This window comes from Oncorhynchus mykiss, chromosome 6 (genome assembly GCF_057628025.1).
Source record: "Oncorhynchus mykiss isolate SJ-2025 chromosome 6, ASM5762802v1, whole genome shotgun sequence".
Taxonomy (NCBI): Eukaryota; Metazoa; Chordata; class Actinopteri; order Salmoniformes; family Salmonidae; genus Oncorhynchus; species Oncorhynchus mykiss.
The window spans coordinates 64,641,367-64,713,455 of record NC_143027.1 but is presented as its reverse complement, the minus strand read 5'-3'; the positions used below and the strand labels follow the sequence as shown (position 1 = coordinate 64,713,455).

At 42.4% G+C, this 72,089-nt stretch overlaps 3 protein-coding genes and 1 pseudogene across 4 annotated transcripts; all 4 read right to left on the bottom strand.

The window, feature by feature from the left end:
• Positions 1-15,116: 15,116 nt before the first annotated feature.
• Positions 15,117-16,755, bottom strand: LOC149983046 (UDP-glucuronosyltransferase 2B13 pseudogene; annotated as a pseudogene). Its single transcript, XR_016496805.1, has one exon. The product of XR_016496805.1 is annotated as a UDP-glucuronosyltransferase 2B13 pseudogene (transcript).
• A 2,252-nt stretch (positions 16,756-19,007) lies between these two features.
• On the bottom strand, positions 19,008-21,613 carry LOC110526346 (UDP-glucuronosyltransferase 2B13). The gene is made up of 2 exons (XM_090238555.1): positions 21,522-21,613; positions 19,008-21,089 (listed from the first exon to the last, which is right to left on the bottom strand). Exon 2 carries the CDS (start codon positions 21,083-21,085, stop codon positions 19,487-19,489), a length of 1,599 nt encoding a protein of 532 aa, XP_090094681.1. The 5' UTR covers positions 21,086-21,089; positions 21,522-21,613; the 3' UTR covers positions 19,008-19,486.
• Positions 21,614-36,515: 14,902 nt separating this feature from the next.
• On the bottom strand, positions 36,516-55,418 carry chrna5 (cholinergic receptor, nicotinic, alpha 5). Its single transcript, XM_021607231.3, has 8 exons — positions 54,893-55,418; positions 54,517-54,672; positions 49,286-49,437; positions 47,674-47,718; positions 42,222-42,331; positions 38,159-38,336; positions 37,266-37,997; positions 36,516-36,958 (listed from the first exon to the last, which is right to left on the bottom strand). The coding sequence occupies exons 2-8, from the start codon at positions 54,593-54,595 to the stop codon at positions 36,800-36,802; spliced, it is 1,455 nt and encodes a 484-aa protein (XP_021462906.1). The 5' UTR covers positions 54,596-54,672; positions 54,893-55,418; the 3' UTR covers positions 36,516-36,799.
• A 1,743-nt stretch (positions 55,419-57,161) lies between these two features.
• On the bottom strand, positions 57,162-65,160 carry LOC149983045 (uncharacterized). Its single transcript, XM_090239450.1, has 7 exons — positions 64,764-65,160; positions 64,606-64,656; positions 64,098-64,409; positions 63,749-63,868; positions 58,198-58,222; positions 58,042-58,091; positions 57,162-57,286 (listed from the first exon to the last, which is right to left on the bottom strand). Exons 1-7 carry the CDS (start codon positions 64,870-64,872, stop codon positions 57,162-57,164), a joined length of 792 nt encoding a protein of 263 aa, XP_090095576.1. The 5' UTR covers positions 64,873-65,160.
• Between the last annotated feature and the right edge of the window lie 6,929 nt (positions 65,161-72,089).

Here is a 72,089-nt window from a genome sequence, read left to right as displayed (position 1 = left end):
CTTTAGCGGGATCCATCTTAATGCCTTCAGCGGAAATAACAGAACCGAGAAATGTGACGGAGGAGGCATGAAAAGTGCACTTCTCAGCCTTCACAAAAAGACAATTCTCTAAAAGGCGCTGGAGGACACGTCGAACGTGCTGAACATGAATCTGGAGTGACGGTGAAAAAAATCAGGATATCGTCAAGGTAAACGAAAACAAAGATGTTCAGCATGTCTCTCAGGACATCATTGACTAATGCCTGAAAGACAGCTGGAGCGTTAGCGAGGCCGAAAGGAAGAACCCGGTATTCAAAGTGCCCTAACGGAGTGTTAAACGCCGTCTTCCACTCGTCCCCCTCCCTGATGCGCACGAGATGGTAAGCGTTACGAAGGTCCAACTTAGTGAAAAACCTGGCTCCCTGCAGGATCTCGAAGGCTGAAGACATAAGAGGAAGCGGATAACGATTCTTCACTGTTATGTCATTCAGCCCTCGATAATCTCTGCAGGGACGCAGAGACCCGTCCTCTTCTTGACAAAAAAAACCCCCGCTCCGGCGGGAGAGGAGGAGGGGACTATGGTACCGGCGTCAAGAGCTACAGACAAATAATCTTCGAGAGCCTTACGTTCGGGAGCCGACAGAGAGTATAGTCTACCCCGGGGGGGGGGGGGGTGGTTCCCGGAAGGAGATCAATACTACAATCATACGACCGGTGTGGAGGAAGAGAGGTGGCCCTGGACCGACTGAACACCGTGCGCAGATCGTGATATTCCTCCGGCACCCCTGTCAAATCACCAGGCTCCTCCTGTGAAGAAGAGACAGAGGAAACAGGAGGGATAGCAGACATTAAACATTTCACATGACAAGAGACGTTCCAGGAGAGGATAGAATTACTAGACCAATTAATGGAAGGATTATGACAAACTAGCCAGGGATGGCCCAAAACAACAGGTGTAAAAGGTGAACGAAAAATTAAAAAAGAAATGGTTTCACTATGATTACCAGAAACAGTGAGGGTTAAAGGTAGCGTCTCACGCTGAATCCTGGGGAGAGGACTACCATCCAGGGCGAACAAGGCCGTGGGCTCCTTTAACTGTCTGAGAGGAATGTCATGTTCCCGAGCCCAGGTCTCGTCCATAAAACAGCCCTCCGCCCCAGAGTCTATTAAGGCACTGCAGGAAGCTGACGAACCGGTCCAGCGTAGATGGACCGACAAGGTAGTGCAGGATCTTGAAGGAGAGACAGGAGTAGTAGCGCTCACCAGTAGCCCTCCGCTTACTGACGAGCTCTGGCCTTTTACTGGACATGAAGTGACAAAATGACCAGCGGAACCGCAATAGAGACAGAGGCGGTTGGTGATTCTCCGTTCCCTCTCCTTAGTCGAGATGCGGATACCTCCCAGCTGCATGGGCTCAGCACCCGAGCCGGCAGAGGAAGATGGTAGTGATGCGGAGAGGGGAGCGACGGAGAGCGCGAGCTCCTTTCCACGAGCTCGGTGACGAAGATCAACCCGTCGCTCAATGCGAATAGCGAGTTCAATCAAGGAATCCACGCTGGAAGGAACCTCCCGGGAGAGAATCTCATCCTTTACCTCTGCGCGGAGACCCTCCAGAAGACGAGCGAGCAAGGCCGGCTCGTTCCAGCCACTGGAGACAGCAAGAGTGCGAAACTCAATAGAGTAGTCTGTTATGGATCGATTGCCTTGACATAGGGAAGACAGGGCCCTGGAAGCCTCCTCCCCAAAAACAGATCGATCAAAAACCCGTATCATCTCCTCCTTAAAGTCCTGATACTGGTTAGTACACTCAGCCCTTGCCTCCCAGATTGCCGTGCCCCACTCACGAGCCCGTCCAATAAGGAGAGATATGACGTAGGCGACACGAGCAGTGCTCCTGGAGTAAGTGTTGGGCTGGAGAGAAAACACAATATCACACTGGGTGAGGAACGAGCGGCATTCAGTGGGCTCCCCAGAGTAACACGGCGGGTTATTGATTCTGGGCTCCGGAGATTCGAAAGCCCTGGAAGTGGCCGGTGGATCGAGGCGGAGATGGTGAACCTGTTCTGTGAGGTTGGAGACTTGGGTGGCCAGGGTCTCAACGGCATGACGAGCAGCAGACACTTCCTGCTCGTGTCTGCCTAGCATCGCTCCCTGGATCCCGACGGCTGAGTGGAGAGGATCCGAAGTCGCTGGGTCCATTCTTGGTCGGATTCTTCTGTTACGGTGCGTGAATGAGGACCCAAAAGCGAATTAACTTAAACAGAGCTTCTTTAATTACCAAACATAGGTAGGCTCAGACGGACCGGCAGATTCCGACAGGACAAGACAAGGTTACAGCAAACATGACGACAGTCTGGTTCAGGCATGAAACACAACAAACAAGAATCCGACAAGGACAGGAACAAAAACAGAGAGAGATATAGGGACCTAATCAGAGGGAAAAAGGGAACAGGTGGGAAACGGGGTGACGAGGTGGTTAGGAGGAGACAAGGCACAGCTGGGGGAAAGAGGGGGAGAAAAGGTAACCTAACAACGACCAGCAGAGGGAGACAGGGTGAAGGGAAAGGACAGAGACAAGACACAACATGACAGTACATGACATGTTCAGGGGCAGAACGACAGATTTTTACCTTGTCAGCTCTGGGATTCAATCTTGCAACCTTACAGTTAACTAGTCCAAAGCTCTAACCACCTGCCTCTCATTGCACTCCACGAGGAGCCTGCCTGTTACGCGAATGCAGCAAGCCAAGGTAAGTTGCTAGCTAGCATTAAACTATTCTTATGAAAAACAATCAATCAATCATAATCACTAGTTAACTACACATGGTTGATGATATTACTAGTTTATCTAGCGTGTCCTGCGTTGCATATAATCGATGCAGTGCATATTCGCGAAAAAGGACTGTCGTTGCTCCAATGTGTACCTAACCACAAACATCAATGCCTTTCTTAAAATCAATACACAGAAGTATATATTTTTTAACCTGCATATTTAGCTAAAAGAAATCCAGGTTAGCAGGCAATATTAACCAGGTGAAATTGTGTCACTTCTCTTGCGTTCATTGCACGCAGAGTCAGGGTATATGCAACAGTTTGGGCCGCCTAATTTGCCAGAATTTTATGTAATTATGACATAACATTGAAGGTTGTGCAATGTAACAGGAATATTTAGACTTATGGATGCCACCCGTTAGATAAAATACAGAACGGTTCCGTATTTCACTGAAAGAATAAACGTCTTGTTTTCGAGATGATAGTTTCCGGATTTGACCATATTAATGACCTAAGGCTCGTATTTCTGTGTGTTATTATGTTATAATTAAGTCTGATTTGATAGAGCAGTCTGACTGAGCGATGGTAGGCAGCAGCAGGCTCGTAAGCATTCATTCAAACTTTTGTGCGTTTTGCCAGCAGCTCTTCGTTGTGCTTCAAGCATTGCGCTGTTTATGACTTCAAGCACATCAACTCCGGAGATGAGGCTGGTGATGATGAGGCTGGTGTAACCGATGTGAAATGGCTAGCTAGTTAGCGGGCTAATAGCGTTTCAAACGTCACTCGCTTTGAGACTTGGAGTGGTTATTCCCCTTGCTCTCAATGGGTAACGCTGCTTCGAGGGTGGCTGTTATCGATGTGTTCCTGGTTCGAGCCCAGGTAGAGGCGAGGAGAGGGACAGAAGCTATACTGTTACACTGGCAATTTCTAAAGTGCCTATAAGAACATCCAATAGTCAAAGGTATATGAAATACAAATTGTATAGAGAGAAATAGTCCTATAATTCCTATAATAACTACAACCTAAAACTTCTTACCTGGGAATATTGAAGACTCATGTTAAAAGGAACCACCAGCTTTCATATGTTCTCATGTTCTGAGCAAGGAACTTAAACGTTAGCTTTCTTACATATTGCACTTTCACTTTATTTTTACATTATTCAAACCAAATTGAACATGTTTCATTATTTATTTGAGACTAAATTGATTTTATTGATGTATTATATTAAGTTAAAATAAGTGTTCATTCAATATTGTTGTAATTGTCATTATTACAAATAAATAAACAAAAATCGACCGATTAATCGGCATCTGCTTTTTTTTGTTCCTCCAATAAATCGGTATCAGTATCGGCCGACGTCTAGTCATGAGTGGGTCCAAAGGAGGTGTGCAAGCACATTTCAGAGTCCTGTATCTGGAGGCAATTTATGTACATTGCTATGCTCATGAGCTTAATTCGGTGTTGTGTCATTCTTGCAGGGCTATTCCGGAGTTTTTCAGTTTCTTGGAGAATGTGTATTAGTTTTTCAGTACTAGTACCTAGTTAACCCCCACAAGTTCAAAGAACCTCAGTCCAAACTTGGAATAGCATCAGCTGAACTTGTACAGCTCTCAAACACTCGCTGGGTATGCAAGCTGCGGTCCATAAATGCAGTCCTGGACACTTTAACAAATCACATAACAAGTTACATGGATAGGGGTTGACATGATTTTTGAATGACCCTTCCTCTGTCCCCATACATACAACACCTGTAAGGTCCCTCAGTCAAGTATTACATTTCAAGCACATATTCAACTACAAAGACTAGGGAGCTTTTCAAAATCCTCATAAAGAACGACAGTTATTGGTAGATGGGTAACAATAACAAATCAGAGATTGAATATCTCTTTAAGCAGGGTCAAGTTAATAATTATGCTGTGGATGATGTATTAAAACATCCAAACACATCAAAGACACAGTCATCCTTCTGAACTGAGCTGCAGGACAGGAATGAAACTGCTCAGGGATGTTACCATGGTGTTACCATTGGTGATTTTAAAACAGCTAAAAAGTTCATTGGCGAGCACGTGGTGCCGCGGAGCTGAGCAGACATTGACAAACCGAGCTCTTCAAGGTTATTCTATTTTTACCTAAATAAAAACGTTGAAACAATATTCTAACATCGGCTGATAAATTGTCAAGTACTTACCTTCCCAAAGAGCCATGGACCGCCATCGGCTGATAAATTGTCAAGTACTTACCTTCCCAAAGAGCCATGGACCGCCGACCGAGAGGCAAGCCTCTTGCGAGCCTGCCAACATGCTGGCTACTCTCCTCCGGGAAATTCAGGATGGTAACAGAGGTCTTTCTGTGAAAATTTATAAGAAATCGTCTGAACTCCATTCTTCCATTGACGACCTGAAATCCTCCATGAATGATCTCCTTTTGAGAATGACTGAGGCAGAGTTGCGCATTAGCACAGTTGAAGATACCATCACTAGACATGACCAGGTCTTGATACAACTGCAAAAGGACAATGCCTACCTCAAAAACAAGGTAGATCAGATGGCGAACCAGAGTAGACGTAGTAATATCAGTGTGGTGGGATTGAAAGAGGACAGCGAGGGCCGTGACCCGGTTCGTTTCTTCACTCAATGGATCCCGGAGGTCCTAGGCATAATCCACTTCACCAAGCCGCTGGAAATTGAACGTGCCCACAGAATATCAGCGCCGAAACACCGGCCAGATGAGCCCCCACGAGCCGTCCTGATCAGGTTCCTCCGTTTCCAAGACCGAGAGAAGATACTGCAACTCGCAAGAGCCAAAGGGGACCTCACCATCGATGGAAAGAGGGTCAGCCTTTTCCCAGATATGAGCGCGGGTCTCGCCAGACGTCGCAAGCAGTTCAGACCTGCCGCCAAAGCACTGAAGGAGAAGAACATCACCGGCTACCTCATCCACCCTGCACGGATGAAAGTTCAGTACAAAGGCCGACGCCATCTCTTCAACACACCGGGAGAAGTGCACACTTTTCTCAAAGAACTGAGCAACGTCTGAGCCAGGACAGTCTCTTTGGGGGATAAAATGCAGTTTGTTTGTTTTCTCTTATCCGGACTGAACTGCTGGTATCTCCCGGTCACTATAATTGATTTGTACATTTTCAACTAACCGTATCTTTCCGGGTTGAGTTCTATTACATTTACAGGAGAGAATATTTTGGTTTAGTCCATATCCACTGGGCGAAGCAATAAGTGGGCTTAGGCCCACTGCTTTCCCCCTCATTTATGTTAATCTTTCGAAAAGAGACTCAAGCAGCCCTTACCGTGGGCAGTAAATATTCAGCCATAAATATCTATTCACAACGTTTGTTTTCAACTTAGAGAACTCGCAGGTTTTAGTTTACGCCAAGGTTTAGCCAGTAAGAGCAAGATGGAAAGCGAGCAGCAACGTATCTCTACAAGTGTATTCATGTTTGATTGTTGGGATTGTTGTTTTAGTCTGACAATCGGGGTGGGTGGGATTTTTATTATTTTTTCCTTCCTTTTTTCTATGTTTATTGTTTCCTTCCTAAAGAGACACATAGGTCACTTTTGTGCTCAAACCAAAGTTGAAACATTTCCTAATTATCTGCATATGATAGATTTCTATTCAATTACATATTTGAAACCCAACCTATGCTTAATCCACTAAAATATGCCACATTCAACGTAAAAGGTCTTAACAGCCTGATTAAAAGGAAAAGAGTCTATACATACCTTAAGAAATTAAAGGCTGACATTGTGTTTTTACAAGAAACACATCTTACAGCCATTGAACACAAGAAATTGAAGAGGGAATGGGTAGGACAAGTTTTTGCATCCTCTTTTAACTCCAAAGCAAGAGGAACTGCAATTTTGATAAGTAGACACATCCCCTTCTGCGTCAACAACACCATCTCTGATCCCTCTGGCAGGTTTGTTTTGGTGCAGGGGCATATGTTTTCAGAGTCTTGGACCCTATTGAATATTTATGCTCCTAACTTCGATGACCATATGTTTATTCAGAATGTCTTCCTTCAGGTCGCTCAAGCACCACCAGGATGGCTACTGGTTGGAGGAGATTTTAATTTTTGCTTAGATACAGTTCTGGATAGGTCTTCTGATAAACCCTCACTTCTTACCAAAGCCGGCAAGCTCACCATGTCATTCATGAAAAATCTCAATTTACTAGACATCTGGAGACAGTTGCACCCACAGGATAGGGACTACTCTTTTTTATTCACACCCACACAAGACACACACACGCATAGATAACTTTTTACTTTCGACACAACTGTTTCATAGAGTGTTAGATGTCGAGTAGCTCCCCAGATTGCTTAGTGACCATTCTCCTCTGGTATTATCAATCTCCATTCCTACCAAGGTATATGGAGAATATAGATGGAGACTAAATTCTACACTCCTAAAGCAACCTGAATTTTGTGCATTCATCAAAGAGCAGATCAATATTTTTACTTTGACAAACAAACCCTCTGCTCCTGACTGCTTCATTCTTTGGGACACATTGAAGGCCTATCTGAGGGGACAGATTATTTCCTATACTAAAAGGCTGAAGAGAAAAACGGTGCGGAACTGAGTGCCCTTGAATCTGAAATCTCTGAGCTAGAGAAAACCTACCAAAGAGGCCCGACTAAAGATCTATACAGGCTTATGGTAAATAAAAAACTTAAATATAATATTCTGAAAACATATCAAGCTGAGAGGGCCATCACTAAATCAAAACAGCATTATTACGAGCTTGGAGAGAAAGCTCACAAAGTATTGTCATGGCAACTGAAAGCAGAGGAAAGTAAGAGGACAATTAATGCCATAGAAACTCTTACTAATGAGATATCTTTCGACCCTACTGAAATTAATAATACTTTTAAGAAATATTATGAAGACCTCTACACTTCCCAATCAAGCGACGATCTATCAGAGATCGACTCCTTTCTCTCCTCTCTCAACCTCCCATGCCTGTCAGGGGAAGACAGCGAGCGCCTGAGTGAACACTTCTCAGTTCCTGAATTGTTGGAGGCCATTAAATCCTTACCTTCTAATAAATCTCCTGGGGAAGGATGGCATCCCTCCAGAGTTCTATAAAGAATTTAGGGAGCTGTTGGTCCCCTACCTTATGGAGGTACTTAAAAAAAGCCAGAGTCCTTCTCTCAAGCAGTGATTACTGTAATCCACAAGAAAGGGAAAACCCCGCTAAAGTGCGCCTCCTATAGACCAATCTCTCTCCTTAACACAGATTGTAAACTGGTCACCAAGATGCTATCTAAGAGACTGGAGTCATGTCTTCCCCTGTTGGTCAACCCAGATCAGACTGGCTTCATAATTAATAGATTGTCCTCCAATAATCTCAGAAGGTTCTTTGATATAATTCACCTTGCTAACAAAAACAAAATACCTAGTGTCGCAGTCTCCCTCGACGCTGAAAAGGCCCTTGATAGGGTTGAATAGCCATACCTCTTTCGCGTCTTGGAAAAGTTTGGTTTAGGTACCGTGTTTGTAAATTTGATAAAATCACTCTACAAATCTCCTAAAGCTAGGATTGCTACCAATGGTATTACTTCCTCCTCTTTCCCTCTTTATAGGGGGAACAGACAAGGTTGCCCAATTAGCCCCCACCTCTTTGCCCTCGGCTGAGGCTATTAGAACGTGCCCTGACATACATGGCTTTGAGGTGGGCCCCCATACCCATAAATTATCACTCTTTGTGGATGACCTTATCTTATTTCTAACAATCCCAGAACACTCCCTCTCTCACTTGAAGATCCTACTACAGTGTTATAGTTCTTTCTCTGGATATAAGGTCAATTTTGATAAAAGCGAAATCTTACCGTTGTCTGTCTTTGACCATCATACCATCAAGCACAAGTTTCCTTTTAGATGGTCGCCTATGGGCTTCACATATTTGGGCATAATGGTGGATGGTAATCTGAACAACCTCTATAAACTCAATCTGGCCAGTTTGTTGCAAAAGGTGGAGGTTGACCTTTGTAAATGGATGGACTTACCTCTCACTCTACTGGGTAGAATCAATGTAATTAAAATGAATGTCCTGCCCAGATTTCTATATCTGTTTCAATCTCTCCCTATCCCTGTTCCCGCAGCATTTTTTCCCTCTCTCGACAAGCTGACCAGACGGTTTATCTGGCACGGCAAAACCCCTAGGGTTGGCCTGGATAAACTGACCATTGATTACAGTCAAGGAGGCTTAAACCTCCCCAATTTTAGAATGTACTACTGGGCTGCACAGTCTAGGTTTCTGGCTCAGAGGTTTGACAATGGTCCCTCTCCCTCATGGTTGAACATTGAAAAGCTTGAGGTAAATGATGACACTGGGGCAGAATTGTTTTACAAATGGGACAGAAAATCTATAAAAACCATCACAGACAACCCTTTAATCATACATTCTGTCCTGGCATGGGCTGTTCGGACGAGAGGGATTCCTTTCCCCTAAAACCCCTTTATGGAACAATAGATTGATCCCTATGTTTTTCCAGAATGGTAACTTTAGACCATGGTCTGATAAGGGGATCACTCTTCTGGAACATTGTTACGAGGAGGGAGTTCTTATGTCTTTTGATCAGCTGAAACAGAAATACCACTTGCCTAACAGGGACTTCTTTAGCTACCTACAACTACGAAACTTTATTAGGGTGACTCTCAAGGGACAATGGAATCTACCTAAGATGTCACCTATTGAACAACTCTGCCACGCAGACCAACCACTGTTCAAGACCATTCCCAGTGTTTACGATGCTCTTATGTCAGGACTAACACTGCCTGAGCTAGATAAACCCCGACTTAGATGGAAAAAAGATCTGGGTATTGATCTTGATGAGGATCTATGGAGTGACCTATGCAGGGATGGTGTTACATCCACATTGAACTCCAGATACAGACTGGTCCAGTTTAATTTCCTCCATCAGCATATCACCCCATCTAGACTGCACAAGTTCAACCCAGATATCTCCTCCCTATGTTTTAGATGTGGCTCAGATGAAGCAACATTCCTCCATTCCACTTGGCAGTGTTCAAAACTACACGGTTTCTGGCAGGGGGTATGCGATACCATATCCTCAATTCACGGGGTTGCATTCCCTTTAGATCCGGAGGTCTGTCTACTGGGTAACTTTACTAACACCAATCTTAGGCAAAGCCATACTATAAAGCTAACAGAAATATTGCTAGCAATTGCCAAGAAATGTATTGCCTTGAAATGGAAATTGGATTCCTCCCTGCCAGTTGCAATGTGGCTATCGGAAGTTAATAGTTGTATCCCTTTGGAGAAAATCACTTACTGCTTGAGGAATAAGTTAAAGACATTTTACAGAATTTGGCAACCTTTTGACTATATGGAGAATCTCCCCCCACATCTCATTGATTGAATCTACATATAATCCTCACATAATGTTTCACACGTAATGTATAATATGTAGCCTACGGCAGGTGATCCAATGTCTCGTTATTTTTTTTTTCTTATTGTATGTTTGTATATATAATTATAAATATTATATTTTTTTTGTTGCGCTCGTCTGTTACTGTCACTTTGTCCTATCGTTGTCTAATATCTTCACATTTGTTTTGAATGTTCTTAATTGGAAAATGCAAAAATAAAATATATATTTAAAAAAATTCATTGGCTGTGATGGGAGAACTGAGGATGGATCAACAACACAGCAGTGACTCACAATAATGACCTAAATGACAGAGTGGAAGAAAGAATACAAATATACAGAATATAAAATATTCTAAAACATGATTCTTGTATACAGCAGGGCACTAAAGTAATACTGCAAAAAAACACAGCAAAGGAAAACACTTTTTGGCCTAAATGCATAGCATAATGTTTGGGGAAAATCCAGTAATTGCCTCCTTATTTTCAAACATACCATAGCATGGGTATGCTTGACATCAGCAAATACTGGGGAGTTTTTCAGTATAAAAGAAACATGGAGCTAAGCACACGCAAAATACCAGAGGAAAACCTGCTTCAGTTTGCTTTACAACAGAGACTGGGAGAGGAATTCCCCATTCAGCAGGACAGTAATCTTCAACACAAGGCCAAATCTACACTGGAATTGCTTACCAAGAAGACAGTGAATGTTCCTGAAAGGCCAAGTTACAGTTTTGGCTTAAATCTGCTTGAAAATCCATGGCACGTTTTGAAAATGCCCAACATCTTTTAAGAGCTTGAAGAATTTTGAAGATAATAAATATTGCACAATCCAGGAGTGCAAAACTCAGAGACTTACCCAAGAAGACTCAGAGCTGTAATCAATGCCTAAGATGTTTCTAACATAAGGTGTCAGGGAGCTGAATACTTATGTAACAACTATATTTTAGTTATTACATTTGTATTCATTTTGAAATAAATTAAGATTTTTTTCTTCCACTCTGACATTACGGAATATTTTGTGTAGATTGTTGACAAAAAATACAATTAAATCCATTTCATTCCCACACTGTATACAGTGCCTTCTGAAAGTATTCACACCCCTTGACTTTTTATACATTTTGATACTTGACAGCCTCATTCTAAAATGTATTAAATAAAAACATGTCCTCAGCAATCTACACAAAATACAACATAATGACAAAGTGAAAACAGGTTTTTTAGAAATGTTTGCTAATTTATTAACAATAAAAAACAGAAATACCTCATTCAAATAAGTATTCATACCATTTCCTGTCAGACTCAAAATTGAGCTCAGGTGCATCCTATTTCCATTCTTCATCCTTGAGATGTTTCTACAAGTTGATTGGAGTCCACCTGTTGTAAAGGATATCGTCCTCTTCATCTGAAGAGGAGTAGCAAGGATCGGACCAATACGCGCGTGGTAAGTGTCCATGTTTTAATAGTATAAACTGAACACAACAGAAATACAAAATAACAAAGTGTATGGAAACGAAACAGCCCCGTGTGTCATAAACACTGACACAGGAAACAATCACCCACAAAACACCCAAAGCATATGGCTGCCTAAATATGGTTCCCAATCAGAGACAACGATAAACACCTGCCTCTAATTGAGAACCAATCTAGGCAACCATGGACATACAAAAAACCCTAGACTGGTACCAACCCCATAAACATACAAAACCCATAGACAAGACAAAAACATATATTCACCCATATCACACCCTGACTTAACCAAAAATATAAAGAAAACAAAGAATACTCAGGTCAGGGCGTGACACCTGTGGTAAATTCAATTGATTGTACGTGATTTGGAAAGGCACACAACTGCCTACAAAAGGTCCCACAGTTGACAGTGCACGTCAGAGCAAAAACCAAGCCATGAGGTCGAAGGAATTGTCTGTAAAGCGCAGAGACAGGATTACGTTGCGACACAGATCTGGGGAAGGGTACCACATTTTTTTTGCAGCATTGAAGGTCCCCAAGAACACAGTGGCCTCCATCATTCTTAAATGGAAGAAGTTTGGAACCACCAAGACTTTTCCTAGAGCTGGTTTCCTGTCCAAACTGAGCAATCGGGGGAGAAGGGCCTGGGTCAGGGAGGTGACCAAGAACCCGATGGTCACTCTGACAGAGCTCTAGAGTTCCTCTGTGGAGACGGGAGAAACAACAATTTTGAATTCGTAACATATCATACATTTGACAAATTTGTAATTTATTGGACGATTTACAATTTGTAACTTATCATACGAATTGTAATTCGTAACATATCATACGAAATGGATGATGGACATGGTGGGAGGGAGCTTAAACTTAAAGTCGACCACAAAGTCAACTCTCATGAGCCATAGATCAGCCCCTTGTAATAACTTATAGAAGTCCACATCTGGTTGGGAAAAACTCATCACAAACAGCCTGGTAATATGGCCGGAGAGTCAACCTGTCCTGAACAGTAAATAGCAAATATAAAAGCATATTCTTTACTCTCTCTGTGAAAGTCATTTTGTCTGAGTGCCCTGATAAAATCATTGGAATGTACGACATTGGTGATGGTGCAATAATTAAATGTCCCTCTCCACTGTTTACCCACGGTACAATGTAGACTAGAGGTAGCTGAAGATAGTGAGCCACCAATAGACCTGCTCCCCATGCTGGGTCAGTAAGCACCAGGTCATACTGGCTCTCCTCCAGGGATAGGATGTCTTATAGACAATACATTAGAGTGGCCTTGTTAACATTCACCTTGTTTCTGTTTTAACACATAAACGGACCTATCCTACTCAATTATTTGACAGACGTTGTAACCGTGAACAGAAAATCCCTCAATGAGAGAGAGTTCAATGAGCTCATCTGAGTGAACTCTATGTTTCTGTGTTTGTGGACTTTCACCTACATGTTGTTTGTAAACTCTCTGGATGTTTCAGATTAACTACATGTTCACTCATTCTCCAATCTAACGTGTTCCCGCATATTTAAATACTTAGGCATTTTGATTTATGTGATTTGACATTGAAATAAAACATGTAGATGTGCTGGTTAAGAAGCTAAGGTTTCAAGTTGTCTTTTTCTACAGAAACAGATTGTGCCTTTCTCTAAGCAGTAGGAAGCAGGTGATTCAGTCAACCTTTTATCTGTTCTTAATTATGATGATATTATTTATCAAAGTGCAGCTGCTACGACTCTTAAACTTTTGGATGCCATCTACCATAGAGCGCTTCGTTCTGTTACAGGCGACAGTTTTGATACTCATCTCTGTATCCTTTATCAAAACAGTTGGCTGAACGTAACTAAAGACCTGTAGATCTCTACATTACTTTGTTTACAAGGCCCTACTTCCTAAACTTCCGTCTTATCTAACTTTGCTGTTGAAGTACACACACCTGACTTGCCTAACCCGTTCACAGGGTTGGTTTACTGTTGAGGTTCCTGGGGTCTCCAAAGCTAGGTAAATCTGCTTTTAGTTTTAATGCACTGGGTTGAATGCACCATTTGTAAATGTTTAAAGGTTAATACAGAGGTTGTTCCTCTCTCTATATCAATTACTTTCTTTGTGATTGGCTTTATAAATTCCTCATGCATAGCATAAGTGACAGGTATTGTAATAGAACTGTAGTTAAAAAAAGTTACATATTGTTGCTGGATTTTTCACGCTCAACAGTTTGTATCAAGAATGGTCCACCATCCAAAGGACATCTAGCCAACTTGACACAACTGTGGGAAGCACTGGAGTCAACATGGGCCAGCATCCTTGTGAAATGCTTTCGACACCTTGTAGAGTCCATGCACTGACAAATTGAGGCTATTCTGAGGACAAAATGGCTACTCAATATTAGGAAGGTGTTCAGGTGTTTCGTGGGCTTTTTAACATTCACATTGTTTCTGTTTAAACACACAAATAGACCTACCCTAATCAATTATTTGACAGATGTAATCATTAACGTAAAATCCCTTGATGAGAGTGAGTGAGTTAATCTGAGTGAACACAATGTTCCTGGGTTGGTGGACTTTCACCAACTTGTACATGTTTGGAATATGCAATATGTGTTTGTGAGAGCTGGGGCCACTCATATACAAAATAATTATGCACGCATGACTGTACGTGACTTTGGATAAAAGCGTCTTCTAAATGCTATGTTATTATTTAAGGCTATGAGGTTGTCAATTTAAGCTGTACACAGCAAAATCACGAGTGTACATTGAACTCGGAAATTGTACATTGTATTATATCAGAATGTATATATGAGTCCAACTTAACTGGTGTTAAAATAACAGTTTTGAAAGTGTGAACTCTGTAGCAGATGTTAACAGTCAACTCCATCAGACAACATTTGTACTCTAGAAGTTTATTATATTTTAACACTGTAGGGTGTAAAGCCTTAATTGTATATTTACCAGTCTGCCTTTTGAGGGAAGGATCGAGTTACCACCCATTACTGTGTTTGTTAGTGACAGAGTTTGTTGCATTTGTTCATTCACTTCCAGGCCTGTAGCCTTCACGAAGTGAGTGCCTATGTGTTATAGTTTAATTAAGATTAAACCCTTTATGACAATACATTACATACATCATATGGCCTTTCTTTGATGGGCTAGTTTCTCCCTAACACTGTGGTCTGAAATTCTTGGCTCGCAAGCCACATCAGGCCTGCAAATTACATTATGCTGGCTGGCGAAGTATGTATCTTTCTGTAGCATAAGATCAATGTACATGCAAAAACACAGATATTGAAACAAACAATACTAAACATCAACCTGCAATAGAGCATGATGGTAAATATGATAATGATGGATGAGGTTTTGATTTTTTTTACACTACACAGAGTAAAAAATCTTTAACACTGTGAATGTAACACTTACAGTAAATATTTGCAGTGTAGAATTGAATCACAAAATGCACAACCATCTGGAAATACTTGACAACAAATATATTCCACACTAAATTATACATAAGCATTTTATTATGTTGGCATCAATTCAACATTATACATTTTCATGATTTAAAGATGTACTATGCAGAAATCACTCTGCCATTTCCTGGTTGCTAAAATTGTAATCGTTTGCCTAATTTCAGTCTATGTGGCAAAACAAGCAAGTGTAGTGTAGAGAATCATTGTATCATCTAAACCACTGTGAAATATATTTTCCATAACCAAAAATGTTGTATTTCCTGCTGTTTGAAGCTGCTGTACAAAACCGAAAGTAAAAGAAGCAAAAAGATACTTAAACGTGGGAAGCATAGAGATAGCACACATAGAACAGATCTACGGCGTCTTAGACTTGCTTTCAATGAGAATGACAGATCCATAACTCGCATATCTATAGGAGTTTTGTTGGGTCGCTCTAAAAGTTCCATATAACAGCTTTAAGTCATACATATCCTACTATTTGTGTGCACCAGAATGTGGAGAATTGGATCTGCTCATTCACTTTTAATCTTTCTTTTCAAGCATTTTCTAATGCATAAATATCTGACTATTGCAACAAGACGAAGAAGAAGCACTGACACAACACCCAACAACATCAGGACAACATCTACAGAGTGGTAGGAGTACCAAGGCATTTTGTAGGAGTCTGTACGCAGGTGAGCAGCACCTTTGTGTCTCATGACAAACTCAATCCAGAAGAGGGCAGTGTCCAGGGGTTCCATTGGCACGTCCCGGTGTAGCCTGGAGAGTCTCTGCATGTTCATCCTGTAGGACGGCTCATCCAGAACTTCCTGTAAGGCCTCTAGGAAGTTATTGTTCTTGTCTACTGTTGCCATGGATAAAAGCTTTGCTCCTCCTCTCTCTTTCAGACGAAGGAGGTTGTCATATTGATCATTAAACAGAGGTAGACCCACAACAGGAATTCCATGGTAGATAGCCTCTTGAACCCCATTTGTTCCTCCATGAGCTACAAACAGCCTTGTCTTAGGGTGTCCTAACAGATCATTCTGAGGCATCCAGTCAACTACTAAGGTGTTGTTGCCCAGAGAAGCTGGTCTGTCTCCTTTGTGTCTCCAGATTACCTTCTGAGGCAGTTGGGAAAAAGCAGCAGCAATCACATCAGCTATATCATGTGGAAATTCAGTAACGAAAGTCCCCAAAGACATGATAATGATTCCATGTTCCCCTGAACTATGAACAAACTCCTCCAGGTCTTGGGGAAGAGGCTTGGCAGGATTACATTGGAACCCTCCCATATAGATAACATTAGGCATGGTGGGACGAGGGAACTCAAACACAAAGTCAACTCTCATGAGCCACAGATCAGCTCCTTGTAATAACTCTTTGAAGTCGACACCTGGTTGGAAAAACTCATCACAAACAGCCTGGTAATGTGGCCAGACAATCAACCTGTCCCGAACAGTAAATAGCAAATATAAAAGCATGTTCTTTACTCTCTCTGTGAAAGTCATTTTGTCTGAGTGCCCTGATAAAATCATTGGAATGTACGACATTGGTGATGGTGCAATAATTAAATGTCCCTCTCCACTGATTGTCCACCGTACATTGTAGACTAGAGGTAGCTGAAGATAGTGAGCCACCAATAGACCTGCTCCCCATGCTGGGTCAGTAAGCACCAGGTCATACTGGCTCTCCTCCAGGGATAGGATGTCTTATAGACAATACATTAGAGTGGCCTTGTTAACATTCACCTTGTTTCTGTTTTAACACATAAACGGACCTATCCTACTCAATTATTTGACAGACGTTGTAACCGTGAACAGAAAATCCCTCAATGAGAGAGAGTTCAATGAGCTCATCTGAGTGAACGCTATGTTTCTGTGTTTGTGGACTTTCACCTACATGTTGTTTGTAAACTCTCTGGATGTTTCAGATTAACTACATGTTCACTCATTCTCCAATCTAACGTGTTACCGCATATTTAAATACTTAGGCATTTTGATTTATGTGATTTGACATTGAAATAAAACATGTAGATGTGCTGGTTAAGAAGCTAAGGTTTCAAGTTGTCTTTTTCTACAGAAACAGATTGTGCCTTTCTCTAAGCAGTAGGAAGCAGGTTATTCAGTCAACCTTTTATCTGTTCTTAATTATGATGATATTATTTATCAAAGTGCAGCTGCTACGACTCTTAAACCTTTGGATGCCATCTACCATAGAGCGCTTCGTTCTGTTACAGGCGACAGTTTTGATACTCATCTCTGTATCCTTTATCAAAAGGTTGGCTGAACGTAACTGAAGACCCGTAGATCTCTACATTACTTTGTTTACAAGGCCCTACTTCCTAAACTTCCGTCTTATCTAACTTTGCTGTTGAAGTACACACACCTGACTTGCCTAACCCGTTCACAGGGTTGGTTTACTGTTGAGGTTCCTAGGGTCTCCAAAGCTAGGTAAATCTGCTTTTAGTTTTAATGCACTGGGTTGAATGCACCATTTGTAAATGTTTAAAGGTTAATACAGAGGTTGTTCCTCTCTCTATATCAATTACTTTCATTGTGATTGGCTTTATAAATTCGTCATGCATAGCATAAGTGACAGGTATTGTAATAGAACTGTAGTTAAAAAAAGTTACATATTGTTATTGGATTTTTCACGCTCAACAGTTTGTATCAAGAATGGTCCACCATCCAAAGGACATCTAGCCAACTTGACACAACTGTGGGAAGCACTGGAGTCAACATGGGCCAGCATCCTTGTGAAATGCTTTCGACACCTTGTAGAGTCCATGCACTGACAAATTGAGGCTATTCTGAGGACAAAATGGCAACTCAATATTAGGAAGGTGTTCAGGTGTTTCGTGGGCTTTTTAACATTCACATTGTTTCTGTTTAAACACACAAATAGACCTACCCTAATCAATTATTTGACAGATGTAATCATTAACGTAAAATCCCTTGATGAGATTGAGTGAGTTAATCTGAGTGAACACAATGTTCCTGGGTTGGTGGACTTTCACCAACTTGTACATGTTTGGAATATGCAATATGTGTTTGTGAGAGCTGGGGCCACTCATATACAAAATAATTATGCACGCATGACTGTACGTGACTTTGGATAAAAGCGTCTTCTAAATGCTATGTTATTATTTAAGGCTATGAGGTTGTCAATTTAAGCTGTACACAGCAAAATCACGAGTGTACATTGAACTCGGAAATTGTACATTGTATTATATCAGAATGTATATATGAGTCCAACTTAACTGGTGTTAAAATAACAGTTTTGAAAGTGTGAACTCTGTAGCAGATGTTAACAGTCAACTCCATCAGACAACATTTGTACTCTAGAAGTTTATTATATTTTAACACTGTAGGGTGTAAAGCCTTAATTGTATATTTACCAGTCTGCCTTTTGAGGGAAGGATCGAGTTACCACCCATTACTGTGTTTGTTAGTGACAGAGTTTGTTGCATTTGTTCATTCACTTCCAGGCCTGTAGCCTTCACGAAGTGAGTGCCTATGTGTTATAGTTTAATTAAGATTAAACCCTTTATGACAATACATTACATACATCATATGGCCTTTCTTTGATGGGCTAGTTTCTCCCTAACACTGTGGTCTGAAATTCTTGGCTCGCAAGCCACATCAGGCCTGCAAATTACATTATGCTGGCTGGCGAAGTATGTATCTTTCTGTAGCATAAGATCAATGTACATGCAAAAACACAGATATTGAAACAAACAATACTAAACATCAACCTGCAATAGAGCATGATGGTAAATATGATAATGATGGATGAGGTTTTGATTTTTTTTACACTACACAGAGTAAAAAATCTTTAACACTGTGAATGTAACACTTACAGTAAATATTTGCAGTGTAGAATTGAATCACAAAATGCACAACCATCTGGAAATACTTGACAACAAATATATTCCACACTAAATTATACATAAGCATTTTATTATGTTGGCATCAATTCAACATTATACATTTTCATGATTTAAAGATGTACTATGCAGAAATCACTCTGCCATTTCCTGGTTGCTAAAATGGTAATCGTTTGCCTAATTTCAGTCTATGTGGCAAAACAAGCAAGTGTAGTGTAGAGAATCATTGTATCATCTAAACCACTGTGAAATATATTTTCCATAACCAAAAATGTTGTATTTCCTGCTGTTTGAAGCTGCTGTACAAAACCGAAAGTAAAAGAAGCAAAAAGATACTTAAACGTGGGAAGCATAGAGATAGCACACATAGAACAGATCTACGGCGTCTTAGACTTGCTTTCAATGAGAATGACAGATCCATAACTCGCATATCTATAGGAGTTTTGTTGGGTCGCTCTAAAAGTTCCATATAACAGCTTTAAGTCATACATATCCTACTATTTGTGTGCACCAGAATGTGGAGAATTGGATCTGCTCATTCACTTTTAATCTTTCTTTTCAAGCATTTTCTAATGCATAAATATCTGACTATTGCAACAAGAAGAAGAAGAAGCACTGACACAACACCCAACAACATCAGGACAACATCTACAGAGTGGTAGGAGTACCAAGGCATTTTGTAGGAGTTTGTACGCAGGTGAGCAGCACCTTTGTGTCTCATGACAAACTCAATCCAGAAGAGGGCAGTGTCCAGGGGTTCCATTGGCACGTCCCGGTGTAGCCTGGAGAGTCTCTGCATGTTCATCCTGTAGGACGGCTCATCCAGAACTTCCTGTAAGGCCTCTAGGAAGTTATTGTTCTTGTCTACTGTTGCCATGGATAAAAGCTTTGCTCCTCCTCTCTCTTTCAGACGAAGGAGGTTGTCATATTGATCATTAAACAGAGGTAGACCCACAACAGGAATTCCATGGTAGATAGCCTCTTGAACCCCATTTGTTCCTCCATGAGCTACAAACAGCCTTGTCTTAGGGTGTCCTAACAGATCATTCTGAGGCATCCAGTCAACTACTAAGGTGTTGTTGCCCAGAGAAGCTGGTCTGTCTCCTTTGTGTCTCCAGATTACCTTCTGAGGCAGTTGGGAAAAAGCAGCAGCAATCACATCAGCTATATCATGTGGAAATTCAGTAACGAAAGTCCCCAAAGACATGATAATGATTCCATGTTCCCCTGAACTATGAACAAACTCCTCCAGGTCTTGGGGAAGAGGCTTGGCAGGATTACATTGGAACCCTCCCATATAGATAACATTAGGCATGGTGGGACGAGGGAACTCAAACACAAAGTCAACTCTCATGAGCCACAGATCAGCTCCTTGTAATAACTCTTTGAAGTCGACACCTGGTTGGAAAAACTCATCACAAACAGCCTGGTAATGTGGCCAGACAATCAACCTGTCCCGAACAGTAAATAGCAAATATAAAAGCATGTTCTTTACTCTCTCTGTGAAAGTCATTTTGTCTGAGTGCCCTGATAAAATCATTGGAATGTACGACATTGGTGATGGTGCAATAATTAAATGTCCCTCTCCACTGATTGTCCACCGTACATTGTAGACTAGAGGTAGCTGAAGATAGTGAGCCACCAATAGACCTCCTCCCCAAAATGGGTCAGTAAGCACCAGGTCATACTGGCTCTCCTTTAGGGTCTTTATTAAACCCTTGTCTTTCAATACAGCAGTTGCTAAGTCACTAGCATATTTATGAAACTTAGACCTGGCAGAGAACATCTCGATTTGCAAATGTATAAAGTTTAATACAGAGCTCGTTCCTCTCTCTATATCAATTATTTTCTTCAAAATTGGCTTTACAAATTCCTCATCCGTAGCGTCAGTGACAGGTATTGTAATAGAACTGTAGTAGGGCGATTCTTCTTTGATATACCAACTTTTTGTCATTCGCACCACTGTGATGGTGTGTCCCTGAGAGTGAAGAGCCTTGATCAAAATGTCCATGTTAACCCAGTGACTTCCCTCCCCAGGAAAGACCAGCAACTTCCCACCATGGCAAACGGAACCACACATAATCAACAGAAATAACAAAAGGCACAATGTCATGCTTCCAATGTATGTCATCATTTATCTGAAATATAAAACAAACAGAGATAGGAAATCATATTCAGTTTGAATAACACATTGAATGGATTTTGACATATTGTCAGTTAGCGGACTATATATATATATATATATATTCTCATTTATGTACAAGCATTTTGCTACACCTGTGATAATATCTGCTCAATATCCATACGCGACCAATTAATACAATTTGATTTGATACAAATCATGAAAGACCATGAAAGCTGTTCTCAATAGTGCCTCATTAATTCCCATTAGGGTTTTGAGAGTTTGAGACAATGAAGATTCAACTTTATTCTTCATTTAGATTCACATTTGATTCAGAATGTTAACAATATCTCACAATACCTTTCCTCCTTATTTATGAACATTAAATTAACGTAAATATTATTAGCTTATTCAGTCTGGAGGTAAGTTGCAGTGCAATGTTACTTACCAATTGTTCTTCATATTATGTGTATGGAAGCCACGTGTAAAATGTGCAGTTAACTTTGGCTTTTGTGTGGCGTGTTGGTTTATAAGGGTTAAGTTAAGGTCAAAGTACTGCTTTTATGATTTTCTTTCCACTTCTTAAAGTCACAGTGATGGTTACTCAAAACTCAGGGAGTGAACATGATTATAATTTGGATGCATAAAATTACACATTTAAATACTGTTTAACGTTGCAGACACATTTCACAATGTCAAACAACAATATTTTCTCGTCCAAACATTTCAAGTAAGCACTCAGAGTTACCCATATAGAACTACCTCATGCTTTTTCTACCCCACACGATAGGGAGAATTGGAACCCTCCCATAAATTGGAACCCTCTATAGATAAAATTAGTCATGGTCGGACGAGGGAACTCGAACACAAAGTCAACTCTCATGAGCCAATGACCAGCCCCTGTAATAACTCATAGAAGTCCACACCTGGTTGGAAAAACCCATTACAAACATCTTGGTAATGTGGCTGAATAAAAAAATCTGTCTTGAGCTTCCCGAAAGCAAATAGAAAAGCATATTCTTTACTCTCTCTGTGAAGATCATTTTGTGTGAGAGCCCTGATCCAGTCATTGTAATATAAGGCATGGGGAACTGTGCAATGGCTTAAATGTCCCTCTCCACTGTTTCCCCACCGTACATTGTAGACCAGAGGTACCTGAAGACAGTGAGCCACCGAAATACCTGCTCCCCATGTTGGGTCAGTAAGCACCAGGTCATACTGGCTCTCCTCCAGGGATAGGATATCTTGAAGAATATACACTTAAGTGTACCAAACATTAGAAACACCTGCTCTTTTCTTGACATAGACTGACCAGGTGAATCGAGGTGAAGGCTATGATCCCTTATTGATGTAATTTGTTAAATCCACTTCAATCAGTGTAGATATAGGGGAAGAGACAGGTCAAAGAAGGACTTTGAAGAGGTCCTTGAGAGAATTGAGACGTGGATTGTGTATGTGTGCCATTCATAGGGGGAATGGGCAAGACAAAACATTGAAGTGCATTTGAACTGGGTATGGTAGGCCTTCCATTCTCACATTAGGGGGGAGGGAGTTTATTTAACCAGATAGTGCATCTGTTCCTTTGAAGCTGTCATGATGATTGATGTGTAGGGACCTCGTTGAACTGGGGGATGTGTTTGAACATTTGAAAGAGTATGGCCCCCGGGGGCGGAGCTAGCATGTTGGAGTGAACGGCTGTGCGTGAGAGGCTCCTGCAACTTTTTTGCGAATTAATCTAATTTAACCTACTTTATGGCACTTTTTACAACAAACGTTTCTTTCTAATACAAGATAGTAACTTTTTATATGAAAATGCCGAGTAATAAGCGACCAAAGGACAATAAATCCACAGCGGAGGCCTACTCCCCACTAAACAACGAGACAGACATGGCGGGAGGCACATGCAACAACGTGACACTTACAGAACTTACCCGGGCTTTGGGGGAGCTACGTGTTGCTATAGCTGAGGATCTTAACTATATCTTAACTATCTTAACTATTGCTGAACTGGACACCAAAATCGAGAGCATCATTCGAACGGTCGCTTCGCATGGCCAGAGTATTGTGGACCTTGAGAAAGCTTCTGAATTCAACGCTGGTAGGATCGACGAGTTAGAGAAGCTATGCACGTCATTGCAGGATACTGTGCAGAGGCTTTCTGTGAAAGTGGTGGACCTGGAGGGCCGATCCAGACGTAATAACCTTCGCGTTGTTGGTCTGGCAGAGGGGGTAGAGGCGGGCTCTCGCCCCACCGACTTCTTCGCCAAGCCATTGAAGGATGCAATGGGATCGGATGTTTTGGATTCGGATCCCCAGCTGGACCGCGCACATCGCTCCCTTGTCCCAGTGCCTGGACCGGGCAAACGTCCTCGCCCAGTAATCATCTGTTGTCACAGTTTCAAGACCAAGGATCTTGTCCTGCGTGAAGCTCGAATGAGGGGCAACCTGTAGCATAAAGGGCATCTATTCCGTGTCTATGAGGATTATGCGCCCGATGTGGCAAAGCATCGCGCCGACTACAGAGATGTCATGACCAAACTCTACAAACTCCATCTTCGCCCAGCCTTGCTCTTCCCTGCAAGACTAAGAATTACCCCGCCTTCCGGTGAGAAGATTTGGCTCTCCTCGGTTTTGGACGCAGAGAAGTTTATCCGGGGATATACACCAATCCCCCGTACGGGTTAGAGTGCCTTGTTATTGCGTGTTAGGGTCTGCTCATGGACTCGAATCCATACTATACCATATTGGGTGAAAACGTATTAAACAGGCTCAACAAGGGCTACCGAACATGTAAGACGCTGAGCAGACCAATGGATGGCAGTCAGAGCTCTCAATTAACGTTACATTCACTTTCATCCCGGCTGAGGCTGTGCTCAGCGATGCATATTTTTTACTTCCAGGTTTGATCACTGACACCTTCGGACGGATATACTTATATTCCCCCACTTTTGTTTTGTTTCGTTATTTATTTTACAATCCTTACATTATTCTTACTACCATACCATTTATTTATTGCTTGCAGGGGACTGGGGGTGATGGTTGGGAGGGGGCAGACACCTGGTTAGCCGGTTGATGTTTTGTGCCGTTCTGCCTTTGTCTGGCCATGGGCCTCTCTCCCGACTAGAGTCCCACCAGCCCGCTGTAGTGCTTATGTCTGTGTAGGTGTGCGTACATATAATTACTATTTGTACTTTATTACTATTTTCTCTTAGCATTTTAGTATTATGTATGTGTATATTTTAAATCAGTGTAGATTGTTATTCTGGGGTATGAATGTTTGTATGTGTATATGTGCATATGGATGTACATACATATTCTTTAAATATATATTTTTATATATTATTTTTTTGTGTGGGTATGTATACATGCATGTATATGTCTGTATATGTGTGTGTGTGTGTGTATGTGTGTATGTATATATAGGTATGTGTATCTATATGTGTGTGTGTATATGTGTGTATGTATATGTGTATGTATGTGTGTATATATGTATGTATATATGTATGTATGTATGTATATATGTATGTATGTATGTGTGTATGTATATGTATGTGTTTATGTATGTATGTATGTATGTATGTATGTATGTATGTATGTATGTATGTATGTATGTGTGTATGTATGTATGTATGTATGTATGTATAGATATGTATGTATATGTGTATGTGTATATGTGTGTGTATGTATGTGTGTGTGTGTGTATGTGTATGTGTGTATGTGTATGTATGTATATATGTATGTATGTATATATGTATATGTAGATATATATATATATATATATATATATATGTATATATATATATATATATGTATATATGTGTATATATATATATATATATATATATATATATATATATATATATATATATAATATATATATATTTTTTTATTTATTTTTTATTAAACATATTTTGTTTATGGGGGGAACGTTTTTAACAAATCCTTGTTCCGATCTCCTGACCCACAGTATGTAAAGGTACGGCTGACTATGTCGGTTGTGGATGGTTTATTTTTTGACCGGCAGTGCTTAGCAATATAATCTTGAGGCTACAGTATATCTTGCTTATCTCTGGGATTGACCCAGGATGACGCTTAAATGCGCAATATGTTTCAGTTGCAACTTATTCTGTTTAGGTTTATTAGATGCTAACTGAACACTTAACTCGCGGGAGCCTCCTCAGTTCATATGTTAGTAGAAGTTCTAGGATAGTGAGAGGTGAACGTATAGTTGGGATTTTATTTTTGTTTTACCTCTTGTTCGAGGTCGCGCCGTGCTTTTTTGGCATCGGCCAGACAATGTGTTTATTATTTTTATTTTTCCTTTTTTTTCTCTCCTGTTTGTACATGCCTGTTAAATGTGGGTTGATGGGGGGGGGGGGTAAGTGTTGGGGAAATTAGGGGAACAGGGTGGGAAGTAAAGGTGCTTGCAGGGGGGAGGGGTGGGTTGGATACTGCTCGGGTGTAGGTGCTACATATGCTGATCGTGATGGTTTGGTGCGCTTTCTTACCTTTTTATCAAGTTACATGGTATGCAGGCCACCATAGGAACTACAAACGAGAGGAGGGCGGGGCTTACATTCACTTCCTGGAATGTCAAGGGTTTAAACGAACCAAATAAGAGGGGCAAGGTCCTAGCCCACTTGAAAGCACTCTCGTCTGATATTATATTTTTGCAAGAAACCCATCTGAAGAATAACTCTCATAGCAAACTTAAGTGTAGGTGGGTGGGGCAAGTGTATCATTCTAACTTCTCTGCCAAAACGAGAGGCACAGCGATTCTGGTACGGAAAGGAATTCCCTTTCTACATAAAATCACTATTGCGGATAAAGAGGGTCGGTATGTGATCGCAATAGGAGAAATCCACTCAACCTCAGTAACTCTACTAAATATCTATGGGCCAAACATTGACAACCCCTCTTTTTTCAAAAGAGTCCTTGCCCTGATTCCAGATATCTCCCATACTAACCTGGTCATTGGAGGGGACCTTAACTGTGTGCTAGACCAATATTTGGATAGATCCTCTACCCGGCGAACCCCTACCTCCTATTCAAGCGAATTCTTGAATACCTACATAAAAAATTCAAACTTATTTGATATATGGAGGATCGCTAACCCTACGGGTAGGGAATACTCCTTTTACTCTCATGTTCACAAGGTTTACACTCGAATTGACTACTTTTTGTTGGATGCTAGACTACTCCCCTATACCTGTAATGTGAGGTATCATGATATTATAATCTCGGACCACAGTCCACTCACCTTCTCCCTGAGATTGGGTGACATTGTACCAAACGAGAGGGTCTGGAGGTTGAATCCTCAGCTCCTCACAGAACCAACATTCTGTGAATATCTTAAAGACCAAATTAAATTTTTCTTTGATACCAACGACAACACAGAGACCTCCCCAGCATTATTGTGGGAAACACTGAAGGCTTATCTGAGAGGCTGTATCATCTCCTTTCAGGCTGCCAGGAGTAGGCAAAACAGAGGAAAACTGGAAGAACTGGAGGGACAAATTCACTTACTGGATAGGGAGAATGCTAGCCACCCATCTATGGAGAAACATAAACAAATTACCTCTTTAAAATTTGAATATAATCAGATTCTCTCAGCTAAAATTGCTAAATCTTTTCTCTATGCCAAGCAAAAATATTTTGAGTTTGGTGACAAACCACACAAATTACTCGCCAGACAACTTCGAAAAAATGTGAGTGACCGAATGATTCACAGGGTTAAATCTGCATCTGGGGAATTACTCTCTTCCGCCAAAGACATCAATGACAGATTCCGGCAGTTTTATGAGACTCTATATACATCTAAAGCGGATCCTAACCCCTTAATTATGCAAAAAAATTTGGAGGACTGTCATCTTCCTGCCCTGAACCAGGAAGATTCTAACTTCCTGAATAAGGAAATATCTCTTGATGAAATTCGAGAAACAATTAAATCTCTAAAGAGTGGCAAGACCCCGGGCCCAGATGGATACCCTGGTGAATTCTATAAAACATTCAGCAACATGCTCTCTCCCTATTTGCACAAAATGTTGGTTCAGGCCAATGAAGATGGAGCTCTCCCTTCTACTTTGGACGAAGCGTTCATTACAGTTATACATAAGAAGGGTAAGGATTCAGAAGAGGTAGGGTCATACAGACCAATATCTCTCCTTAATACAGACCAAAAGATTTTAGCAAAAACTCTGGCTAACAGGCTTAGCACCTTAATTGGCAAATTGGTCCATTCGGATCAGACCGGCTTTATCCCTAACAGAAACTCATTCTTCAATCTCAGGCGCCTCTTCAATATTATGTATTCTCAGAGGTTACCCAACGTGGACCTTGCCGTCATATCTCTTGACGCCGAAAAGGCCTTTGACCAAGTTGAGTGGCCCTATCTATTCAAGGTCCTACAGAAATGTAATATTGGAGATAGGTTCATAAATTGGATCCAGCTTTTATATAGGAACCCCTGTGCCAGAATACTCACTAACCAATCATTGTCGCCCCGATTTAACCTCAACAGGGGGACAAGGCAGGGTTGTGCGCTGTCGCCTATTCTCTTCGCCCTAATTATCGAACCGCTCGCTCAGACGATTAGATCTCATGCAGCAATACACGGCTATAATACTAAAGATACTCTAAATAAGATCTCCCTATACGCAGATGACATCCTCCTCTATGTAACAGAACCCCAGGCTAGTATCCCAGCTATTCTTGATGTGATCAATTTGTTTGGTACCTTCTCGGGATACAGAATAAATTGGAACAAGAGTGAATTAATGCCCATACAGTCGCAAAATACCTCCTGGCTAGAACATCTCCCATTTAAGTTATCTTCAGAAAAATTTACCTACCTAGGAATTGTAGTTACCAAACAATACTCCTTGCTATTTAAAGAGAATTTCCCCTCTCTGATGCAAAAACTCAAAGCAAACATACTATTTTGGAGAACTCTCCCAATTTCTCTGCTTGGAAGAATTAATGCCATTAAAATGGTCTTCCTCCCACAACTGCTGTACCTATATCAGAACATCCCAGTATTCATACCTAAATCCTTTCATAAACAACTGGACACAATTATCAATCCTTTCATCTGGGATTATAAAACACACAGGATAGGTAAAAAACACCTCTGTAAATCCAAGATGGAAGGAGGATTGTCTCTCCCAAATTTTATATTTTATTACTGGGCCGCTAACCTTCGCATTGTTACGTTTCTGCTGGATGACGTACTTCCGGCATCCAGCTGGCTTAGTATGGAGCGTGAGGAGTGTCACCCCTTCTCTATTGGCGCTGTGATTTTGTCACCTGTCAATCTGGAGATGTCACTTTATTGTAACAATCCTATTATACATAGCACAGTACAAATCTGGAAGCAAATTAAAGTCCACTTTGAGCTTAGACCAATGTCATTCATGCTCCCTGTCGCCAGGAATCCCTCCTTTGCCCCTTCTTACCTTGATAACACCTTTGAGCGATGGGGAGAATTGGGGATAAGTACCATAGGGGATTTATACATACAGTAGAAGGAACCTTTGCTTCCTTTGAGCTGCTGAGGGAAACTTATAACCTTCCCAGAAGTCATTTTTTCAGATAACTACAAATTAGAGACTACGTTAGAAAACACCTCCCAACATTTGGGAATGCTAAACCTTCCATGTTTGACAGATGTATAAAAATATGCCCCACCTCCGATAAACTGATATCGCGTCTATATGATGCTTTTCAATCTGTTAGCACACCTTCCACTGATGCCATCAAGGCAAAATGGGAGGAAGAACTAGGGACTGACATCTCGGTGGCAGACTGGGAAGAGAGCTTGGAGTATATCCACACATGCTCCATTAATTCCAGACATCGTCTCATACAATTCAAGGTATTACACAGATTACACTATTCCAAAACTAAACTGCATAGGATATTTCCTGACACATCCCCTACATGTGATAAATAATAATAAGGGGGGGGGGGGGTGGGGGGGACATCTTCCCTCTTTCTTTCTACGTGTCCTTGTTTTGTATGTCGTGTTTTGTATTATTTGTTCTGCACCCAGAACTCTGGGTCTTGTTGTTCCTGTATGCTCTTTTATGTTTAGATAAGAATTGTATACCTGTCTTGTATACCTATACACCATTCTTGTGTGTGTTCAATAAAAAATATTTTAAACGAAAGAGTATGGCCCCCAACCTGTTGTAGTGACCTTAGGACTGTTGTCTATGAAACAGGAATGTCCAGGGTTGTTGGGGGGCAGACGCATTATAAATAAACCCCAGAACACCAAACAAGAAATTAAAATAAACCCAGAACACTAAACAACAAATTAAACATGTCTCCTAGGTCAATTGTAGGTGTACTTTGTGCCTAGGGTCAAGAACACAATGAAAAAAACATTGAGGCCCCTGAATGTTTTAAAGGAGTACTGGATATGAATGATGGACATACGGGTTACATTTTCCAACCGGAGGATTCAACTGTGAAGATTTTCACAGACAGCGGCCACAGCCCCCTTTATCAAATAAAACCCTGGAGTTTTTCTCCTGCCCTGCGTAAGAGAGAATGGCTTAAGATACTGCTCGGGCTATGCCAGATCAAACATGCCCAGAGTGGGACAACACTGTCCGGGTATGCTTTAGAAGAGGAAGTGTGCGGGCGAGATGATTTGAAAGTCATAAGAATCTCTTCAATGGGGTATAGTCCAGACTCCAAAGGACAATTTTAGCATGTGCCCAATTCAATAGTTCAAATGCAACAAAAACAGTTAGTTTGTATGTATTTTCAAAAGCCTGCATGGATGTGAACTATTATGTGCCTGTCTTTAGCTTTATCATATATTCCTGGCCATGATGAAACAGCTGGACAATCTTTTCCAACAGCTGTCGTGGTAATTTCCTGTATTACTAAGTGAAAGGAGAGTTTACAAATCACACACAAGTCAGAGTTATACTTTATATTTTAATAATATGAGCTTCACCATAGCCCTGTGACTCTCAGATCAATTCAGTGTCTATAAATTAATTCTGAGAGTGTCAACATAATGGCAACTGAGAACTTTTATAGCAAAGATCCACCCCTCCCAACTCACAATGACAAACCACAGGTCTTAGGAAAACTGCACAAAAAAATAATTTTACTTGAGAGAGGAGTATCCCATAGCATTAGCTATAAATCATTGTTCAGTTTGCTCTCTTAGACGAGGTTCTATTTCTTGTTCTTGGTACTTCCTATTACCAAAACATTACCTCATCCAATGGCATATATCAATTGTCAATTCTAGACACTCCCATCTCAAATACATTCCCTCCTGGACAAACTCAAGGAGAGGAGTGACTCGCACACAGACATTGTGGAGCCAACTAACTGGTTCCCCATTAATCACGCCATCCCTTCACATGGTTTAGGAATAGTTACAGACACATTCACAGATAAGACCAACTTGACCTCTCCCCTCTCTGGGCCCCAAGTAACTGAGCCCTAGCTGAGAAGGGATAACTGCAAACTGCCAACAGTATTATCCGAAAGAAGACATTCTAATGACAAATCTCTCACATAAGCATTATTATTATTTATCAATGTTACCTAACTAATTCTGATTCTGCTACGACAGCGCTTCAATCCTTAAGACACAACCGGGCCTAATTGCAAGAAGGTTGATCTATCCAGAGAAAGAAAACTTACGGAACGTGGAGTATGCGGAATATCTTGATAGGAATTGACAAGTTCTGATCAGGTCACAGCTTGAAGATGGGGAATTAGAAATGGATGGGTGTCTATGTTAAAGATATAGCCGGCCCCTTTACTTGTAAGAAAGGAATAGTAAAATTGTTATAGCATGTTTAAAAGCTCCGTAAATAAACCCCTTAAATAAAGGGTTTTAAAATGATATCTCACCTTAAAGCATGGAATATCCGTCTCTCTCTCCCTCTGTCTGTCTCGGAGAAAATGTTTCAGGAAACACGTGGGCACGTTTCAAAACAATGGGCTTTTTTCAGGGGGGTGTGTCTGCAGTTGTTTTAAAACAATGTTTTTTATTTTTATATGAATACAGTCTTTCCTACAACAGACAGTTATAAATATAAGTATTTAAAGGGTATTAAAGTGTAGTACTGTGTTGTAAAAATATCTATATTTATCGGATGTATAACCATTTTTTGTTGTTGTATGTGTATAAAAACATTCTGGCTTGGTTAAATATTGCAATGTAAAATTGTTTTAACTAATTATAACATGTTTTAAAAGGTCGGTACTAAATATTTAGAATTAAATAAAGGGTTTTAAAATTGTATCTCACCTTTTAACGAAAGGAATCTGTCTTTTCTCTCTCCCAATGTGTCTCAGAGAAAGGCTTTCAGTTGCATGTCAGCACTAGTTGTTTTATAGCGTCACGTTTGGTGTGTTAGTTTGTGTAAGTGTTCTTCGTTAATAAAAGAGGAGTGTATTCCAATTACGCTGCACACAGTGTCTCCAGTGTGCTATTCTAGTCCGGTGCGCTCTATTCCAGCTCCTCGCAATTGCCAGGCTAGAATGGGCATCCAGCCAGGACGTATTGAGCCAGCTCTATGTCCTGGATCTCCAATGCGTCTCCACGGTCCAGATTATCCTGTGCCTCCTCCCCGCACTCGCCCTGAGGTGCGTGTTATCAGCCCAGTACCACGAGTGCCAACACCACGCACCAGGCTTCCTGTGCGCCTCCAGAGCCCAGTACGCCCTGTTCCTCCTCCCCGCACTCGCCCTGAGGTGCATGTCTCCAGCCCGGTACCACCAGTTCCGGCACCACGCACCAGGCCTCCAGTGCTCCTCCAGGGTCGAGTACGCCCTGTTCCTCCTCCCCGCACTCGCCCTGAGGTGCGTGTCACCAGTCCGGTACCACCAGTTCCGGCACCAGGCCTCCAGTGCGCCTCCAGGGTCCAGTACGCCCTGTTCCTGCTTCTCGCACTCGCCCTGAGGTGCGTGTCCCCAGGCGGGTACCACCAGTGCCGGCACCACGCACCAGGCCTATAGTGCGCCTCGGCAGTCCAGTACGCCCTGTTCCTGCTTCTCGCACTCGCCCTGAGGTGCGTGTTATCAGCCCAGTACCACGAGTGCCAACACCACGCACCAGGCTTCCTGTGCGCCTCCAGAGCCCAGTACGCCCTGTTCCTCCTCCCCGCACTCGCCCTGAGGTGCATGTCTCCAGCCCGGTACCACCAGTTCCGGCACCACGCACCAGGCCTCCAGTGCTCCTCCAGGGTCGAGTACGCCCTGTTCCTCCTCCCCGCACTCGCCCTGAGGTGCGTGTCACCAGTCCGGTACCACCAGTTCCGGCACCAGGCCTCCAGTGCGCCTCCAGGATCCAGTACGCCCTGTTCCTGCTTCTCGCACTCGCCCTGAGGTGCGTGTCCCCAGGCGGGTACCACCAGTGCTGGCACCACGCACCAGGCCTACAGTGCGCCTCGGCAGTCCAGAGCGTCCGGCGACAGTGCCCAGTCCAGAGCGTCCGGCTACAGTACCCAGTCCAGAGCGTCTGGCTACAGTACCCAGTCCAGAGCGTCCGGCGACAGTACCCAGTCCAGAGCGTCCGGAGACAGTACCCAGTCCAGAGTGTCCGGAGACAGTACCCAGTCCAGAGTGTCCGGAGACAGTACCCAGTCCAGAGTGTCCGGAGACAGTACCCAGTCCAGAGCGTCCGGAGACAGTACCCAGTCCAGAGTGTCCGGAGACAGTACCCAGTCCAGAGTGTCCGGCGACAGTACCCAGTCCAGAGCGTCCGGAGACAGTACCCAGTCCAGAGTGTCCGGCGACAGTACCCAGTCCAGAGCATCTGGCTACAGTACCCAGTCCAGAGTGTCCGGCGACAGTACCCAGTCCAGAGCGTCCGGAGACAGTACCCAGTCCAGAGCATCCGGAGACAGTACCCAGTCCTGAGCGTCCGGAGACAGTACCCAGTCCTGAGCGTCCGGAGACAGTACCCAGTCCAGAGCGTCCGGAGACAGTACCCAGTCCAGAGCGTCCGGCGACAGTACCCAGTCCAGAGCGTCCGGCGACAGTTCACAGACCGGAACCTCCAACGACGTGCCACAGTCCAGAACCTCCAACGACGGGCCACGGTCCGGAACCTCCAACGACGGGCCACAGTCGGGATCCTCCAACGACGGGCCACAGTCCGGAATCTCCAGTGACGGTCCCCAGCCCGGGGTCTCCAGGGACGGGCCACGGTCCGGAACCTCCAACGACGGGCCACAGTCGGGAACCTCCAACGACGGGCCACAGCCCGGGGTCTCCAGCGACGGTCCCCAGCCCGGGGTCTCGGGTTGTCTTGTCTAGGGTTTTTGTATATCTATGGGGTTTTGGTTTGTCTAGGTAAATTTAGGTCTATGGTGGCCTGAATTGGTTCCCAATCAGAGGCAGTTGTTTATCGTTGTCTCTGATTGGGGATCCCATTTAGGTTGCCATTTTCCATTTTGGTTTTGTGGGTTATTGTCTATGTGTAGTTGCTTGTCAGCACTAGTTGTTTATAGCGTCACGTTCGTTTTGTTAGTTTGTGTAAGTGTTCTTCGTTAATAAAATAGGAATGTATTCCAATTACGCTGCGCCTTGGTCTCATCGTTACGACGAACGTGACAGTGATGGTGTGTCCCTGAGAGTGAAGAGCTCTCCATGTTAACCCAGTGACTTCCCTCCCCAGGAGAGACCAGCAACTTCCCACCATGGCAAACTGAACCACACATAATTAACAGAAATAACAAAAGGCACAATGTCATGCTTCCAATGTATGTCATCATTTATCTGAAATATAAAACAAACAGAGATAGGAAATCATATTCAGTTTGAATAACACATTGAATGGATTTTGACATATTGTCAGTTAGCGGACTATATATATATATATATATATTCTAATTTATGTACAAGCATTTTGCTACACCTGTGATAATATCTGCTCAATATCCATACGCGACCAATTAATACAATTTGATTTGATACAAATCATGAAAGACCATGAAAGCTGTTCTCAATAGTGCCTCATTAGGGTTTTGAGAGTTTGAGACAATGAAGATGAAACTTTATTCTTCATTTAGATTCACATTTGATTCAGTATGTTAACAACATCTCACAATACCTTTCCTCCTTATTTATGAACATTAAATTAACGTAAATATTATTAGCTTATTCAGTCTGGAGGTGAGTTGCAGTGCAATGTTACTTACCAATTGTTCTTCATATTATGTATATGGAAGCCACGTGTAAAATGTGCAGTTAACTTTGGCTTTTGTGTGGCATGTTGGTTTATAAGGGTTAAGTTAAGGTCAAAGTACTGCTTTCATGAGAACCTTTTCATTTGTTAAAGTCACAGTGATGGTTACTCAAAACTCAGTGAGTGAACATGATTATAACATTGATGTATAATATTACTCATTAAAATACTGTTTAACATAGCAGACACATTTAACAATGTCAAACAACAATATTTTCTGGTCCAAACATGTCAAGAAACCCTCTCAGAATTGCATATATAGAACTACCTCATGCCTTTTGTACCCCACACGATAGGGAGAATTGGAACCCTCCCATAAATTGGAACCCTCTATAGATAAAATTAGTCATGGTCGGACGAGGGAGCTCGAACACAAAAGTCAAACTCTCATGAGCCATTGACCAGCTCCCTGTAATAACTCATAGAAGTTCACACCTGGTTGGAAGAACCCATTACAAACATTTTGGTAATGTGGCTGAATAAAAAATCTGTTGTGAGCTTCCAAAAGCAAATATAAAAGCATATTCTTTACTCTCTCTGTGAAGATCATTTTATGTGAGAGCCCTGATCCAGTCATTGGAATATAAGACATGGGGGATGGTGCAATGGCTTAACGTCCCTCTCCACTGTTTACCCACTGTACATTGTAGACTAGAGGTTCCTGAAGACAGTGAGCCACCAAAATACCAGTCCCCCATGCTGGGTCAGTAAACACCATACGGTCATACTGGCTCTCCTTTAGGGTCTTCATTAAATCCTTGTCTTTCAATACAGCAGTTGCCGTGTCACATTCCAGTCCATTAACCTTAGACATGGCAGAGAACATCTTCATTTGAAAATGTATAAAGTTGAATACAGAGCTCTTTCCTCTCTCTATATCAATCACTTTCTTCACGATTGGCTTTACAAATTCCTCATATTCCACATCATCAGTGACAGGTATTGTAATAAAACTGTAATGTAGAGACCCTTCTTTAATATACCAACTTTAGTTGTCCGTACCACTGTGACGGTGTGTTCCTGAGAGTGAAGAGCCTTGATCAGATTGTCCATGTTCAACCAGTGACCTTCTATGGGAAATAGTAGAATTTTCCCACCATTGTAGATTCTCCAAGAAACAACCAGTAAAGATGTGAGAAGGTATGAGTTTATGCTTCTATTATGGCTTGCCATCTTTCATCTGAATGATAGGTGAAATCAGAAGGCGGGATGAACAGAATGCAAAACAACAACTCTTGTTTTTGTATCAGGCAGACTCTGACTGACTTAAGTCCCCAACTATGTCCCCCAGTTTCTAACAGACGACCAGACTTAAAATCTCATCTCAAGACTCCTCTGTAATGCAAAGAGATGGTCTTAGAAGCTGGAAAGTAGTTACATTAAAACAGTTGTTTTTGCTCATACAAGAGCATTCACAGCTGAATTCTTCAGTGAAGCTTGTTCAAGTGGATTAAAATTAAACTATTTCTTGATCTTGTTATGTAACACTGCTTTTCTGAGAATGTAGCCACTGTTAAAAAATGTTTTATTTTATTTTGTATTTTACCAACCTAGAGTTAATAAAATAGAAAAGTGTAATGTAAGGGTAATATATAGGGTAGTGTATATAAAAGGGTATAAAAGGATTGTCACGTTCTGTCCTTAGTTATTTTGTTTTGTCTTTGTTTTAGTATGGTCAGGGAGTGAGTTGGGTGGGTTGTCTATGTTTGTTTTTCTATGTTGTGTTTTTGTGTTTGGCCTGGTATGGTTCTCAATCAGAGGCAGGTGTCGTTAGTTGTCTCTGATTGAGAATCATACTTAGGTAGCCTTTTCCCACCTGTGTTTCGTGGGTGATTGTTTCCTGTTTTGTTGTTTCCGTTTTCATTCACTTTGTTATTTTTGTATTTTGTCGTGTTCAGTGATTATTAAAATGTCATGGACACTTACCACGCTGTGTATTGGTCCGATCCTTACTACTCCTCCTCAGACGAAGAGGAGGAAAGCCGTTACAAGGTTAATGTTGACTTAAACATAAAAGGTAATGGGTCATATATATAAAAGGGTAATTAATGGTAAAGGGTACTGTACACTTATTTACAAAAGGGTGAATTAAAAGTTATGAATTAACACCTGTTAACTATTAGCTAGTCTCATGTGGCCAGCCTTCCATAATCCTGTCTCCTTAACTGTGAGAAGCCTGTTTTTCAGAGGCAAGAAAGACAGTAACCTGGAGAATTGTATTCATTGTTATACTTTACTTTGTGAGATATGCCTATAGGGAGGTATCCTCCTTTCAGAATATAAAACAATTGATTGTTAATTTAATCTATAAACAGATACAGCAACATAGAGACAATAATCCCTCATTAATTTACACAAATCAAAAATCATGATGGAACTAGAATCCATTGCAATTATAACTGGTCTCCCACACCCACGTGAGTAAGTGTCTCTTTATCTGCACTGACTGTAGTGTCTCTGAAATTATTGTGCTCAGTGCACTTAGTCTCAGTTTAGTCTTATCCGCTGCCACCTGCATGGTTGGGGACGATGATGTTTGCCCATTTGTAGATGACAGGGATGAAGAGCAGAGCAGAGCCCAGTACTGAGACCAGGAGAAAGGTCCACAGGAACACACGATCCAGAACTTGAGCCACAAACTTCCAGTCCTGCACCACCTGGAGAGAGAGACCAAAACGCCCTTCAGACACCAACACATGACCTCGTTGACACAGGCTGGGAGGGCTTTGCACTCAGAGGTGCAGTTGCATGTGACAAGCAGAGGATGGAGACAAATATACAGTATGGAGATGATGAATATATAGAGAGAATTACAGTAAGACTTCAAAAACCTAAATTCAGTACTATAGAATTGATTTTGAATGGTGTTCAAGTCATAACAAACAAACACAATATTCTCTCATGCCAACTTTGTCATTGATACTGAGGGACAGACTGATTCTCTGTAACTCAATGGGATCTTACCTCTCTGACCTCGTTCTCCTTGACCACATGCATGGTGATGTAGCGGATAGAATCCAAAGCAGCCTGCAGGTTATTCCTAGAGGAGAGATGAGGGGTGGACTCTGGTGAACAACCCTTCGTAATGCCCCCTACTACCCCCTCTCTTCTTGCCAGTCCTGCCCACTCTCTCCCTGTCAGTCCTTCCCTGGCCCCGCCTGGGGTAGCATAGCGGTCCACGTGGCTGCGCATACACAGCAGCTTAGGCAGCTTGTGCAGGAAGATACGGCGCACCCAGGGCGCCATGCCTTGGTGCGTGGATGAGGAGCGGTGGTGGATGTTGATAGCGAAGACGGTGATGACAATTGAGAGCGTGACAAAGATCATGGTGAACACCAGGTACTCCCCGATAAGAGGGATGACCTTGGAGGAGGACGGAATAATCTCCTCGATCACGAGCAGGAAGACGGTGAGGGACACCAGCACAGAGGTGCACAGGGAGATCTTCTCCCCGCCGTTGGAGGGCAGGTAGAAGACCAGGATGGTGAGGAAGGAAAGGCCGATACAGGGGATAATGAGGAAGAGGGTGTAGAAGAGCGGCAGTCTACGGATGATAAAGGAGTAGGTGATGAAGGGGAAGTGGCAGGGACCGTCCATCCTCAGACCACGGCTGCCTGTCGCTTTCACTATCTCCCATTCACCATTGTCAAAGTAGTCCCTCTTATCTACATGGAAGTCCTCCAGGAGGATGTCAACCTATTGAATGAATTAGAAAAGATGAAACATCAACAGACGTATCTTCCCTTCAACTCCCCAAAGTATAAACAAGAGATTAACACATTTCTGACATCAATTAAAGACTGTATGGTCATTACTATACTGTAGACTGTTTCACAATGCTGTGTAGGCTATACAACCTGTGAGCCATCATAGGTCCAGGAGCCAAACTTCATGGAGCAGTTCTGCAGGTCAAAGGGGAAGAAGGTGACATCGATGATGCAGGCTGACTTGTAGTTAGCGGGCTGTGTCCAGATGATGGTGCCATCATACTTAACAACAGCCTTGGTGACAGAGCCCTCAAAACGTCCATCGGCACTGTTAGAGGAAAGGGTTAACATCTGTTTATCGTCTACGAGGTTGAATCAGGCTTTTCTTGATGTGTTGGATTAATTGAATTTGTGCTGTTCAAAATATAGTCTATGCTGTGTAGGGTTGCAAAAGCTACCGGTAATTTCCCAAAGTTACTGGAATCATCAATTTTGGTATTTAACAGACAATCTATGGAAATCTATCGTAACTTTCGTAATTTATACTTGAAAAACGTATTTAAAAAAAATGATGAATATATAGTATTAATGTATTATATCTGTGTCCATATTGTCCATGAGTTTCTAGTAGATAGACCATACGGTTCAAGAGAAAATAACCTAATTAATAAAAAAAAAACATTTCATCAACAAAAGCATTCTTTTCAATTAACTCTGCAACACAACTGCCACCAGTTTGACGCCAAAACACTGACAACAAACACATACTGACATAGTAAAAAATGTTGAAACCCTCATATTAAACACCAATGGTATTCACTAAGTTTATGGTTTATATTTAGGTTAATGTTTTACAGCTTTGTCATTCTATTTTATGACTGCATTTACACAATTCCGACTGTTTTAATTCATTGGTCTTTTGAACCATCAGATCAACTCTGAAAAAGATCTGATGTGAAAAGATCTGATGTGATTGATCAAAAGACCAATTAGTAGAAAAAATATCAGAATTGGGCTTCCTGTGTAAAAACAGCCACAGAGGGCCAGAGATTGTTACAGACGCCTGTGATAATCTGAAGTACCCAAAAGGGCAACTAGATGTCTTGTAATAGATTACATAAAATCCATGAAACATACCAAAATTCTGGTAGTTTACTGGTAAACTTAGAAAGTTTCCAGTATTATGCAGTGCTTGACTTGGGATGGAAGCAGTGTAGGAGCTGTATTATTCCAAGTCGGTACATTAGAGATTATGTTATAGAGACCTCTGATTATTCACTGTTAGTGGATTAAACTCATTTTCCATTACTTCTATATGACCTTCAACTAAAAAAAAATCATGACTATTATTATAGCTTACATGAAAAAGTAAGCATTATTGACACTGGAAAGATGAAGTGTCTGATTCCATGTAGACCTACCACGTCTTTCTCCTGCTGTTGTGCCCTTGATCAAGGCACGTAGCCCCCCAGATAGAGATGGACTGTTAGTCACATGTTGTCAACATGTGGTCAACTCTCTATCTGGAGAGCAGGGTGTGCAGGCTTGGCTTTTTCAACATTACAACCAAATACTTTTGTCTCTATAAAATGATTCTCTCATTCAACAAATGGATAAGGTAGGCTTCTTCAAAGCAAGGTATTAACTAGATATGTTTATATATAAGGCACACATATTTATGTTTTGAGGGAGATCTATGCACAAAAATGTATTTGTCAATTTCTTAGAATATTTTTACGTTGCCGCAATTACATGTCTACTGTTTAATAGAGGGGAATCCCAGTTGTTTAACATTGCAGATAGGCTCTACAGTGCCGGTGGAAAGGCAACAACGAAATTAATGCTTAGTTAGCTATAAGTTAGTTAACTAGCGAGATAACTGCTACAAGTTACAGTGCCTTGCGAAAGTATTCGGCCCCCTTGAACTTTGCGACCTTTTGCCACATTTCAGGCTTCAAACATAAAGATATAAAACTGTATTTTTTTGTGAAGAATCAACAACAAGTGGGACACAATCATGAAGTGGAACGACATTTATTGGATATTTCTAACTTTTTTAACAAATCAAAAACTGAACAATTGGGCGTGCAAAATTATTCAGCCCCCTTAAGGTAATACTTTGTAGCGCCACCTTTTGCTGCGATTACAGCTGTAAGTCGCTTGGGGTATGTCTCTATCAGTTTTGCACATCGAGAGACTGACATTTTTTCCCATTCCTCCTTGCAAAACAGCTCGAGCTCAGTGAGGTTGGATGGAGAGCATTTGTGAACAGCAGTTTTCAGTTCTTTCCACAGATTCTCGATTGGATTCAGGTCTGGACTTTGACTTGGCCATTCTAACACCTGGATATGTTTATTTTTGAACCATTCCATTGTAGATTTTGCTTTATGTTTTGGATCGTTGTCTTGTTGGAAGACAAATCTCCGTCCCAGTCTCAGGTCTTTTGCAGACTCCATCAGGTTTTCTTCCAGAATGGTCCTGTATTTGGCTCCATCCATCTTCCCATCAATTTTAACCATCTTCCCTGTCCCTGCTGAAGAAAAGCAGGCCCAAACCATGATGCTGCCACCACCATGTTTGACAGTGAGGATGGTGTGTTCAGCTGTGTTGCTTTTACGCCAAACATAACGTTTTGCATTGTTGCCAAAAAGTTCAATTTTGGTTTCATCTGACCAGAGCACCTTCTTCCACATGTTTGGTGTGTCTCCCATGTGGCTTGTGGCAAACTTTAAACAACACTTTTTATGGATATCTTTAAGAAATGGCTTTCTTCTTGCCACTCTTCCATAAAGGCCAGATTTGTGCAATATTCGACTGATTGTTGTCCTATGGACAGAGTCTCCCACCTCAGCTGTAGATCTCTGCAGTTCATCCAGAGTGATCATGGGCCTCTTGGCTGCATCTCTGATCAGTCTTCTCCTTGTATGAGCTTAAAGTTTAGAGGGACGGCCAGGTCTTGGTAGATTTGCAGTGGTCTGATACTCCTTCCATTTCAATATTATCGCTTGCACAATGCTCCTTGGGATGTTTAAAGCTTGGGAAATCTTTTTGTATCCAAATCCGGCTTTAAACTTCTTCACAACAGTATCTCGGACCTGCCTGGTGTGTTCCTTGTTCTTCATGATGCTCTCTGCGCTTTTAACGGACCTCTGAGACTATCACAGTGCAGGTGCATTTATACGGAGACTTGATTACACACAGGTGGATTGTATTTATCATCATTAGTCATTTAGGTCAACGTTGGATCATTCAGAGATCCTCACTGAACTTCTGGAGAGAGTTTGCTGCACTGAAAGTAAAGGGGCTGAATAATTTTGCACGCCCAATTTTTCAGTTTTTGATTTGTTAAAAAAGTTAGAAATATCCAATAAATGTCATTCCACTTCACGATTGTGTCCCACTTGTTGTTGATTCTTCACAAAAAAATACAGTTTTATATCTTTATGTTTGAAGCCTGAAATGTGGCAAAAGGTCGCAAAGTTCAAGGGGGCCGAATACTTTCGCAAGGCACTGTATATTTTGAATTGGTGATCTAGTTAGTCTGTCTGTCATTATGGAATACCTGCTGCTGGAATGTCGCGCTCTCTCTCTCCTCGGGCAACATCACACTGGCACACACGCAACCCCACACTGGCACACACGCAACACCACAGACATGCACTGAAGGGTCATTCCGATAATGGCTGATATGTAGTTATTTTTATTGATTGACCATATTTAAAAGTGTGCTTTTTTGAATTACATTCGAAACAGTTATTCAACTAATTTCCATTACTTTTCATTACCTTACAAACCCTCGTTTGACAATTTGGAGCAGGATTCATGCCATTCAGCCTAGCACTTTTTCAATCTGCGCTATCTCGAACAGCCTATATTGGCACTCACAGATTCAGAGACTAGCGACAAATAAACTTGAACAAAGCAGAAACTCGCCATTGCTATTCAATGAAGATCCCACCTTCATTCAGATTTGATCAACCTTTTTTGGCTCGGTGTGTGAATCTGGGCCAGCGAAAGGCAACTTTGTTTTTAAAGAGGAGCTGTACGTTGTGCTAGTACGGCGTTCCGGACAGCTACGGCCCAAATCAAGCACTGGTAATATACCCTCCCTTTGCAACCCTAATGTGGAGATTATATTGCACCGAAAGTGTTAGTTCAATATCAGTGCCATCTTTTGTTCTACTGTTGGCAGTCTGTTGGGCATGGTACTTACTTGTCATAGAGCACAATGTCTGGGATCCAGATGGAGTCCGAGGGGACTCTGATGTTAGTGATGCCCAGGTAGTCATCAGGGTCCCAGCGTAGCTTCATGTCCAACCATTCCTAAACAGGAGAGAGAGAGAGAGAGAGAGAGAGGGGGGGATGAGTCATTTCTTTTTACAAGCGGATCCATTTGACAAGACTGCTGCTGGAGCTCGCCATGAATTACTTTTCTCCTCATGAGAGACATTTGATTGCACTACACCATATACTGAGTGTACAAAACATTAAGAACACCTGCTCTTTCCAGGACATAGACTGACCAGGTGAATCCAGGTGAAAGCTATGATCCCTTGTTGATGTCACTTGTTGAATCCACTTCAATCAGTGTAGATGAAGGGGAGGAGACAGGTTAAAGAAACAAATAAAGTAGATAGTAGGAGAGAAGCACTGATGTGGACAGAGCAATATCTTCAACCTTATGTCCTCATTCACCGCTGACAAATAGATGTGGCCATGCAGTGGTGTAAAGTACTACTTCAGTATTTTTTGGGTGTATCTGAACTTTACTTTACTATTTATACATATTTTTGACAGCTTTTATTTTTACTTCACTACATTCCTAAAGACAATTATGTACTTTTTACTCCATACATTTTCCCTGACACCCAAAAGTACTCGTTATAAGCAGGGCAGAAAATGGTCCAATTCGCACAATTATCAAGAGAACATCCCTGGTCATCCCTACTGCCTCTGATCTGGCGGACTCTTTGGAGGCAGTTGAAAGTCTGTGTTGCCCAGCAACAGCCCCAAAACATCACTGATCTAGACACAAATGCTTTATCTGTAAACAATGTCTGAGTGTTGGAGTGTGACCCTGGCTATCTGTAAAATAAATTGTGCCGTCTGGTTTGCTTAATAGAAGGAATTTTAAATTATTCATACTTTTACTTTCGATACTTAAGTATATTTTAGCAATTACATTTACTTTTGATACTTAAGTATATTTAAAACCAAATACTTTTAGACTTTTACTGAAGTAGTATTTTATTGGGTGACTCACTTTTACTTGAGTCTTTTTCTATTAAGGTATCTTTACTTTGACTCAAGTATGAGTATTTAGTACTTTTTCCACCACTGTGGCCGTGTTAGCTATTGCCCTCTGTCCTCTGATTTGCATGGAGTTGTTTGTCATTGTGGCAGACTTGGGAGGGCTGACCTGCTGACCCTGGTCTGGAGTGATGATTCCCTGGCTGCAGAGAGCCGATGCAGTCAGAGGATATTAATTAAGCTGCCAAGAGGGCTGGGTGGCAAGGCAGGATGCCGGGGGGCGGGAGTTGCAAAGTGGGTGGCTCGTGTGGGCACAAGAGAAGGTGGAGGAGGGTGGGGAGAAATGAAGATGTGAGCTTTTCGTGAAATGCCACCAGAACAAGGGGACATGCAGGGGGAAGGGAGGTTGATTGTTACTCTAAATGCCATGTCGCCTTTGTGTGTCTAGCTGACGCTGCTGTAGAGCAGTGGTTCCCAACCTTTTTTGGTTATTGTACTCCCAACTGAATTTTGCTTTGCCTGGAGTACCCCTGAAGTACCCGCTTATGTGCATGTAACCCTATGGACTTATGAGTCTTTTCAATTACCCCCTCTGGATAGGCCAAGTACCCCCGGGGGTCCTAGTACCTCTGGTTGGGAACCACTGCTGTAGAGTGTTGTGAATTATACAGTGGGGCAAAAAAGTATTTAGTCAGCCACCAATTGTGCAAGTTCTCCCACTTAAAAAGATGAGAGAGGCCTGTTATTGTCATCATAGGTACACTTCAACTATGACAGACAAAATGAGAAGTTTGTGTCTGAATGTCTGAAGTTTGCTAGAGAGCATTTGGATGATCCAGAAGAAGATTGGGAGAATGTCATATGGTCAGATGAAACCAAAATATAACTTTTTGGTAAAAACTCAACTTGTCTTGTTTGGAGGACAAAGAATGCTGAGTTGCATCCAAAGAACACCGTACCTACTGTGAAGCATGGGGGTGGAAACATCATGCTTTGGGGCTGTTTTTCTGTAAAGGGACCAGGACGACTGATCCTTGTAAAGGAAAGAATGAATGGGGCCATGTATCGTGAGATTTTGAGTGAAAACCTCCTTCCATCAGCAAGGGCATTGAAGATGAAACGTGGCTTGGTGTTTCAGCATGACAATGATCCCAAACACACCGCCCGGGCAACGAAGGAGTGGCTTCGTTAGAAGCATTTCAAGGTCCTGGAGTGGCCTAGCCAGTCTCCAGATCTCAACCCCATAGAAAATATTTGGAGGCAGTTGAAAGTCCGTGTTGCCCAGCAACAGCCCCAAAACATCACTGATCTAGAGGAGATCTGCATGGAGGAATGGGACAAAATACCAGCAACAGTGTGTGAAAACCTTGTGAAGACTTACAGAAAACGTTTGACCTCTGTCATTGCCAACAAAGGGTATATAACAAAGTATTGAGATAAACTTTTGTTATTGACCAAATACTTATTTTCCACCATAATTTGCAAATCAATTAATTAAAAATCCTACAATGTGATTTTCTGGATTTTTTTTTCTAATTTTGTCTGTCATAGTTGAAGTGTACCTATGATTACAGGCCTCTCTCATCTTTAAGTGGGAGAACTTGCACAGTTGGTGGCTGACTAAATACTTTTTTGCCCCACTGTACAATGGGTGGGTCTAATCCTGGACGCTGATTGGTTAAAACCGCATTCCAGTCGGTGTCTATTCCACAAGTTACCACCGGCTAAAGCTGTGACGTTGAAATGCCTATTTGCACTGTTCAATCTCACTCTGCAATCCACTGTCTCATCAGCCCAGCCAGACAATTTATAAACATGACCTCCAATGTAAAAAGCACCTAGACATTGTCTCCCATTTCTTTTAGACTAGCATTTGGTTTTCAATTTGTCTCTCTGACATTCGTACCATTATTTAATTTTGAAATTTGATCTCCAGCTGTCCCATAGTAATGAAGGTGTAGGGGTCAGGAGTTGGGACAAGACAGACAAGCAGGCAGCTTTTCTCAGCCAGTCAATTTTTGGGGGGATATATACAAAAAAATGTCATTAGAAACAGGTAAAATAATTGAAGTGCAGCTAGTTTGCGGTCTTTCCAGCTTCAGTTTGAAGTGATTGTGTTAGCTTTGTTGTTGGCTAACTCCTCTGAACAATAGCGTTCTGACGAGCGAGCACATTTTCTATGACAGGTGAAATCGCGCATCATCATTGTTATGGATGTATCCAAATAAATGTCACTAGAAAACAGCTTAAACGAACGACTGGGTCGCATCCATAGATACAGAACAAAAATACTTAACAACTGGGTCACGTCTCTGAGAACCAAACCGATAGAATGAACAACCAGCCGACTTGGGTAGAAACACCTAGATTTGTGTCAGGACTATATCTTCTGGAACGATGAAATAGTATGAATAAATTCCTCAAAATAACTTTTTAATTAAAATATGCTAATCATTATTTAAATACAGTGCCTTGCGAAAGTATTCGGCCCCCTTGAACTTTGCGACCTTTTGCCACATTTCAGGCTTCAAACATAAAGATATAAAACTGTATTTTTTTGTGAAGAATCAGCAACAAGTGGGACACAATCATGAAGTGGAACGACATTTATTGGATATTTCTAACTTTTTTAACAAATCAAAAACTGAAAAATTGGGCGTGCAAAATTATTCAGCCCCCTTAAGTTAATACTTTGTAGCGCCACCTTTTGCTGCGATTACAGCTGAGGATGAGTGAGGATCTCTGAATGATCCAATGTTGACCTAAATGACTAATGATGATAAAGACAATCCACCTGTGTGTAATCAAGTCTCCGTATAAATGCACCTGCACTGTGATAGTCTCAGAGGTCCGTTAAAAGCGCAGAGAGCATCATGAAGAACAAGGAACACACCAGGCAGGTCCGAGATACTGTTGTGAAGAAGTTTAAAGCCGGATTTGGATACAAAAAGATTTCCCAAGCTTTAAACATCCCAAGGAGCACTGTGCAAGCGATAATTTTGAAATGGAAGGAGTATCAGACCACTGCAAATCTACCAAGACCTAGCCGTCCCTCTAAACTTTCAGCTCATACAAGGAGAAGACTGATCAGAGATGCAGCCAAGAGGCCCATGATCACTCTGGATGAACTGCAGAGATCTACAGCTGAGGTGGGAGACTCTGTCCATAGGACAACAATCAGTCGTATATTGCACAAATCTGGCCTTTATGGAAGAGTGGCAAGAAGAAAGCCATTTCTTAAAGATATCCATAAAAAGTGTTGTTTAAAGTTTGCCACAAGCCACCTGGGAGACACACCAAACATGTGGAAGAAGGTGCTCTGGTCAGATGAAACCAAAATTGAACTTTTTGGCAACAATGCAAAACGTTATGTTTGGCGTAAAAGCAACACAGCTGAACACACCATCCCCACTGTCAAACATGGTGGTGGCAGCATCATGGTTTGGGCCTGCTTTTCTTCAGCAGGGACAGGGAAGATGGTTAAAATTGATGGGAAGATGGATGGAGCCAAATACAGGACCATTCTGGAAGAAAACCTGATGGAGTCTGCAAAAGACCTGAGACTGGGACGGAGATTTGTCTTCCAACAAGACTGATCCAAAACATAAAGCAAAATCTACAATGGAATGGTTCAAAAATAAACATATCCAGGTGTTAGAATGGCCAAGTCAAAGTCCAGACCTGAATCCAATCGAGAATCTGTGGAAAGAACTGAAAACTGCTGTTCACAAATGCTCTCCATCCAACCTCACTGAGCTCGAGCTGTTTTGCAAGGAGGAATGGGAAAAAATGTCAGTCTCTCGATGTGCAAAACTGATAGATACATACCCCAAGCGACTTACAGCTGTAATCGCAGCAAAAGGTGGCGCTACAAAGTATTAACTTAAGGGGGCTGAATAATTTTGCACGCCCAATTTTTCAGTTTTTGATTTGTTAAAAAAGTTAGAAATATCCAATAAATGTCGTTCCACTTCATGATTGTGTCCCACTTGTTGCTGATTCTTCACAAAAAATACAGTTTTATATCTTTATGTTTGTGGCAAAAGGTCGCAAAGTTCAAGGGGGCCGAATACTTTCGCAAGGCACTGCGTATAATCACCTCAAAGACGGTGATTGGAGGACATATTGAACAGCACTCAGGCCTAACAACCCCCGTGCTAATTTATCCTCCAAACACTGGCTTCTCAGGTAATATCAATTAATTATTTATTTAACTAGGCAAGTCAGTTAAGAACAAATTCTTATTTTCAATGACGGCCTAGGAACCGTGGGTTAACTGCCTTGTTCAGGGGCAGAACGACAGATGTTTCGGGATTTGAACTTGCAACCTTCCGGTTACTACTCCAACGCTGTAACTAGGCTAGGCTACCCTGCCGCCCCATTACCCTATACCCCAAATATGTTTAAGATCTTGCCTGTTTCATCCACACATTGGTTGTCATCAACTGGTTCTTCTCGTCCTGTAATGGAGAGAGCATACTGTAAAGGTTTTATCTGTACCTTTGTGTTGTTATACAGTCAGTATGTTTGTAAATGTGTTAAAAAACAGAATGTAAATGAGTCTAAATGTATTTATAGTGATATATTCTTTGCAGTGATGTAATGTACTTAAGTAAAAAATACTTTAAACTACTCAAGTCGTTTTTTGGGGTATCTGTACTTTGCTGTTTTTATTTTTGATTACTTTTACTTTTACTTCACTACATTCCTGAAGAAAATAATGTACATTTTACTCAATACATTTTCCCTGACACCCAAAAGTAATCATTACATTTTGAATTCTTAGCAGGACAGGAAAATGGTCCAATGCACACACTTAGAAGAAAACATCTGTCACGCCCTGACCTTAGTTTTCTATGTTTTATGCATTATTTTGGTCAGGTCAGGGTGTGACGAGGATGGGTATGCCTGTTAGTCCTGTTTAGGGTTTTTTGTATATCTAGGGGTGTTTGTCAGTCTAGGTTTATTATAGGTCTATGGTGGCCTGAATTATCGTTGTCTCTGATTGGGGATCCTATTTAGGTTGCCATTTGCAATTTTGGTTTGGTGGGTTATTGTCTATGTGTAGTTGCCTGTCAGCACTTGTTATTGTTATTGTAGCGTCACGGTCAGTTTGTTCTTCGTTTAATTAAAAGAAGAATGTATTCTTATCACGCCTTGGTCTCCTCGTTATGATGAACATGACAACATCGCTGGTCTTCCCTACTGCCATTGATCTGACGGCCTCACTAAACACACATTCTGGAGTGTGCTACTGATAAATAAATTAAAAAACAAGAAAACGGTGCCGTCTGGTTTGCTTAATTTTTTCGGTTTTACCCCAATTTTGTGGTATCCAATTGTTAGTAGCTACTATCTTGTCTCATCGCTACAACTCCCGTACGGGCTCGGGAGAGACAAAGGTTGAAAGTAATGCGTCCTCCGATACACAACCCAACCAAGCTACACTGCTTCTTAACACAGCACGCATCCAACCCGGAAGCCAGCCACACCAGTGTGTCAGAGGACACACCGTGCACCTGGCTACCTTGGTTAGCAAGCCACCAAAGGAGTCACTGGTGCGCAATGAGACAAGGATATCCCTACCGGCCAGCCCCTCCCTAACCACACTAGCTAGGCCAATTGTGCGTCGCCCCACAGACCTCCCAGTCGTGGCCGGTTACGACAGAGCCTGGGCGTGAACTCAGAGGCTCTGGTGGCACAGCTGGCGCTGCAGTACAGCACCCTTAACCACTGCGCCATCCGGGATGCTTAATTTTAAGAATTTAAAATGGTTTATTCTTTTGATACTTAAGTATATTTTAAAACAAATACTTTTAGACTTTTAGTATTTTACATGGGTTACTTTCACTTTTACTTGAGTCATTTTCCATTAAGGTATCTTTACTTTTACTCAAGTATGACAATTGAGTACTTTTTCCTCCACTGATTCTTTACCTTGAAAATCCAGCTTGGATTGACAAACATCAAAATAATCATCAGGAAGACACAAACCACAATATCCCATAATATTCCTATTTTTCTCACCACGTCCACTAGCTGGGAGATGGCCAGTCCAAATCTGACCCGTACTGTGCCGTTGAGGTATTCCACAGGCCTCACCCATTTCTGGTAGTTTCTGAAGAGGTTCTTGAACAGTTTGTCCTCTGTCTTGGCATAGGAGGACAGTTTAGGGATTCCTATAGAGGCAGGGAAACACCACATTAGCCTGCATCATGTCAGCGACGTGTTAACAGGGGGCATTATCCTGGTAACAGCTCATGGCCATTGTTCAGCCCAGCTAAAGCACATTGACAATGATTCATAGTCCCTGGCACCTGACACTTTGTCAATAACCCCATCAATCTCCAGTTTTACGTGCAGGAAATCACCCCAGGGCTCTCAGCATCATGGCAATCACATCTCTGGTCCCTGTTTACCCTCAGACCAGGACCAGACATTCACTATCCAGAGAGGAAGAAAGCTAACTGTCACTTTGTCATGGCAACATAGTCAATACCTTTTATTCATGATTTGGTGTTTTCCACTCCTCGTGGAAGGAGACCAAGGTCAAGTGTGTCCTTCCTGTTAGAATTCTCTGCAAACTAGTATGTTTGATCAGATATGTTGGTGTGTATAACAGAGGTGTAATTTTATTTACAGGGAGGATTTTTGAATAATATGTTTTATTGTTTTTTCCATCAAATGAATCATCCTCTTCCTCCCTGGACAAGACTCCTCTGCTACCAATACAGAGTGGTGCTTCATCCCCAGTTCTTCACCATGGAAGTAGGCCTATAAACAATCTAACAGTGATTAAAGGTAAGAGTCACTTGGCTGGGGTTCAAGCAATAAAAGGCTGTCCAAACCTTTAAAAGCTAATGAAGGTTTGGCACAGTATAAACTAAAGATAGTTGCATTTGTGCACCAATTTCCTCCGTAATTGATGACTCACTGTCTGCCGGCTGCATTGACATGGAGAGATTAAATATGACTCCATTGTTCCATGTGTGTGATGCCACCACTAGTGTCAGGTGGGAAGGTTTCAATAGTGTGGGCTGCCTAGTTAGCGTCCTACCATCATCCAACACTAATGTGTTTCTTCCTATCAGCTCTGTTCTATTTAGTGTCTCTCTCTGTAAATCCTCAGTCAGTCATCCCCCGCTCTGGTCTAATTTCATTTGTCTCCGTGTGTTTTCTATCTGGATTATGAGGAAGGAAGCCCCAATGAGTTTCACTCTCCATAACTTCATTACAGATGGATTTGATGTTGTGACTGTGGTTGATGGATACCTCATTGTATCAGTGCATCAGCTGGCTTCTGTGGCATGCTGGTATCCATGACAGCCTGGTGGTGTAGGCCCTAGGGGGGTTGATGATGGAGAGAAAGGCTAGAGGGTGGAGCTTTGGATAGAGGAAGCGTTTTATGTGTGAAGGACACAGTGAGGTCTTTGTGCCCCCTAAAGACTAGCTGGGTGTTTAGACAGAGAGAGACCGAAGGTGCACCTTTCATATTAAAGACATCAGCCGTCACTCTAGTCCACATACAACTGCTGACTGGGAGGGAAATCTAGAGTTAGCCTCTGTAAATGCAGTATTAAGCACAAGCAAATCTCAGTATTCAATTATTATATTCAGCACTTTAGTTCCAACGAAGGATGTAACGTTGCTGTATTACTGCTGGAAACAGCTCTCCAGCTCAGAGAAAATGAAGAAGTATTGATTCAATTCTTGAGGGACACAATGCTTTTAAATCATTCCCCACGTGCTTATGGGCTTATTTTATGTGCGTTCAATATGGCTGTAAATTTACCTGAGGATGACAGGCCCAATGCGGGGCCGACTACAGTTAACACCCCTGTGTCATCCTCAGGCTCAGGATCAATAGCAGCATTCTTAGACCTCCTCAGTCAATATCACTGGGATTAGCAGATTCATCATCTTTACACGTTCTGTCTCTCAGCACAGCTTCCTGCAGAAAATCCTGCTTCATGTCTGGCTTCTCTGGGAGATTCTGAACACTACCCTTTGTGAAAACCAATATAAATATGATCCAAAAATGTGTCATATAACACCTTACAGTACAACCATCATCTATTGTATGTCATTACAAGTAGTAACTTAGCAATGAGCTAAGTAATACTTTTTATATAAGATTTATATGAAATACAAATCATTTAAGTGGGTAAAGACAACTCGTGCTAAATCTCTTCTGCAGCTGACTCTGTTGTCCTTCATTAGACTAACACCAGCAAGTATGCTGAGAACCACGGGACACTGTTAATTTAAACTGAGCAAAGACATCTATATCAAATCAGAGTCTGCACAACTGGAAAATCCTCACAGAGCAAAGGCATTACATACATGGACTACAATATAGTTGCTTCCTTTGATTTCTGTAGTGGAGCAACAATTCAGCATGCATTGTCATGATAGAATGATAAACACAATCTAAAGACCACTTCCCAACCCTTCACAATATATCTAATTCAGTGTATAGATTGTGTTATAAATGCTCAGTCTTACACTATGTTCAAAAGTTTGAGGTCACTTAGACATTTCCTTGTTTTTGAAAGAAAAGCAATTTTTTTGTCCATTAAAATAACATCAAATTGATCAGAAATACAGTGTTGACATTGTTAATGTTGTAAATTAATATTGTAGCTGGAAATGGAAGATTTTAGTCACCATAGCAGCACCCACTCGTAGCACGCACTCCAGCAGGTATATCTGGTCACCCCCAAAGCCAATTCCTCTTTGGCTGCCTTTCCTTACAGTTCTCTGCTGCCAATGACTGGAACGAACTGCAAAAATCGCTGAAGCTGGAGACCCATATCTCCCTCACTAGCTTTAAGCACCAGCTGTCAGAGCAGCTCACAGATCACTGCACCTGTACATAGCCCATCTGTAAATAGCCCATCCAACTACCTCATCCCCATACTGTATTTATTTATTTATCTTGCTCCTTTGCACCCCAGATTCTCTACTTGCACATTCATCTTCTGCACATCTACCGTTCCAGTGTTTAATTGCTATATTGTAATTACTTCACCACAATGGCCTATTTATTGCCTTACCTCCCTTATCTTACCTCATATGCACACACTGTATATATACTTTTTCTACTGTATTATTGACTGTATGTTTGTTCATTTCATGTGTAACTGTGTTGTTGTATGTGTCGAACTGCTTTGCTTTGTCTTGGCCAGATCACAGTTGTAAATGAGAACTTGTTCTCAACTAACCTACCTGGTTAAATAAAGGTGAAATTTAATGGAATATCTACATAGGCGTTCTAATATTAGAAAACCCTTTTGCAATTATGTTAGCACAGCTGAAAACTGATGTTCTGATTAAAGAAGCAATAAAACTATTCTTCTTTAGACTAGTTGAGTATCTGGAGCATCAGCATTTGTGGGTTTGGTTACCGGCTCAAAATGGCCAGAAACAAAGACCTTTCTTCTGCTGGCCTTCTAGGCAGAGTTGCAAAGAAAAAGCCACATCTCAGACTGGCCAATAAAAATAAAAGATTAAGATGGGCAAAAGAACACAGACACTGGACAGAGGAACTCTGCCTAGAAGGCCAGCATCCCGGAGTCGCCTCTTCACTGTTGACTTTGAGACTCGTGTTTTGCGGGTACTATTTAATGAAGTTGCCAGTTGAGGACTTGTGAGGAGTCTGTTTTTCAAACTAGACACTCTAATGTACTTGTCCTCTTGCTCAGTTGTGCACCGGGGCCTCCCACTCCTCTTTCTATTCTGGTTAGAGACCGTTTGCGCTGTTCTGTGAAGGGAGTAGTACACAGCGTTGTACAAGAGCTTCAGTTTCTTGGCAATTTCTTGCAAGGAATAGCCTTTATTTCTCAGAACAAGAATAGACTGACGAGTTTCAGAAGAATACGTTATTTGTTTTTGTCCATTTTGAGCCTGTAATCGTTTCTCCAGATACTCAACTAGTCTAAAGAAGGCCAGTTTTATTGCTTCTTTAATCAGAATAACAGTTTTCAGCTGTGCTAACATAATTGCAAAAGGGTTTTCTAATGATCAACTAGCCTTTTAAAATAATACACTTGGATTAGCTCACACAACGTGCCATTGGAACACAGGAGTGATGGTTGCTGATAATGGGCCTCTGTACACCAATGTAGATATTCCATTAAAATAGTAATTTACAACATTAGCAATGTCTACACTGTACTTCTGATCAATTTTATGTTATTTAAATGGACAAAAAAATTGCTTTCATTTAAAAAAAAAGGACATTTGTAAGTGACCCCAAACTTTTGAACGGTAGTGTATCTACAATTAGTGTAACCTGATTGTGTGGCCAGTGAGGCATTAGGCCAGTCTATCTCTCCAGAGGATCCCTGGCTGTGTACTGTACTGATGAAAGATGTGAATATTTTATGATTCACCTCGAAAATGTGGGGTTTACAAAAACACCCCAAGAGATGACAGATTAAAATCTGTGACCTTACACATCTCCTAACCCTCTTCTGCTGTCTACACAGCCCATGTTATTTAACCCAGGACATAATTTCATAAGAGGAGCTCCATTACATGTTTCCATTTTAGTTATTTAGCAGACGCTAACGCTCTTATTCAAAACAAATTACAGTGAGCGTCAAACGAGAATCAATCCTGTTTCTGCACAGGTTGGCATGGAGGAGGCAGCCGTGTGGAGCTATCTGGGCTGGCCAGCTTATATTTCTGATATTGACTGGACAGAGTTATTAGAACTCTGAGGTTCTTTCCCCAAGTCGTTAATAGAGATATTTCTTCCCTTATTCAGCTCATCACCTCTCCCAGCTGAACAGAAGGTCACCAACCACAGGAAATTACTGCACTAAACCAGACAGGGCTGCGTATCATATATACTGAATTAACTGAGAGCAGGAAACCAAATCACTCACTTTCATAACAAAGGTTGGCAAAGTCTCTGAGACCATACAGTTTGATTAGAAATCTACTTAAAAGGGAAATTAGGTTTGAATATATTGAGTGGTCATACTGACATTACTCAGCCCATCTGTTAATGACCATCCCTCATCAGTTCCTCTTTTAATTTAATATTAGTCTCAGCTGGTGTTGCCTCTTCACTATCTCCCACCCTCAGATTTTCCATCTGCCCTGCTGCTCATCTCCTTATCATTCTGTTCCCAGTAGATGATCCTAGTTGTGCAGAGTGGGTATCTCTCAGACTGATAACATCTCTGATGGCCCATCACTCTGAGAGTGTCTTTCATGTCCTCCATGGTGGTACTGTGAGGAGAACTTACCCAGAGAGTGACACAGGTGGCAGCAGCAGTATGACAGCAGCAGGAGTAGAGTGGTGGCCGCTGGCCCAACTCTCAGCATGATATCAGAGGGGGCTCCAGATCCACACAGCCAGGGAGCAGTCCCTCAGGCAGCCATGACTACAACACAACTAGAGTCTAGGAAAACACAGCACAACACAGTGCACAAACAGAGGAAGTTATGGGATATGTATGCATCAGTTTAGATACCTTACATGTACACACAAACATGGATACAGATACGCACTGCATACACATAGAAACTAATTTGCACATTTGCAAACACACACATTTCATCTTACACATTTCACAAATACACACATGCACAACAGTGTACATGCGAACACATTACACTCACCTGCTTGGATGTAGTGAACACACACAAACCCATTCACATATGATCACAAACAGACATACTGTGCACATCAGACCTGCATCCTCTATTCCTATCATCCACTCAACACACAATCTATCCTGAATGCAGCGTGAGAGTCCAGACAGTGTGTCGGCAGACAGACAAGCAGCGCTGCTCTCTAGTTTTCCTCCATTCCATGCAGCCCTGCCTCAGCTCAGACAGACGATGCTTCAGTCTCTTGCTGCTGCCTCTAAATGAACGGTAGCACGCTCTCTCTCCTCTCTCTCCTCCTTTTCCTCCTCCTCAACCTCCTCCAGAAAACCAGCCCCCCTTTCTCTCCTCTCTCTCCTCCTTCGCCTCCTCCTCCTCCTCAACCTCCTCCAGAAAGCCAGCCCCCCTCTCTCTCCCAGAAGAGTCTGATCACTAATCACTATCAGGTATCTTCCCCAGCAGCACACTGCCTGCAGCCTGTAGCCTATCCACAGCCAAGTGTCTACACTGCAAGCCCTGCCCTAGCAGCTCTACCTATATAGATCCAGCACACTGATGTTGTTCTCTCTTTTTCTCTCCCCACAGACAGTGGCTAGCAGCGAGTTTGCCTCAGCCATACGTCTAACTAAGGTAACTTAAGGCGGTTGCTTCAGGTTTAATGGCAGGGTTAATAGGGATGGAGGAGCATGTGTGTATCTGTATGTGTGTGTTGAGAGCTTCTCTAATAAACAGCATCCATACCCCTGATACTATAGTAGCTGGAGTACCTGTGGGAAGAGAATATTCAGATTTTGAGATGTTATTTTGTGTGTGTGTGTGTGTGTATGCATGTCTGTGAGTCACATAACGCCATCATGTCTATGATGTATTGTCTCACATCATATATTTGACAGCCGTCTGCACTGATGGGTTGAGGGACGAGCATTGTGTAGGAGTGACGCCATCTAGTGTGAGACACGGGTCTATGATGATTACGCCTTGTGAGAGTGACAGCAAATGGAAAATGCTGGAAGGAAAAAAGCTCTTCTGCCTAGCCCATGGGTCAAGGTGTGTGTGGAGAAGTGGTAATACTGTATGGAGCAGCCAGCCTACCACTCTTTCCCTCCTCTCCCCTCCTCCTCCCCTCTCCCCCTCCGCTGGGAGACACGATGATGGCGGCTTGTCTATTACTAAGCTCTGTCTCCATCTTCCATTAGACTGAGCTTTCTATAGAAACACTGTAACCACATTAGCCTGCCACATATTCTCCTTTGTCCACATCTCTTTCTCTATGTATGTCTCGGTCTTGTCTTATTATTAATTTGTGTGTCTTAGTTCATATTTTCATGTTGGCATAACAAACCAGTGGAAAAAATTGGCTAACACTTTGTTTGAATTAATATAGCTTTAATATAGCTTATTCAAGCTTGGTTTGTTTTTATTGAATAAAAGGTCGAATAATGTCACCTACATCTTTACTAGGCTCAAAGATAGTACCCAGACTGCAGACTGCATCAAATGTTCAAGACTGCATCAGACTGCATCAGAAGTTCAAAACCAAATCAGTATTTAAAAAACACATCTTGGCATACGCCTAGGTGTACAGTATTAATATCCTCAGACTCTATTCACATGTCATATACTACAGTATAGCATTACAGTATAGCACTACTGTATAGCACAACTATAAGGCACTACCGTATAGCACTACTGTATAGCACTACTATACAGCATTACTGTATAGCACTACTGTATAGCACTACTGTATAGCACAACTATAAGGCACTACTGTAAGGCACTACTATATAGCCCTACTATATAGCCCTACTGTATAGCCCTACTGTATAGCACTACTATATAGCTGTCACGTTCATTATAAGGATCGGACCAAGGCGCAGCGTGGTATGTGTACATTCTTATTTATTTAAAGAATGAACACTGAACAAACTAACAAAATAACAAAACGAAACGTGAAGCTATACAAACGAGTGCTGACAGGCAACTACACATAGACAAGATCCCACGAAACACAAAGGGGAAATGGCTGATCCCCAATCAGAGACAACGATAAACAGCTGTCTCTGATTGAAAACCATATCAGGCAAACATAGAGATACAAAAACCCCTAGACCTACAACAACCCTAGACATACAAAAACCCTAGACAACACAAAAACTAGCGTACCCACCCTAGTCACACCCTGACCTAACCAAAATATCAATAAAACAGAGATATCCAAGGTCAGGGTGTGACAATAGCCCTACTGTATAGCACTACTATATAGCATTACAGTATAGCACTACTACAGTATCATGGTGTCCTCTCTGTTCAGCAGGCTGTACACAGGGTCCTGTTTTTCTTTCTCCTTCTTTGTTTTGGTCACTTTGGCATAGATGGCAGTTTCCCCCTGCTGTTCTGGTCTTTTCACTGAGGGGAGAGGTTGCTAGATTTAGTCAATCATGCTGGATACTGAATGTAGAGAAAGTTAACTGAGTGTTCTGAGAATTAAGTGTCTATGGGAAACCAAATCGCTACAGTTAAGTGCATCTTTATATAAATATAGCTACCTCAGTGGACTGTAGTTTGAGTTTTGTGGGACTTGAGTTGTGTTATGAGTCTTTGCTCACATTGTCTTCCTCTGTCTGCAGGCCTGTTGGTCTCTGTGTGTATGTGGCTAAACATTCATCAACCTGTGTAGTATCTGGTTACGTGGGATGCTCAGGGCTGCCTCTACGTCAGTATAACAGACAACAGATAAAAATAGGTATGACATGAACCTACCTTTGTAACCCATCAGACAGTACATGTTACGTATTCTATTCTACTTGTTTCTTTTTTAGTACCCACCTCTAGTTATTACACTGTGCAGTGCCTCATTTCCTGTAGGATCAGTTGGAGAGCTACAGAAACAGAAAATGAACTTCATACTCCTACATGTAAATATGTAATTAGAGAAATATCAACAATAAGCCTCATCCATGTCCCTGACACTGAAGGAAATGTACGAGAGGGATTGCAAACGAAGAGAAACTTACATTGCACCAGCTGCGACTAGAACATCCAGCATATGAAAATCAAAGACAGAAAACATGCAGTATAACTTAGTACTTAAATAACTTAAGAAAATGAACAATATGTGATGCAAAATTTGCAATGTAAAAATATGAACTCATATATTGTACCTGGTACAACTGAGATTAGACTGTATGTTTGATCCGTATCCTGAGTCTCACTAAGGGAAGAATAAAAATATTAGTATTTTCTGTCTCAACAATGTGGACATTGATAAATCAAGTAGTAGTATTTTATTTTCATTTGGTAGGTTTGATATACAGTACCTTGGTTGATGGTCAATGCCTATCACTGTAACTGAAAGCAACAGTAAGGAATTACTTAAGCCATTGTGTTACAATACATAGACACTTAGATTAACATCAAGCATTTGCTCACGTTCTCCCACCATGTCACATATGGTGATTGTAAGGCTGGGATTCAATCATTTCCGCGTTAGATTTTTGTTACAACTTGCTTGATATTTAAAGGGGCTTTCCGATTGAGCTGTCTGTCATGTATTGTCATGTTGTGTGTTTCTGTCCTTTCCCTTCACCCTGTCTCCCTCTGCTGGTCGTTGTTAGGTTACCTTTTCTCCCCCTCTTTCCCCCAGCTGTGCCTTGTCTCCTCCTAACTACCCATTCACCCCGTTTCCCACCTGTTCCCTTTTTCCCTCTGATTAGGTCCCTATATCTCTCTCTGTTTTTGTTCCTGTCCTTGTCGGATTCTTGTTTGTTGTGTTTCATGCCTGAGCCAGACTATCGTCATGTTTGCTGTAACCTTGTCCTGTCGGAATCTGCCGGTCTATCTGAGCCTACCTATGTTTGGTTATTAAAGAAGCTCTGTTTAAGTTAGTTCGCTTTTGGGTCCTCATTCACTCACCGTAACAGAAGAATCCGACCAAGAATGGACCCAGCGACTTTGGATCCTCTCCACTCAGCCGTCGAGATCCAGGGAGCGATGCTAGGCAGACACGAGCAGGAATTGTCTGCTGCTCGACATGCCGTTGAGACCCTGGCCACCCAAGTCTCCAACCTCACAGAACAGGTTCACCATCTCCGCCTCGATCCACCGGCCACTTCCAGGGCTTTCGAATCTCCGGAGCCCAGAATCAATAACCCGCCGTGTTACTCTGGGGAGCCCACTGAATGCCGCTCGTTCATCACCCAGTGTGATATTGTGTTTTCTCTCCAGCCCAACACTTACGCCAGGAGCACTGCTCGTGTCGCCTACGTCATATCTCTCCTTACTGGACGGGCTCGTGAGTGGGGCACGGCAATCTGGGAGGCAAGGGCTGAGTGTACTAACCAGTATCAGGACTTTAAGGAGGAGATGATACGGGTTTTTGATCGATCTGTTTTTGGGGAGGAGGCTTCCAGGGCCCTGTCTTCCCTATGTCAAGGCAATCGATCCATAACTGACTACTCTATTGAGTTTCGCACTCTTGCTGCCTCCAGTGGCTGGAACGAGCCGGCTTTGCTCGCTCGTCTTCTGGAGGGTCTCCGCGCAGAGGTAAAGGATGAGATTCTCTCCCGGGAGGTTCCTTCCAGCGTGGATTCCTTGATTGAACTCGCTATTCGCATTGAGCGACGGGTTGATCTTCGTCACCGAGCTCGTGGAAAGGAGCTCGCGTTCTCCGTTGCCCCCCTCTCCGCATCACTACCATCTTCCTCTGCCGGCTCGGGAGCTGAGCCTATGCAGCTGGGAGGTATCCGCATCTCGACTAAGGAGAGGGAACGGAGAATCACCAACCGCCTCTGTCTCTATTGCGGTTCTGCTGGCCATTTTGTCACTTCATGTCCAGTAAAAGCCAGAGCTCATCAGTAAGCGGAGGGCTACTGGTGAGCGCTACTACTCCTGTCTCTCCTTCAAGATCCTGCACTACCTTGTCGGTCCATCTACGCTGGACCGGTTCGTCAGCTTCCTGCAGTGCCTTAATAGACTCTGGGGCCGAGGGCTGTTTTATGGACGAGACCTGGGCTCGGGAACATGACATTCCTCTCAGACAGTTAAGGGAGTCCACGGCCTTGTTCGCCCTGGATGGTAGTCCTCTCCCCAGGATTCAGCGTGAGACGCTACCTTTAACCCTCACTGTTTCTGGTAATCATAGCGAAACCATTTCTTTTTTGATTTTTCGTTCACCTTTTACACCTGTTGTTTTGGGCCATCCCTGGCTAGTTTGTCATAATCCTTCCATTAATTGGTCTAGTAATTCTATCCTCTCCTGGAACGTCTCTTGTCATGTGAAATGTTTAATGTCTGCTATCCCTCCTGTTTCCTCTGTCTCTTCTTCACAGGAGGAGCCTGGTGATTTGACAGGGGTGCCGGAGGAATATCACGATCTGCGCACGGTGTTCAGTCGGTCCAGGGCCACCTCTCTTCCTCCACACCGGTCGTATGATTGTAGTATTGATCTCCTTCCGGGAACCACTCCCCCCCGGGGTAGACTATACTCTCTGTCGGCTCCCGAACGTAAGGCTCTCGAGGATTATTTGTCTGTAGCTCTTGACGCCGGTACCATAGTCCCCTCCTCCTCTCCCGCCGGAGCGGGGTTTTTTTTTGTCAAGAAGAAGGACGGGTCTCTGCGCCCCTGCATAGATTATCGAGGGCTGAATGACATAACAGTTAAGAATCGTTATCCGCTTCCTCTTATGTCCTCAGCCTTCGAGATCCTGCAGGGAGCCAGGTTTTTCACTAAGTTGGACCTTCGTAACGCTTACCATCTCGTGCGCATCAGGGAGGGGGACGAGTGGAAGACGGCGTTTAACACTCCGTTAGGGCACTTTGAATACCGGGTTCTTCCTTTCGGCCTCGCTAACGCTCCAGCTGTCTTTCAGGCATTAGTCAATGATGTCCTGAGAGACATGCTGAACATCTTTGTTTTCGTTTACCTTGACGATATCCTGATTTTTTCACCGTCACTCCAGATTCATCTTCAGCACGTTCGACGTGTCCTCCAGCGCCTTTTAGAGAATTGTCGTTTTGTGAAGGCTGAGAAGTGCACTTTTCATGCCTCCTCCGTCACATTTCTCGGTTCTGTTATTTCCGCTGAAGGCATTAAGATGGATCCCGCTAAGGTCCAAGCTGTCATTGATTGGCCCGCCCCTAAGTCACGCGTCGAGCTGCAGCGCTTTCTCGGCTTCGCGAACTTCTATCGTCGTTTCATCCGTAATTTCGGTCAGGTGGCAGCTCCTCTCACAGCCCTTACTTCTGTCAAGACGTGCGTTAAGTGGTCCGTTTCCGCCCAGGGAGCTTTTGATCTCCTCAAGAATCGTTTTACATCCGCTCCTATCCTTGTTACACCTGACGTCTCTAGACAGTTCGTTGTCGAGGTTGACGCGTCAGAGGTGGGCGTGGGAGCCATTCTTTCTCAGCGCTCCCTCTCTGACGACAAGGTCCACCCATGCGCGTATTTTTCTCATCGCCTGTCCCCGTCGGAACGTAACTATGATGTGGGAAACCGCGAACTGCTCGCCATCCGGTTAGCCCTAGGCGAATGGCGACAGTGGTTGGAGGGGGCGACCGTTCCTTTTGTCGTTTGGACTGACCATAGGAACCTTGAGTACATCCGTTCTGCCAAACGACTTAATGCGCGTCAGGCGCGTTGGGCGCTGTTTTTCGCTCGTTTCGAGTTCGTGATTTCTTATCGTCCGGGCTCTAAGAACACCAAGCCTGATGCTTTATCTCGTCTCTTCAGTTCTTCAGTAGCCTCCACTGACCCCGAGGGGATTCTCCCTGAGGGGCGTGTTGTCGGGTTGACTGTCTGGGGAATTGAGAGGCAGGTAAAGCAAGCGCTCACTCACACTCCGTCGCCGCGCGCTTGTCCTAGGAACCTTCTTTTCGTTCCCGTTCCTACTCGTCTGGCCGTTCTTCAGTGGGCTCACTCTGCCAAGTTAGCCGGCCACCCTGGCGTTCGGGGTACGCTTGCTTCCATTCGCCAGCGTTTTTGGTGGCCCACCCGGGAGCATGACACGCGTCGTTTCGTGGCTGCTTGTTCGGTCTGCGCGCAGACTAAGTCCGGTAACTCCCCTCCTGCCGGCCGTCTCAGGCCGCTTCCCATTCCCTCTCGACCGTGGTCTCACATCGCCTTAGATTTTGTCACCGGACTGCCTTCGTCAGCGGGGAAGACTGTTATTCTTACGGTTGTCGATAGGTTCTCTAAGGCGGCTCATTTCATTCCCCTTGCTAAGCTTCCTTCTGCTAAAGAGACGGCACAAATCATCATCGAGAATGTTTTCAGAATTCATGGCCTTCCGTCAGACGTCGTTTCGGACAGAGGTCCGCAATTCACGTCTCAATTTTGGAGGGAGTTTTGCCGTTTGATTGGGGCTTCCGTCAGTCTCTCTTCCGGCTTTCACCCCCAGTCTAACAGTCAAGCAGAACGGGCCAATCAGACTATTGGTCGCATCTTACGCAGTCTTTCTTTTCGCAACCCTGCGTCTTGGTCAGAACAGCTCCCCTGGGCAGAATACGCCCACAACTCGCTTCCTTCGTCTGCGACCGGGCTATCTCCTTTTCAGAGTAGCCTCGGGTACCAGCCTCCGCTGTTCTCATCTCAGTTCGCCGAGTCCAGCGTCCCCTCCGCTCAGGCTTTTGTCCAACGTTGCGAGCGCACCTGGAAGAGGGTCAGGTCTGCACTTTGCCGTTATAGGACGCAGACTGTGAGGGCTGCTAATAAGCGTAGAACTAAGAGTCCTAGATATTGTCGCGGTCAGAGAGTTTGGCTCTCCACTCAGAACCTTCCCCTTAAGACGGCTTCTCGCAAGTTGACCCCGCGGTTCATTGGTCCGTTCCGTATTTCTCGGGTCATTAATCCTGTCGCAGTTCGACTTCTTCTTCCGCGATACCTTCGTCGCGTCCACCCGGTCTTCCATGTCTCCTGTATTAAGCCCGTTCTTCGCGCCCCCGCTCGTCTTCCCCCCCCCCCCCCCATCCTTGTCGAGGGCGCACCCATCTACAGGGTCCGCAGGATTTTGGACATGCGTCCTCGGGGCCGTGGTCACCAGTACCTCGTTGATTGGGAGGGGTACGGTCCTGAGGAGAGGAGTTGGGTTCCCTCTCGGGACGTGCTGGACCGTGCGCTGATCGAGGATTTCCTCCGTTGCCGCCAGGTTTCCTCCTCGAGTGCGCCAGGAGGCGCTCGGTGAGTGGGGGGGTACTGTCATGTATTGTCATGTTGTGTGTTTCTGTCCTTTCCCTTCACCCTGTCTCCCTCTGCTGGTCGTTGTTAGGTTACCTTTTCTCCCCCTCTTTCCCCCAGCTGTGCCTTGTCTCCTCCTAACTACCCATTCACCCCGTTTCCCACCTGTTCCCTTTTTCCCTCTGATTAGGTCCCTATATCTCTCTCTGTTTTTGTTCCTGTCCTTGTCGGATTCTTGTTTGTTGTGTTTCATGCCTGAGCCAGACTATCGTCATGTTTGCTGTAACCTTGTCCTGTCGGAATCTGCCGGTCTATCTGAGCCTACCTATGTTTGGTTATTAAAGAAGCTCTGTTTAAGTTAGTTCGCTTTTGGGTCCTCATTCACTCACCGTAACACTGTCATTTGACGTTTCGTGAATATGAACTGCGAGTGTACAAATCTACAGTTACAATATAGTAACAAATATCTTGCTAAACTTGACTGTTAACAGATTAGTTTATCAAAATTCCAAATTCCACATGAATTGTTTGACATTTAAAGGGAATTTCCGATTGGGGAATCTGCAGCATTTTGTGAATGCGATCTCCGCAAACGGCAGTGAAAATGCCTTTTAAAAGTGCATTTTCAGCTGTCCAGCCCACTGTGTTAAGAATTGATTACTGGCCTAAACCAAACAGAAAAGGTTCACTTCACTTACTTGGTTTCAGGATCCCCCAGCACCTCCACAGTAACAGCAGTAAAGACAGAGTCAGAAACAGGAGGACCAAGGCTGCTGCCAGTCCTGCTCTGCCTTGTCCTCCCATATTATTTAGTCCCTCTGTGAAGAACAGTGATAAATTAGACTCTGGTGTACAGTAAACGCTGATGTTTAACTTGTTGCTGAGTCGGAGTATGTAGCCTTTCTTTACAAAGCAATGTATTGGTTGAAAATGTGTTTGAATGAAAAATATTCGAACTGCACTGCAACAAGTTGACAAATATACAGTGTGGATAGCAATCTTATCATTACAAACATACATTATACACAAATATCGACAGAATCTTACCTTTCCATTCTCCATCGACATGAAAGACTATTAAATTCTCCCCTGTTGACTTCAAGTGACTGGGTACAGGTTTATCTCTGGTGTACACACAGCTGTAGTTGCCTGAGTCTTCTCTTGTAACATTCTTCATGGTGAAAATAGCATCATTTTCAAATTTCTCCAGCTTCGCAATTCTTATCCCAACTCCATTCTTGCAAAGGTAAACATTTAACTTGTCCTCAGGTCCTCTGATGCCAGTAATGCTACATTTAAAATGGACATTTTGCCCTCCAGTCACATTAGATGGTCCAAAGATCTTTGCTGGGTAGATCTCTGCATAGAAACAAATGCCAATAAGGGGTGAACTTAAGTGGAGATGAGGATTTCCCCTAAATGTAAGTGTGCTTATTATTAAGAAGGTCATTTGTGTTTTAAAGGTATATACTGTATGTTATACATTGATGTAATTAAGTATTGATGAAACACTAATCAATAATCACTACAAAAAAAAGATACAGAAATACTTTACTTTTGTCTTCAGATTTTGCGTCCTCACATTTGACAAGGATGGAGGCTGTGGCTGTGTGGAAAAATGTATACACTTAGAGAAAGTATTATGTTCAGGAAATGAACATCAATATTTCTCTGAAAAGGTTTTCTATTACTTGAACAGTACAAAATACTCACCGATCACAAGCCAGAGGAGTCCTACTGCTGCCATGATGTTGGCTGAGACTTCAGTGGTGTGGAGTGATGGATTCATTGGTGTGGAGTGATGGAAATGCATTGTTGACATACTGTACCTCACCTTTTCAGACTAATGATGGTAACCACACATTGAACGAATCGAAACCCGGAACATTGGTCTGTTTGGTGAGCTTTCTCAAATTACTTAGGACATTTTTAGGCATACTTTATGCACACCCTTATGTTGCAGAGGAGAAGGGTCCTGGTACATAAGCTATCAATTGAAATAGTCAGTGACATGTAGAACCTTATATCAAATGTGTTTATTTATTAAAAATCATACTTTCATTCACATTTACAGGTTTTCCTTACAGAACTGCTAGTGGACTAATCTGCAGTTATAATACTATATAAACAAATGTTTTGCTAAACTTGACTTTACAGATTAGTTTATAATAATGAAAAATTCTTCATTCCGAATGGTATATAATATGGCAATTTAAGGGTTTCAATACAGTTGACTGTGACTGCAAACATTTGGTACTGTATGTGTCACGTTCTGACCATAGTTATTTTGTGTTTTCCTTGTTTTAGTCTTGGTCAGAATGTGAGCTGGGTGGGTATTCTATGTTGTATGTCTAGTTTGTCTGTTTCTATGTATGGCCTGATATGGTTCTCAATCAGAGGCAGGTGTTAGTCATTGTCTCTGATTGGGAACCACATTTAGGTAGCTTGTTTTGTGTTGGGGTTTGTGGGTGGTTGTGTCCTGTCTTTGTGTCTATGCACCAGATAGGACTGGTTTCACATTTGTTGTTTTTGTAATTTTGAAGTGTTCAGCTTGGATTTATTATTAAATAAGATGAACACTCACCACGCTGCGCTTTGGTCCTCTCCTTCCCAGGAAGAAAACTGTTATAGTATGTATCCCACTGTAGAAGTAACTATTTTAAATACATAACCCTTTATAGGTTCAATTACAATTGTTCCATGTGTTGTAAGTGCTGTAAAACAAATATATTTTTTTATGGTATAACCACATACACTAAAATGACCAAAAGTATGTGGACACCTGCTTGTCGAACATCTAATTTCAAAATCATTGGCATTAAAATGGAGTTGGTCCCCCCTTTGCTGCTGTTACAGCCTCCATTCTTCAATCACTAGATTTTGGAACATTGCTGAGGGGTCTTGCTTCCATTCAGCCAGAAGAGCATTAGTGAGCTAGGGCACTGATGTTGGGCAATTAGGCCTGGCTCACAGTCGGAGTTCCAAGGTGTTCAATGGGTTGACGTCAGGGCTCTGTGCAAGCCAGTCATGTTCTTCCACACCGATCACAAAAAAAACATTTCTGTATGGACCTCGGTTTGTGCACAGGGACAATGTCATGCTGAAACAGGAAAGGACCATCCCCAAAACTGTTTACACAAAGTTGGAAGCACAGAATAGTATAGAGCGCTAGGATTTCCCTTCACTGGAACTAAGGGGCCTAGCCCAAACCATGATAAACAGCCCCAGACCATTATTCCTGCACTATGCATCCAGGCATGTAGCATTCTCCTGGCATCCACCAAACCCAGATTTGTCCGTCAGACTGCCAGATGGTGAAGCTTGATTCATCACTCCAGAGAACACATTTTCACTGCTCCAGAGTCCAATGGTGGCGAGCTTTACACCACTCCAGCCGACGCTTGACATGCACATGGTGATCTTAGGCTGCACTCCTTCTTTGACACAATGCCCACTTAACCCAGAAGCCAGCCACACCAATGTGTCAGAGGAAACACCATACACCTGGTGACCGTGTCAGCGGGCACTGCGCACAGCCTGCCACAGGAGTCGCTAGTGCACAACAGGACAAGGACATCCCTGCCGTCCGAACGCTCCCCCTAACCCGGACAACACTGGGCCAAATCTGCACCACCCCATGGTTCTCCCAGTCGCGGCCGGCTGCGACAGAGCCTGGACTCTTACCCAGAATCTCTAGTGGCACAGCTGCGATGCAGTGCCTTAGCCTACTGCGCCACCCGGTAGGCCAACTGTAATTATATTTGAGGGGAAGAAAAAGAGGAGGAGCAAAGCCGCTGTCATTGATGTCTCCGTCGAAATTGGGAGGCTGCTGCATAAAAATAGGCCTACTAGCTTCCAGCTGCGATGGTGTTTCATCAGTTGAGCACGTGGTGGTATCTTTGCTGATGTGGTTATCAAATCAAATCAAATGTATTTGTATAGCCCTTCTTACACAGCTGATGTCACAAAGTGCTGTACAGAAACCCATCCTAAAACTCCAAACAGCAAGCAATGCAGGTGTAGAAGCACGGAAAATCTCCCTAGAAAGGCCAAAACCTAGGAAGAAACCTAGAGAGGAACCAGACTATGAGGGGTGGCCAGTCCTCTTCTGGCTGTGCCGGGTGGAGATTATAACAGAACATGGCCAAGATGTTCAAATGTTCATAAATGACCAGCATGGTCAAATAATAATAATCACAGTAGTTGTCGAGGGTGCAACAGGTCAGCACCTCAGGAGTAAATGTCAGTTGGCTTTTCATAGCTGATCATTGAGAGTATTTCTACCGCTCCTGCTGTCTCTAGAGAGATATCTTCGTTAATTTGGCACGAGCTTGATCAGGTAAAGCTTTTTGCTGCATTTTTGTGCACCACTTGGCATGTTTCATGGATTCCAAGGGAAGCCAGGCTTCCCCAGAAAATGTGCCAAGAAAAAAATCTAACAAATATAAAATAATGAATCTTTCATCTCTCGGTGTTTCATCAATTTCCTTGAATTCGTCTGAATGTATTTCACCGGAGAAAGCATCTGCATGAACGAAACAGCGCCCCTCTGTCTCAGTATGTGTAGAGTATCTATCTCACTGCAAGGGAAGCCAGCGAGCATTTGGCCTCCCTTGATAAAAAATAAATAATAAATAATAGCAAATCAGCATTGAGTTAAACTGAGTGAGCTCTGCTGTGAATGGTCCTGACGCATCAATAAAAAAAATGTCAAGGAAAGCCAGTTTGGATTTGGCTTCAGACCAATCACATCAGAAGCCAAACGTCATTGACATAAAAAATAAACTTGAATTGTTGAATCTCGTTGTGTCGTTGTTCTCCGGTGGCTGGCTAGATAGCTAAAATCATCCCTTTCCTAAATTAAACATGGATGGAGATAGGGATTTGGACTTGTGGTTTTACTTAATTCTCCGTACTGACCAATGATTAAAACGGTGAACCAACCATACATTTATACATTGTTCCCTTGACCTGAGAGGATAGGGGCGGCAGGTAGCCTAGTGGTTAGAGCGTTGGACTAGTAACTGAAAGGCTGCAAGATTGAATCCCCGAGCTGACAAGGTAAAAATCTGTCGTTCTGAACAAGGCAGTTAACCCAATGTTCCTAGGCCGTCATTGAAAATAAGAATTTGTTCTTTAACTGACTTGCCTAGTTAAATAAAGGTAAAATATATTTTTTTTATAGAAGTTCAACATGTAGCTACAGTAAATGTAGTATGCTAATATTAACACGCTGGCATGGCGCATCGTTACCCATGAAAGGAAGTTAGGCTTGGAAGCAAGCATTTTAGTCAGGTTGCCAAGAACAACAGAAACTGAAAGCGTGTACTGTATGACAGAGTCAAAGATGATGGCATTGGCGTTTCTCTACAAGTAGGGTGAGTAAACATGTTTGGGTTCCCCGGTGATTTTACCCACGCACCGCCACTGCCACATGGTCTTGTCTTTTGTTCATCAATCTCCATCCAAGTACGACCTGTTTCACGTAACATTTTTTAACTTGACACCCAATAGGTGAGGAGGCCGAGGCGTGATGCGGCTGGCACCTCTGAAAAATAGGCTTATTAGAGGCATGAAAACTATATTACCTGTCTGACTCACCTACTACCACGTAGACTGTGCAACACAAACACTTCTCTTGCTACATGTGGAAATGATTTATTTAAAAAAGTAATACAATTTAGACATGGGTGTGAGATGACGGACGCATGGGCCCCCAGAGCTCGTGATCAATACAGTTATAAGATTAAATTCTCAATTTGTATAGTTTATTTAACGTTTATTGAACATCACCCATCCTACCAGTCAGAGATTCAACTGACTGTGACTGCAACCATTTGGTACTTTATGTATCCCACTGTAGAATTAACAGTTTTAAATACATAACCCTTTATAGGTTCAATTACAATTGTTCCATATGTACAGTAAAACATGTATTTTATATGGTATAACCACATAATTCTCAATAAAAAATATTTATCTGACAGTGCATTACTGTTTGTCTCCTCCAGAAAGCGACATCATGATCAGCCTACCTTTTTTTGAACAGCATGAACTAACAGCCACTACAGTCAGTAGAAGTATGACCACAACAGCTGAACTTATCAATCGGATTACATTGACCAGTCTCACATGTTCAACTCCATATGCTTCCCCAACTTCTTCTCCAGTCTCTGGCCCCTCTGTAAAGACCATTGATATATTAGACTCTGGTGTTTCACTTGATGCTGTATCAGAGCATTGTCTTATGTCAGATTGTGTCACTTCTATGCGACGCTTGTCAATCAATCTGTTTTGTAGGATGTGGAACTCATATTCAAATTCAAATATTGAGCATCCGCCATTCAAATAATGAAAACATAGTTCCACATTTTTATTACAAAAGTTATGACAGTGATTTAATAGTTTGTCGTTGTGAGAAAATTAAAACAAAGCGTTGGCTATCTCCTGCAAAACTATATGCAAGGACAATGGCCTCCAGTGCAGTGACTTCAAGTTGATCAGATGCTTAGTTTACTGTTGTAAATGTTAGCTAGCCAGTTTTCTGACATAGTTAGATAGCTCTACCTTGCTTTGTTGGGTCAGCTGAGCACAATGGCTGACTCGGGACGGGAGGCTACTCAATGACTCACGGCAGAACAGCTGCTTCTTGACTTAACTTTTGAATTAGCACTACTACAGTAGCTTACGAGCTAGCAAGCTTTGTTGAAAGCATTAAACATTGTGTGCAGCACTAAGCAGGTAGGTTTGCAGCATCGTTTCACTGACTGGCTCAGCTAGCACTAGCAGGCTGCTAATGTTGGACACTTTTGTACTCTTATTTTACCAGGTAAGTTGACTGAGAACACATTCTCAGCAAAAAAATCTGAGGAATAGCTACAGGGGAGAAGAATGAGCCAATTGTAAGCTGGGGATGATTAGGTGGCCAAAATTGTAGTAAAGCCAGATTGGGATGACACCAGAGTTAGGACACCAGAGTTAACACCCCTACTCTTACAGTAAGTGCCATAGGATCTTTAGTGACCCCAGTGAGTCAGGACACCCCTTTAACCATCCCATCCAAAAGACAGCACCCTACCAAGGGAAATAAATGGCTATTAAAGAAAAACTTCACCCAAAAACTATATTCTGGTATTTGTTTCATTAATCCATTGCATGTCAGCAATAAAGTTTTGAAGATGTATAACTGGCCCGTATGGTGCTGTCACGGTTTTCTATATGTGAAGGAGAGTCGGACCAAAATGCGGCATGTAGATTGCGATCCATGTTTAAAAAACAAACGTAAAACACGAATCGATACAAACACTACAAAACAAAGAACGTAACGAAAACCAAAACAGCCCTATCTGGTGAAAACACAGAGACAGGAACAATCACCCACAAACACACAGTGAAACCCAGGCTACCTAAATATGGTTCCCAATCAGAGACAATGACTAACACCTGCCTCTGATTGAGAACCATATCAGGCCAGACATAGAAATAGACAAACTAGACAATGAAACATAGAATGCCCACTCAGCTCACACCCTGACCAACCAAAACATAGAAATATACAAAGTAAACTACGGTCAGGGTGTGACAGGTGCGTTTTGTATCAGATGCGGCATTTTGCAGTATATGATGCAAAATGTATCATATGGGACAGATATCTGTATTTTTACATATCTTCAAAACCTATTGATGACATACAAAACATTTTGGGACTATATCAACAATGGACTAATGAAACAAATACCAAAATATAGTTTTTGGGTGGAGATTTCCTTCAACATACAAAAAAAGCCTTATACTCCTGAATCTTAAGATGAATTATAAACTGGGTGCTTCCAGCCCTGAATGCTCATTGGCTGACAGACGTGATATATCAAACTGTATACCATGGGTATGACAAAACATTTATTTTTACTGCTCTAATTACACTGGTAGCCAGTTTGTAATAGAAATAAGTCACCTCAGGGATTTGTGATATATGACCATATGGTATCCATAAGAACAGCCCTTAGCCGTGGTATATTGGCCATAAACCACACCCCCTCGTGCCTTATTGCTTAATTATACCAATAAACAAACTGTATACATTCTTAAGCATTCTGTCAATATATTCCAAATTAATTCCTTCATAGTGAACGTCACTACCCCATAGCATCAGGTAATGTTACAACAGATGTATAGCAGCTAAAGCTAAAAACAGTACTATAAATAGCCATTGAGAAAAGTAACATTGGTTACTGATTGTAGGTTGCTCATTCATTTCCCACATTTTCTCGACAAAAGGCTGGCCCCGTAAAGCTAACTTGCCCCTGGGGGTCACCGTCATATTGTACCATTGGACCAGGTTGGCAGATTACAGTACATACTGTAGTGGTCCTTTTTAGCTTCAGTGCCTGTGAAAATGAAACAAAGTCCATTGGTTCAATATCTCTTGTTGTGCCACATTAGTATGGATATGATAATAAACTATTATTAGGCTTACCTCAAGTATCTTCCTTGGGCACTCGCTGCTTGGCTCTTTTCTCTACGATATATTAACACATATCTTAGCATGTTAATAACTTTTGGCCAAAAGACAAATAAAAGCCTATTGATCATTTTCTCCCACTAAAATGTAACAGCATAATTCCTTGTTGTAGGTTCAATTACAATGATGCTATGTGTGAGGAGTACAGTAGAACTAGTGTTTAATGCTTCATGAATGTAGTTATATTTAAGAGCAGTTATTAGCGACTGCAATTATAATGTGTTTTATTATAATGTCTCATAAGGCGTTATACACTGAGTATACCAAACATTATGAACAACATCCTAATATTGAGGGCCCCTGGATTCACCTGGTCAGTCTATGTCATGGAAAGGTGTTCTTAATGTTTTGAATACTCAGTGTACGTATGCTTGTAATTCATTATGAAGAGAGTATTCATAGGAAGGGTTGCCAAAAGTTGTTATTTGTCAGTAGATCATTACTTTATGTCATTCAGAAAAGAGACATCATCATAATTACCTCTTTTTGAACAGCATGAACTAACAGCCACTACAGTC

Excerpts from the sequence above, each read along its gene's own strand:
- chrna5 (XM_021607231.3), bottom strand. The coding sequence starts at position 54,595 with ATGCTGAGAGTTGGGCCAGCGGCCACCACTCTACTCCTGCTGCTGTCA. Across the intron at positions 49,438-54,516 it reads CCACCTGTGTCACTCTCTGG|GAATCCCTAAACTGTCCTCC; the intron begins GTAAGTTCTCCT and ends CTGCCTCTATAG. Across the intron at positions 36,959-37,265 it reads AGGAGAACGAGGTCAGAGAG|GTGGTGCAGGACTGGAAGTT; the intron begins GTAAGATCCCAT and ends CTCTCTCTCCAG.
- LOC149983045 (XM_090239450.1), bottom strand. The coding sequence starts at position 64,872 with ATGTCAACAATGCATTTCCATCACTCCACACCAATGAATCCATCACTC. Across the intron at positions 64,410-64,605 it reads CGCAAAATCTGAAGACAAAA|AGATCTACCCAGCAAAGATC; the intron begins GTAAAGTATTTC and ends GTTTCTATGCAG. Across the intron at positions 63,869-64,097 it reads TGTCGATGGAGAATGGAAAG|AGGGACTAAATAATATGGGA; the intron begins GTAAGATTCTGT and ends TGTTCTTCACAG.
- LOC110526346 (XM_090238555.1), bottom strand. The coding sequence starts at position 21,085 with ATGATGACATACATTGGAAGCATGACATTGTGCCTTTTGTTATTTCTG.